Source organism: Rhododendron vialii, chromosome 6a, assembly GCF_030253575.1.
Source record: "Rhododendron vialii isolate Sample 1 chromosome 6a, ASM3025357v1".
Classification (NCBI taxonomy): Eukaryota; Viridiplantae; Streptophyta; class Magnoliopsida; order Ericales; family Ericaceae; genus Rhododendron; species Rhododendron vialii.
The window spans coordinates 28,113,345-28,178,851 of NC_080562.1; the positions used below are offsets into that span (position 1 = coordinate 28,113,345).

The 65,507-nt window shown below is 38.0% G+C and overlaps 7 protein-coding genes, 1 long non-coding RNA gene and 1 pseudogene across 9 annotated transcripts in view; 1 reads left to right on the forward strand and 8 right to left on the reverse strand.

The window, feature by feature from the left end:
• Positions 1–5,865: 5,865 nt before the first annotated feature.
• On the reverse strand, positions 5,866–8,110 carry LOC131330048 (F-box/LRR-repeat protein 4-like). The gene is made up of 2 exons (XM_058363526.1): positions 6,226–8,110; positions 5,866–6,118 (listed from the first exon to the last, which is right to left on the reverse strand). Exons 1-2 carry the CDS (start codon positions 8,019–8,021, stop codon positions 6,082–6,084), a joined length of 1,833 nt encoding a protein of 610 aa, XP_058219509.1. The 5' UTR covers positions 8,022–8,110; the 3' UTR covers positions 5,866–6,081.
• Positions 8,111–13,308: 5,198 nt separating this feature from the next.
• LOC131328580 (EIN3-binding F-box protein 2-like) lies at positions 13,309–15,078 on the reverse strand. The gene has a single exon (XM_058361510.1). It carries the CDS (start codon positions 15,076–15,078, stop codon positions 13,309–13,311), a length of 1,770 nt encoding a protein of 589 aa, XP_058217493.1.
• A 6,630-nt stretch (positions 15,079–21,708) lies between these two features.
• Positions 21,709–28,648, forward strand: LOC131330041 (probable alpha,alpha-trehalose-phosphate synthase [UDP-forming] 7). Of its 2 annotated transcripts, XM_058363516.1 has the most exons (5): positions 21,709–21,912; positions 22,163–24,265; positions 25,693–25,970; positions 27,413–27,729; positions 27,896–28,648. In XM_058363516.1, exons 2-4 carry the CDS (start codon positions 22,275–22,277, stop codon positions 27,718–27,720), a joined length of 2,577 nt encoding a protein of 858 aa, XP_058219499.1. In that variant the 5' UTR covers positions 21,709–21,912; positions 22,163–22,274; the 3' UTR covers positions 27,721–27,729; positions 27,896–28,648. The 2 variants fall into 2 exon arrangements, with proteins under 2 accessions (XP_058219499.1, XP_058219498.1); XM_058363515.1 differs by having other exon boundaries at positions 21,710–21,912; positions 27,413–28,648.
• A 2,042-nt stretch (positions 28,649–30,690) lies between these two features.
• LOC131330045 (pentatricopeptide repeat-containing protein At2g41080-like) lies at positions 30,691–32,787 on the reverse strand. Its single transcript, XM_058363525.1, has one exon. The coding sequence runs from the start codon at positions 32,759–32,761 to the stop codon at positions 30,758–30,760; it is 2,004 nt and encodes a 667-aa protein (XP_058219508.1). The 5' UTR covers positions 32,762–32,787; the 3' UTR covers positions 30,691–30,757.
• Positions 32,788–35,756: 2,969 nt separating this feature from the next.
• Positions 35,757–43,811, reverse strand: LOC131330100 (uncharacterized). The gene is made up of 5 exons (XR_009200946.1): positions 43,337–43,811; positions 42,691–42,770; positions 41,957–42,287; positions 36,850–38,739; positions 35,757–36,561 (listed from the first exon to the last, which is right to left on the reverse strand). It is a non-coding gene; the product is annotated as an uncharacterized LOC131330100 (long non-coding RNA).
• Positions 43,812–44,754: 943 nt separating this feature from the next.
• LOC131328581 (probable LRR receptor-like serine/threonine-protein kinase At3g47570) lies at positions 44,755–47,670 on the reverse strand (annotated as a pseudogene).
• Positions 47,671–55,387: 7,717 nt separating this feature from the next.
• On the reverse strand, positions 55,388–59,939 carry LOC131330040 (probable LRR receptor-like serine/threonine-protein kinase At3g47570). The gene is made up of 3 exons (XM_058363514.1): positions 57,205–59,939; positions 55,977–56,414; positions 55,388–55,666 (listed from the first exon to the last, which is right to left on the reverse strand). Exons 1-2 carry the CDS (start codon positions 59,891–59,893, stop codon positions 56,014–56,016), a joined length of 3,090 nt encoding a protein of 1,029 aa, XP_058219497.1. The 5' UTR covers positions 59,894–59,939; the 3' UTR covers positions 55,388–55,666; positions 55,977–56,013.
• Positions 59,940–62,370: 2,431 nt separating this feature from the next.
• LOC131328582 (probable LRR receptor-like serine/threonine-protein kinase At3g47570) lies at positions 62,371–62,780 on the reverse strand. Its single transcript, XM_058361511.1, has 2 exons — positions 62,456–62,780; positions 62,371–62,378 (listed from the first exon to the last, which is right to left on the reverse strand). The coding sequence occupies exons 1-2, from the start codon at positions 62,778–62,780 to the stop codon at positions 62,371–62,373; spliced, it is 333 nt and encodes a 110-aa protein (XP_058217494.1).
• Positions 62,781–64,631: 1,851 nt separating this feature from the next.
• Positions 64,632–65,507, reverse strand: part of LOC131328583 (probable LRR receptor-like serine/threonine-protein kinase At3g47570) — a 1,825-nt gene continuing 949 nt past the window's right edge. The window contains exons 4-5 of the mRNA XM_058361512.1: positions 64,883–65,298; positions 64,632–64,766 (exon numbers count right to left, since the gene is read on the reverse strand). Coding sequence (XP_058217495.1) covers positions 64,632–64,766; positions 64,883–65,298 — 551 coding nt within the window. The remainder of the gene's footprint in view (positions 64,767–64,882; positions 65,299–65,507) is intronic.

Genomic DNA, 65,507 nt, shown 5'->3' on the forward strand with positions numbered 1-65,507 from the left:
CTTGTGTTAATAATAACACGACCATTAGATTTCACACTTTTTGAAATGGCATAGGTCTTACCATATAGCAATATCATGTATAGATTTTTTAATAAAAATGACATCAAAGGTAATGCTCAACCTCTTTTAGGAAGGTGAACCCAGCCCCTGTGTCCGACCGTTGCTGTCCGACTCCTCTGCTACGTCATTTGGGTAGCAACAATGAAAATTTTCTCGTATATGATTCTCTTAAGATTCTCATTGAAAAATCTTGAAGCAAAAATTAATTATGACTTGTAAGGACAAAATGATCAGAAAAATAACATCTTTGTACCGGTTTAAACAGATTGAAAATTGGAACACTTAATTGTTTAGTAATATTTTTTTAATATATAAACCGTAAAAAAAATGAAGCGTGTGTGGAAAAATTTATAGAGAGAGAGAGAGAGAGTGTGTGTGTGTGTGTATTTTATCACCGGAAAATATTGAATTTTGAAGAATTGGGTTCGAGATGCTCTAAAGTCGTAAAAATTCATCAAAAATCCAATCAATTGTACTACGAGTAATTATTCAATAGTACGAGCGTAGAGACCCGTATATTTTTAATTCTTGAAATGATTAGTAAATGTTTAATTGAGAAAATATGGGTTATTTGGTAGTTAGTTGAATTGAGGATTGGGGTGAGAAAATAGAAGATTGAGAGGGTATGAGTGTGATTAAAGGATATATGAGTATATATAGTGGGTATATGGTGTGTAGGAGATCATTTCTCCCATTTCTCTCTCTCATCCGTCCTCTCTCCCTCTCACCAGCCGATTCTCTCTCTCTCTCTTTTGCTCCCTCTCACAAAACTTCACTCCATCTCTCAAGAACCTCAAGAATCAACCTCCATTCAGTCTTTTAATCGCGTTCGTGAGCTTGGAATTCTTTGGGAAAAGCTTAGAGAATAGCTTTCTTTGATTTTGAAGTTCAAGGAGGCTAGAGCTTGCTCAAATCTCGTAGATCTTAGTTTTCGTCGCGAGGTTGGGACTTCTTTATCTCTTTTATGTGTTTGTATGTTGATTTGGTGTAGATATCCAGCCTTGATCGTCCCCCGTCCCCCCCGATCCCTTTGAAAGTTGTCAAATTTCTATAGAAATCACCCGAAATTGCCCAGGGATCGATCCCTCATTTCAAATATGGACTTTTGCATCTTGGTTATCGATCCCCATGAGAGGAGGGATCGATCCCTCCCTTCTCTGGACAATTTTGACCCTGTTTTGTGTTCCCTCGATCGCATCGACTCCCGATCACTTTTAAACCCTTTCGGAGACTTTCTAACCTATCTCAAGTGTGTTCAATTGACTTCCTATGATTCATTGATGTTATCCTTGATCCGTTGGCATTCCGTTAGTAAGAAAAAAATAGGAATTCACTTGGTTAAAACCACGTTAAAATGGAACTTATTGATTGATTGATTACTTGAGAGTCTTTGTGGCATATTGGTGGCATTGTTGGCATAACGTATGATGTTTCATGCATGAGTGTGATTATGAGAATGTCTTAGTTTGCATGTTGAGTAAGAAAGTAGTTATTCAGGTCAGAAGTTGGGATAGGGAGTCTCACAACGCAATGGGTGGTAATACGGTGATCCAAGTGGTTAGGGTTCTTCGTAACGCAAGGGGTGGCAATACGGTAACCCTCGTGGTGTTATACTGTAATGCGAGGGGTGGAAATACAGACGGTGGAGATTGGTGACAGTGAGTTGTGTCAAAATCGTAAAGTTGCTTGAGTTTTGTGAACTATATGGCTAACTTGTGATAGTGGCATCTCTTAGAATGATTGCGAATGATTGGCATCCCTATGAGTTGATTGCTATCCATCGATTGAGCTATACTTTCATGTCTTTTTCTTTTGCACTTATCATCATATCTTGTACATAGAATTGATAAAGATTTTGCTACTGAGTTAGTGTAGCTCAATCTATTATTCTTTTCAAGTTCAATTGCTGGACAATAGCTTGCATGCTTCGTGTATTGGAATGTGAAAACTTTTGGAAGCTATCTTCATTTAGCTACTAAATCATCTTGTAATAGTTTTCTTTTGACAAAAATAGGTTTGTAACTAATTACTCTAGAACTCCTTTTAACTAAATTGTTTGTAACTCAATAACTTGTTCATAATCGTACTTAAGCTTATTTTGGGGCTGGTGTGCCAATGTTGTATGTTTCCTTAAATTTGGGGACTTGTTTGTATATTAAACTGGTGGAAACTCTTTTGGGTATTATTTATGATATGCGAGGATCTTTTACTGAAATAAAATATTTATTTATGTTAAAAATCAAGGGCGTGACACCGAGAGTACCGCCACAAGGTACTTCGGACCACTTTACAACCACACATTTTTTTGAGGTCTATACACTTAATTAGTGGTAACCCCACAGAAATGTATGATTATAAAGTGGTTCAGAGTATCACGTGGAGGTACTCCCGAATTATTGTATAATTTCACTTGTGTTAGTAACGTTATCACGTCACTTGGCACCACCATTAGATTTGTCTCATAACGAAAGACTAGAACCATAATGCGGTGCAAAAATTGGATACATGTAGCATTGGCGTTCATGACTAGTGTTACATGTACTCTTCCGGGCATGGATATCAGAAGTGGCCGACGTAGAAATTTACGCTGGTAGTATATTATTTACAGTGGTGGTAAAGATGAATTTCATTAATCACTTTTACTTATTAAGTTACAGTATTGTTTATTTCCATTGAACTTGCAAAAAAATTCTTATAAAAGTAATGCCTTATGATAATATATTTATAAGTGAAGACATAACATTCCCATTATCATTAACTAGAATGGAGTGTGTCGAGAAGAGAACGGTGCAAAATTTTTAGATCTGAAAAGAAGCTTAATAAGTATTTGCATACGAAGAATTAGTGTAATTTTAAAAGGACACTATCATAATTTTAAGACTATATTAGAAGGGAACAAAATCAGTACGAAAAGTTGAATCCCAAGGAGTTGGTCGGGTCGATAAGGCCTAAGACTTAGTAGTAGTTTATTTCCTCCTAAGGTCTTAGTTTCAAAATATTTAAGGTGTTTTCAATTCTTACAGAGGTATGAACTTTTTCTTATGTTCATTTTCATATTTTTTTTTGAGTTATTTGGAAAGAATTTTCATGTTATTTGTAGGATAATGGATGATGAATGTTTGGACTGTGAGTTAAACCAAATGAAAAGAAGAAATACTTTTGACTTGAAAGAGATTTATCAGGAAGATGAATTTTTGTACGGTTGTTATACAACTGTAATTTTTGTAAAAAACTTACAAACACAAGAAATACTTTTGTACGGTTGTTATACAACTGTAATTTTTTTCCTCTCTTTTAGACGTTAAAAATTGGAGCTCCTGAATTTTTATTTTAATTGTTTGTGATAGTATTATCCAATTGTTAATTTTCCATATTTATAAATATATTCTTGTGTATGTTAGTTTTTTTTTTCTTTTTCGAGCATTGTTTTGTTTGGAAAATAGGTGCCGTCAAGCATTGTTTTGTTTGGAACACAAGTTACGGGAACAATTTGATTTTAAAAAAAAAAGTTACAGGAACAGCAGAAGAAGGAAATAGTTGCCTTCAAGCATTTGCCTTATTTATCCCTCTTTTTTTATTTGCGCTATACCTTTCACCTACCTAATTTTTAAAAGGAAATAAGGGTAGTATTGTCATTTCAAAAAGTATTACAAATGTTTAAGGAATTCTTAAAAAATAATGGTGAAAAGTAATGCTTTGTTAGTACCTATAAACACAACTTATAGATTTAGGTATATTTATTGCATCTAAAAGTATTATCCTTATGAATTTAGGTATATTTATTGCACCTAAAGTATTGCCGCAGGGGCACCTATTAGCGGGGTAAACATGCTAATTTAACATGCAATTATCTCTCCTTTATAAATAGGACTCCTATGTCCTCCTCCAACACAAAATTCCATTACAAACGGCATGGCTTTTTGTTCATAAAAAGCTACTACTACTACTACATTGTTTTTGAATCCATTGAAATAAGACGTAAATTCGAACCCGTTCCAGATTCAGGTGGAGTTTATTATTATTATTATTATTATTTGTTGTTTTGCTTCAAAAATAAATCCACGATGTCTTGTTCTGTGGTCAAATATGTGTTCGAAAATTGTCAAAATCTTCCCCAGTCCGCGGCTGCATCGATCCTCATGTTGTAATGCAACAAAAGGTATGAGAACTTTCAACGGATTTGGTGTTTTAGGAAACAATTTTTGAACAAAGAGCAACTCAGAAGTCATGACATGCAAAGATAAACTTGTTTATACGGGTTACGGGGTGCACTACAGCACCCCGGGTCCTTTTCCAAAACCCAAGGATCATAGCAATGTAACTTTTCATTTCAAACTAAAACTCTCTCTCTCTCTCTCTCTCTCTCTCTCTCTCTCTCTCTCTCTCTCTCTCCATCCATTTGATAGTTGTGGTTTTGTAATGCTTTCACTGGCGGTGTGCCAAGCGGCCAATGAGGTCGGAAAAAATAAAAGTATTATAGAACACATTAAATTCTATCAAATGAGATCCACATTGCATATTTTTTCAAGATCGATATTGAAAGATATAGACAATAGACACAGAACAAATAATGGACAAAATAAACGAGACGGAGGGAGTATATTGCACACTTACTGTGAATTCATATCCAAAGTATAAAAACTTTAACCTAACACTCGATATGCAGTCCCTTTAGTTGTATGTATGTTATTATAATCCGATGCACACACCCTGTCAAACAAATAGACCCTATTGTCGTATGGTTTTCTACCTTTTCATCTGCAATTGTCTGTCAAGGTTTCTCTCATGGGATGTTTCATCACACAGGCCACTATTTGGAGCATCAGTTTCCGTCGTTGGATACCGACACACCGCATCACTTGCTTATAGGCCAGTTCGCAATGCATATCGTTTCATTGACAATCCACGACATGGTTAACGGCCAATATGAGGATTTGGCCAATTCCACTGCTATAAAACAATTTCCGCCACTAATCAATGTAAAAAATTCCCAATCACATCAGAAAGTTCTTAATACATGTTGCTCAATCACATCAAATGTCCTGCAACAAACTCAAAAACAGATTGCACTCAATGGAACAACATGCAACCTACAATATACCAACAAAATCCAAGGCCATCACTCGATTGATGGAATTCTTGACGACGACATGCCGCAAAGACTGTGCCAGAGGGAACATAAATAAGGAAAGTAACACTCTGACAAAGGTAAACTCATGTTCATCATCCTTTGAAGGATTAGTCAATCTAAACGAGCAATAAGATCAAAAGCTGCATACAAGGACATGAACTGGAAAATTGAACCAAGAGTGAGAGGCAAGAGAGAACCAGCATCAAGATTTCTAGTATTCCTCGTTAATAAAAGCCTCGTGGAGATTCCCCAGACCTATGGTAAGTAGGATATTTGACGAAGACATCGAAGCATTGGAATTGTCAAACAAAAAAACTCAACCTAAGCCACCAGTACTTCGTACCCAAACTTTGAGAGACACAGACAACTACAAGTAACCTGCATCCTAAGCCACCAATTCAGAATACAAAGACTACTTTTTCTTCTGAAGAGAAAGCCATAACATTTGAAAACTTACAGGAAAAACATCAGAAAGATTTTTATGTCCATCAGAAAGGAAAGACTTTGAGCTTTTAATCAATCCTTTGATGCACATTCTGATTTTTCAAACCCCGCGTTTTGCTATCAAATCCTTAAGCAATCTCCTCGTTCCGCTTACTAAAATAATGACATGTATCGTAAAGCGGGAAATAAGTACTTAAAAAATAAGAACCATAGCAGAAAGGGGCCCGCACTTCGTTCGCAGTATCAATCAACACAACATTGTAATATGCTTCCACTTTACAAGGCACATGTCTTTCACGTTTAAGCATTCTATTCTAGCACATCTTCCTCACTCTTTAAAACTTCGTTCAAAAGTCCTATCTCTCTTTACAATTCCAAGACACTTACTCATCAAATGGAGTTTACATTCAAGCCGATATATCACTCCATCCTTCCTCTGAATTTCCTCATAGTTGGACTTTAAGGTGTTCAATCAGACAGTTACTAAACTTGCTAGGTAAATTTATTCTATTTTTCAAACACAAAATAAAGTTTCTTCACTTTGGCTTATCAAAGTTAAGAATTACGACTCCTCTGCTGATTTGTCTGACATAACAAGGCATCCATGGCGCAAGAAAAGCTTCCTCCAGCTTTCTTCAGAAGGCAAACATGAATATGACAGGTTGATTTTCCTCAATGATGGCCTTGAAAACATCATCCAATCTACCGTTTCCGTACCCACATTAAGACACCCAGTCAAATTTATCTTTCTCAATCTTTCGCAATTTGTCAATATTTCTTTCAATCCGATTGTTGTCACTCCCAAGCAACCGTCCAAGTTCAAATGCAGGAGCCTGCGACATCTATTCCCTATAACCACCAACCCTTCATCATTAATCCCTGAGCTAGCTGCTCCTAGAATCTCCAAGTCGGAGAGTTCAAAACCATTTCCAATGTTCTTAATCCCCCCACATCCAACGATACACAACTTCCTAATCTTGGAGCCAGTCTTCAAGAAATCAGCAATGCCTTTCTCTGTTATACCCTTACAATGAGACAGATCAAGCACCTCTAAACTGGGGCATACAGAAGCAAATTTAGCAAGACATTCATCGCTCAGATTCTGATTATATCCCAAGTTCAGAGACTTTATTCGTGGGTTTTCCACAATTTCGGTAGCCCTATCTCCTCCTCCAAAATTCGCTGCCTCCATAGTAATATCCTCAAGTAAAGGACAATTCTTTGCAAGCGTGAAAAAGGTTGACTCAGTTAGATTATAACAAATAGCGAGCCTTATCTTGACTAAAGCAGAGAGACATTGAGATAAATCACTCATTGTCTCATCAGTGAGAAAATATGTTTGTACTAAAGATAAACACTCCAGGGACTGGTACTTGTTTAAAAGCGACGAAATTCCAGACAAGGTGTAACTTGGGAGTTGGAGGGAAAAATCAAGGTGGATGCTCTTCAAAGGAATACCAGCTTTAACAAGCAAATGGAGAAATTCATCAGGGACAGTCGAAGTGCAGAAAACAAGAGTTGCTAAATTTCTTGCACAACAAAGTGAATGCTCATCTAATTGACCACATTCAATTCCCTGAACTGACAATGAACTCAAATTGGGACTATTGCGCATCACAAATCCAATTCCATACTCAGTAACCGACCAACAGTTGCAAAGTGCAATATCTGTCAAGTAGATGCAATTCGCGGAAAGAGTTATAAGTGAGTAATTGGTGAGAAACTCGTTACCAGATACGTCTATCTTTCGCAAACGCTTCAACTTGGACGACAGCACCTCGATCCCGGTATCTGTCACGCCCATTTCACCCGGGCTCCGAGCCTCGAATTCATCATCCTCCCAACCAAAGTTATTTACAGGATAGGAGATATCTAGATCCTCCAAACACGGCATCGAATCGGCTATAGCAAATAATTCAAGGTCGCGTAAAGTGCGAAGCTCGGAGCACGTCAAAACCGTCAAATTCTTCATACGGGATCCCAGTATTCTCAAGCCCTTCAAATGAAGCTCGGTTCCCGAGAAACTGAGGGAGTCGAGGTTCAAATTGGAGGTTGCGACGTCTACGGTCATGCGTCGGAAATCGAGGGGTTCGAGGGCAAAATGGGGTGTTGGGTTATCGATGCTCCGTCGGTCGAAGGTATCTTTGTCGCGGAAGCAGCTGAGATGGATGGAATTGAGATTCGGAAACCGATTCAAGAGTACGGAGACGGGAAAGACCCTTGGATCGACGATGGTGAGGTGGGTGCGGAGGGCGTTGGTGAGGGAGAGGAATCGCTTGCAGGAGAGGGATGGGGATTCGAGAAGAGAGTGGTGGAGTTGGTGCAATTTGTTGAGTATGAGTTCCCAGCACTCGTCTGGTAGATCTTTGCAACCCTTCTTTGCCATTTTTTTTGCTACTGGTTGGTTGGGAAGACACCAAGAAGAAGATAACTACAGGACTATGGCGAGAGAGGCGCCAAAAACACGCCCATAATTACACATCCAAATACATACCCTTTCACAAAACATAAGAATTTCACGCACATTACACACATAGTATGTGTGAAATCCTTATATATTTTGTAAGAGATTATGTATTTGGGTGTGTGATTTTGAGTGTGGTGGTAAAATATTTTGGTGAGATAATACAGAAGAGACAGGTTAAGAGGTGTACAGAGTTCGCGGACTAATTTTTTTTTGTGTTTTGGGGGAAATTCTTCGACAAAAGTTAAAAAGAAATTAGCTACCATCGTGGCTCTTTAGTATGAAATGGGAATTTTGTTAGAAATGATTCATTGCAAGTGTATAACATAAAGTACAGAGAAATACAGAGCGGAACCAATTTAAAAGAATCGAATAATCGCATGTTATTGTTGTGCATGCGATATAGACGAGAAGATATCTCTATTGGTTTTTTTGTAGGAATAATGATTTGTTCTTTTTTTTTTCATTCTCTCCGTCCCAATTTTTTAGTCTCTCGTGCTATTCTAACCGAATAATAAATTTGTTATATTTATCAATCGGTAATAATTTTTATATGTAATATGATTCTTGTTTGATAGATCTCAACTAGTACTATTAAACAAAATTTTCAAAATCATCTAAAACCTTATAAATTACAAAATATGATCAATTAAAAAGTGCACAAAACTCCTAAAACGACTAAAAAATTGGGACAGAGATAGTACATGAATTCTAGTATGCACCCACTTCCCCACCAAATTGACTAGGATCATCGCTCTTTTCCATGGCTCCATGTGGGGCCCACTTCTAACCCCCACAAAATAAAAAAAATACCCATAAGTTTTAAAATATTTTTTAATGAGGCCAAGAAAAAAATCAGCTCAATTACATATCGGTAGGTATGTTTTTTGAACTGTTCAATTTCGTCTCTACAAATTCATAAACAAACCTACCTATAATTTTTTACGGGCCCCAAAAATCTTTTTTACAGGACCCCAAAAATATTGAATTGATTTTTTACGGGCCAATATTTGGAGCGTCAGTTTTCGTCGTTGGATACCAACACACCGCATCACTTGCTTATAGGCCAGTTCGCAATGCACATCGATTCATTGACAATCCACGACCTGGTTAACAGCCGATATTAGGATTTGGCCAATTCCGCTGCTGCTATAAAACAATTTCCACCACTAAACATTGTAAAAAAAATACCCAATCCCATCAGAAAATTCCAAATATATGTTGCTTAATACTCCTGGTACTCCTTCACAGGCTCACAGCCACCAATTCAGATTCCCCTCTCAAGAGTCATACTGCAATTTAAATCGCAGTTTGTCTTTGTGCATATACTTATTTTTAGACACATTCTAAACAGCAGTTTCCTATGGCTACAACTTGATCAAAAATTCGCTGCAGTGTGGTCGAGAGTGTTGGCAAGGAAGTCGTAGGGTTCAAAGTTGGAGACATTGTGAAAATATATGCCATGCATGAGAGAATTGCACCTCTGGGAAGACAAACATACGCCCAACATACCTCATGCCATTCAGCGGCCTAATCCTAGACGGCTCGTCGAGGATGTCTGCTGAATGGAATATGCTCTACCCACCTTTTCAGCTGCTCCACATGGTCGGAATATATGGTGATTAATGTCAATTACGCTGTTAAGGTTGGTCCAAGGTTACCTCTAGCACTGCTAGTCTGCTATCAAGCGGGTTTTCGACGGGGTGTGGGGCGCCTAAGAAGGAAGCCAAGGTTGAAGAAGGATCATCTATATCAGTAACTACTTAGTACTATCAACTAATAAGCACAAAACGTCAAAACACAACCTAAACTCAACTAGAGTTAACTGGACTCTTTGGAATGTGAAGAATTACCAGCGGATGTTTGTAACAGAACAACTAACTTGATGATCTCCAATAAACCTGTTTCAGACCTTGTTGAAGAATGACACACAGAATGGGAGTGGAGCTGTACCGCTGGTGCAGGAAGCCCTCAAAGCCTCTAAACCAGTAGGTATCCAAAAAGGAAAACCATTTAAATGCAAAATTTCCAACCAGAATTATGTGGCAGTGGATTAGTAATTATACATCAAATCAGAACTCTGAAGGGTAAGACTGCATAATACAAATTTTTTCGGTGGGTTTGGATTGAAAAGTTAAGTGACTTTTTTTTTTCTTAATCAAAATTTTTTTTTTTTTGCATTTGTTTGTTTTACATTAGTGTGACTTATTGATTTGTTTCGACGAGAAGAATAGGAAAAGTAAAAAAATTTGATCGAAACTCATACTTTTTTGAATAAATACAAAAATAAGTCAATAAGTCAATTTATTTTTGTCTTTTTAAAAAAAAAATTATGAGTTTCAATCAAAAATTTTTATTTTTTCGATTTTTCTCGCCAAGACAAATCAATAAATCACAAAAGTTTGACGCAAAACTAACAAATGCAAATTTTTTTTAATAAAAAAAATAAATTACTATTTGTCTTTTAAATCCAAATCCACCCTCATTAAGCATGCGTGTGCTCTCTCTCTCTCTCAGTGCGCATTTCTTTACCTGACCCAGCCATTTTGGACTCAGAAGTCTCAAACCATTCAAATCAAAGCAAGGATAATAGTGCAGTATACAAATTTCTCTCTCTCTCTCTCTCTCTCTCTCTCTCTCTCATACATGTGTGTGTATATTTATGAGTCTCCTTCCTACGAGGGCATCCTCATTTTAAATAAAATGCGGACGTCCTATTTTCTCCAATTTTCCGATCAAATTTCGATGATCCGAGCCGTTCAATGTGTTCAAAACGTGATTTTAAAGATACCCACGAAAAATCAGCCAAAAAAAAAAACCGGGGACTTAATTTGAGCAATTTTTATTTGAACCGTTCGATAAAATATAAACTAAAACTGCTTGGATCAAACCTTTCTGGTCTTTTTTTTGCTGATTTCTTACAGATACCCTTAAAATCACGTTCTTACTTAATAAGTTAAGGGCACCCTTATTGAAAGTTGTGTGTGTGTGTGTACACACACGCATTTTATTTTTCTGATCCAGCCATTTTGGAAAGGAAGAGATCACATACCCGTTCACTTAGATCCAAGACGACTACCGGATTAGAGCTCCACACTATGATATCTCAAACTGAACGAAAGGCAAAACCCATGACACCTAAGTATGCAGCAATGACCAAATCAGTCCATAAATACACCAGAAACTGTTATCCATTTACCGCTACTCGATCGCAGTCAAATATCCTGCAACAAACTCAAAACAGATTGCACTCAATGGAACATCATGCAACCAACGATATACCAACAAAATCCAAGGCCATCACTGTCTCAAAGCAGAGCTTATAAGCATCTGATTAGACTTTTTTTTGCTGGGTTCTTGTCCACTTTAAGCATCTGATTAGACTAAATCTACTTTAAAATACTCTTACAATCCTAGTTAGTGTTGTTAGATGTTAGTTTTTTCCCCCCAACTATTGCGGTCATGTGGTTAAAATTTCAACACAGTTTAATACTTCTAGACAAGGTCTATATTTTTCAGATAGTGTTCGAATTCATCTACAAAAGTACTTCGAATAAAGACCTTGTCCAAAGGTCAAACAACGCCTGTTCTAGTATGTCGCCCCTCTGGAGAAGATAACATTGAATAAAGGATTTTCAAGAGGTCATGGCTCTTTGATGGGTTGCTCCTACATTTTTGAGGCCCTCGGCAAGGTTCGGATCGGATTTCATTCAAGATTGGAGATTGAGTCTCAGCCACAAAGACGGACACAGAGACGGAGCTCTCCGACCATAAGGATAAGTCTGGGCTGGCGATATTCCTCATTTGGTAGTTCTCTAGGAAAGCAGATCCAAATTGGCCGAATCAGATGAATAAAAGGATTCACTCAGTTCCTAAACACACCGGAAAATGATCTCCATTTCCCGTTACTGGATTGCAGTTAAAAATCCTGCCAAAAAACTCAAAAGTAGATAGCACTGAATGCAACAACATGCAACCTACAATATAAAAACAAAACCCAAGGCAATCACTGTCTGAATGCCGAGCCTAGAAGCATTTCATGGAATCCTGACTTATGCATCTAAGAGAAAGGCTTATAATGCTTTGACAAAGGTCCACTCATCTACATCATCCTTGGAAGGATCAGTTCGTATTAACAACAAATAAGATCAAAAGTTGCATAAAAGGACAAGAACTGGAAAATTGAACTACAGCATGGGAGGCAAGAGAGAACCAGCATTAAGATTTCTAGTAGATCCGCATTAATAAAAGCCTCATGGAGATTCCCAGAGCTAAGGTAACTAGGAGATTTCACGAAGACATTGAGGACTAGGAATTGTCAGACAAAAAAACTAAACCTAAGCCACCAATACTTTGTATCCATACTTTGAGAGACACAGGAAACTACAAGGAACCTGCATCCTCCTCAGAAGGCCCTACCACACGGATAATATGGCTCAAATAGAGAATACCTGTAGCCTAAACACTAACAACCTAACTTTAACATCAACAGTTTGTAACAAGCAAAATCATACTAAAGAATAACAATGCAAGATCTTAGTTGGAGAAGAGGGCGTTCAACACTATTATGGAGCTCTTACTAGCTTGTTTATTTCTCTTTTACTTTTTCCTTCCCGCTTTAATTATTTTAACACAGTAAAAAATCAATACCGCATCTTATTTTTAGGCACTTCATTTACCTAAAAATACACAACAAACAAATTATTGATTCACACAGAAATTAACATACTATCATATATGTATCAGAAAAAGTAGATCAGAAGTTCCAAATACGAACACTGCATTCTCTTGAAGAAAGCAAGCCATACATCAAAAAACTTGCAGGAAAAACATCATAATCATTCCTTTCATGCACATCCTGATGTTTCAAACCCTGCCTTTTTACAGTCAAATACTTAAGTAGTCTCACTTCATTCTCATTATCCATCAACCTCTTATCCAGCTTTTGAACCCCATTAAAATATGCTTCCAGCATGCAAGACATGACCTTCTTCATGTTTAATAGGTTGGTTTTAGCACATCAAATGAAGTTCATGTTCAAGCCGATGCATCTCCCCATCCTTTTCATGCTTTCCTCCAAGTTGGACTTGGACAATTGTTCCAATCACATGGTCCTGACACTAAACTTGCTAATTATTTTTTTTGCTAATGAAATAAATCTTCTTCCACTTTGGCTCATCAAAGTAAAGAATTGCGGCTCCACTCCTGCTTATTCAGACGAAACAAGACATCCATGGTGCAAGAAAAGCTGCCTCTGGCTTTCAGAAGGCAAATATGAACGTGGCAGGGTAATTTTCCTCAGTGATGGCCTTGAAAACACCATCCAATCTACAGTCTCCGTACACACATTAAGACACCCAGACAAATTTATCTTTCTCAATCTTTCGCAATTTGTCAATATTTCTTTCAACCCTACTGTTGTCACTCCCAAGCAACCATCCAAGTCCAAATTCAGGAGCCCGTGACATCTATTCCCTATAACAACCAGCCCATCATCATTAATGCCTGATTTGGCTGCTTCAATAAAGTCCAATTCAGAGAGTTCAAAACCATTTCCGACGTTCTTAATCCCCGTACATTCAACAATATGCAACTTCCTAATCTTGGAGCCACTCTTCAAGAAATCAGCAATGCCTTTCTCTGTTATGCCCTTACAACAAGACACATCAAGCACTTCTAAACTGGGGCAAACAGAAGCAAGTTTAGCAAGACATTCATCGCTCAGATTTTGATTATATTCCAAGTTCAGAGACTTTATTCGTGGGTTTTCCACAATTTCGGTAGCCCTATCTCCTCCTCCAAAATTCGCTGTCTCCATAGTAATATCCTCAAGTAAAGGACAATTCTTTGCAAGCATGAAAAAGGTTGACTCAGTTAGATTATAACAAAAAGTGAGCCTTATCGTGACTAAAGCAGAGAGACATTGAGATAAATCACTCATTGCCTCATCAGTGAGAAAATATGTTTGTACTAAAGACAAACACTCCAGGGACCGGTATTTGTTTAAAAGCGATGAAATTCCAGACAAGGTGAATCCTGGGAGATAGGGGGAAAGATCTAGGTGGATGCTCTTCAAAGGAAAACTAGCTTTAACAAGCAAATGGAGAAATTCATCAGGGACGGCAGAAAAGTAGATATCAAGATTTGCTATATTTCTTGCACAACAAAGTGAATGCTCATCAAATTCACCAAATTCAATTTCCTGAACAGACAATGAACGCAGATTGGGACTATTGCGCATCACAAATTCAATTCCATGGTTAGTAAACGAACAGTCGCAAAGTACAATATCTGTCAAGTAGATGCAATTCGTGGAAAGAGTTATGAGCGAGTAATCGGTGAGAAACTCGTTACCAGATACGTCTATCTTTCGTAAACTCTTCAACTTGGACGACAACACCTCGATCCCGGTATCTGTCACGCCCACTTCACCCGGGCTCCGAGCCTCGAATTCATCAGCCTCCCAACCAAAGTCATTTACAGGATAGGAGATATCTAGATCCTCCAAACACGGCATCGAATCGGCTATGACAACTAATTCAAGGTCGCGTAAAGTGCGAAGCTGGGAGCACATCAAAACCTTCAAATTCTTCATACGGGATCCGAGCATTCTCAAGCTCTCCAAATGAAGTCCGGTTCCCGAGAAACTGAGGGATTCGAGGTTTAAATCGGAGGCTGCGACGTCTATGGTCATGCGTTGCAAATCGAGGGGTTCGAGGGTTAAATTGAAGGTATCTTTGTCGCGAAAGCAGCTGAGATGGATGGAATTGAGATTCGGAAACCGATTCAAGAGTACGGAGACGGGAAAGACCCTTGGATCGACGACGGTGAGGTGGGTGCGGAGGGCGTTGGCGAGGGAGAGGAATCGCTTGCAGGAGAGGGATAGGGATTCGAGAAGAGAGTGGTGGCGTTGGTGTAATTTGTTGAAGATGAGTTCCCAGCACTCGTCTGGAAGATCTTTGCAACCCTTCTTTGCCATTTTTTTGCTACTGGACTATGGCGAGACTTGGAGGTAGATAAACAAACAAAAGGGGAAGACAACCTGAATTCAAATTTCAAATCAAATCACTTTTTTTTAATTTTCATTTTAAGCGGGACCGCTCTGTTCTTGTTTTTTTTTGGTCTAAGCGGAAAATCAGACCGCTCTGTTCTTGTGTTTAGAGGTTAAGAGCATGTACATAAGTTGTGAGCAAAAATGACTATGAACAATAGATTGTTTTACTTTATCTATCCATCCATCTTTTCCTTTCAAACTGCACCCGTCTCTGTACTTTATCTACACCATCCAAAAAAAAAATGAGGTAGTGGTAGGGAGGAGAGAGAGGAAGAATTATTATACTAATGGTTTGTTGATGAATAGTTGCTCGGTAGTTTTGGAGAGGATTTTTTGGAAAGAAAAAATAGCTTTGTGTTTTGCTAGACTGCTGTAGGCACTTTTAGTGTTTTGAATAGATAAAATGACTATAAAGGATGTTTTTGTTAATCTGGTGTACATGCCCTTAGTATGTTTTTCGTTAGAAATGCACTGGTGCCTTTATTCGTTTTTCTTTTTGGAAAAAAAAAATTCAACTTAAAGAATATTCAAAAACAAAATTCAACTCAAAAGAATATTTATTACTCCTACTTTTAATTATTACTCTTCATTCATTACTCATATTTTTAATTATTATTTTCATTTCTCTCTCTATATATTTCTCCACTCTTTACTCATATTTTTAATCATTATTCTCATTTTTCTCTCCACTTATAACCAAAAAAAATATCTCAAAATCTTTTTATTTTTTGATGAGAAAAATCTAAAAAACTTATCCAAACACAGCAGGTACAATTTCAAAACTCTTTAAAAAGTTGTCCTTAATGTTTTATATGCTCTCAAACTTATTGATTAAGGCTCCGTTCCAGAAATGGAATAAGAATTTATTTTTTGTTCAATAATAAGGCTTGTTCCATAAAGATAAGGAAGAGGTGCTTATTTTTGAAGAATTTATATAGGTACCAACAGGCGCCGGGGAGGGAAATTGTACCGACGGCCGCGCCGGGCCGTCTCCGGCCACCGGATGACCGATCCGAGCCGTTCAAAAATTCTAAAAAAAACAACCGAGGGGGCTTCTGCGGGAATCAACGGCATCCGAGGTGTGTAAGGTGCTTGATCCGAACACCCTTTTTCAGTGTGTATATATGATCAACGGCATCCGAGATATTTAAAATAAGTTTAAAAGAACGAAGCCATAGTATGCACCCACTTCCCTACTCTCTCTCTCTCTCTCTCTTTGAATTCTATGTATGAAATCTTACATTTTTTCTGTTTCTACCCTCCATCTCTACCTTCTCATTTGCCACTGTGTGTCGAGGGTTTTTTTCAGGGGATGGTTCATGACAGGCCAATATTTGGAGTGTCAGTTTTCGTCATTGGATACCGACACACCGCGTCACTTGCTTATAGGCCAGTTCGCAATGCATATCGATTCATTGACAATCCACGACCTGGTTAACAGCCGATATTAGGATTTGGCCAATTCCACTGCTACTATAAAACAATTCCCACCGCTCATCATTGTAAAAAAATACCCAATTACATCAGAAAATTCCTAATATGTGTTGCTCAGTACTCCTTGTACTCCTTCACAGCCACCACGATTCAGATTCCCCTCTCAAGAGTCATACCGCAATTTAAATCGCAGCTTTGTCTCTGTGCATAGACTTATTTTTAGACACATTCTAAACAGCAGTTTCCTATGGCTACAACTTGATCAAAAAATTCGCTGCAGTGTGGTCGAGAGTGTTGGCAAGGAAGTAGTCATAGGGTTCAAAGTTGTAGACATTGTGAGAATATATGCCATGAATGTGAGAATTGCACCTCCGGGAAGACAAACATACGCCCAACATACCTCATGCCATTCAGCGGTCTAATCCTAGACGGCTTGTCGAGGATGTCTGCTGAATGGAATATGCTCTACCCACCTTTTCAGCTGCTCCACATGGTTGGAATACATGGTGATTAACGTCAATTATGCCGTCAAGGTTGGTCCAAGGTTACCTCTAGCACATGCTAGTCTGCTATCACGCGGGTTTTTGACAGGGTGTGGGGCGACTAAGAAGGAAGCCAAGGTTGAAGAAGGATCATCTGTTGCTGCGATTCGACTAGGAGCTGTTGGATTGGGGGTATACACAGTATAGTATATGTCGTTCTTTTTCTTACTGTTGGTAAGAAAATAGATTAAAGGATCAACCAAAAGGTCGGACAAGGGAAAGAAAACTCGAAGGTTGGATTCTCCAAATTAGAGATTAGGAAGAAGAAAAAAATGACAGGTATGGAATACTTGCACAATTTAAGACGAAGAAGAAGATAGGCAGACAACGCGGAAATCGAGTGGGCCAACGCGGAAATCAATGGTATCCGACGTGTGTAGGTGACCGATCCAAGCACTCCATTTTTGTGTGTATAAACACTAAAAAATGAAGTGTTATACACACAAAAATGGAGTGCTAGGATCGGTCGCCTACACAAGTCAGATGCCGTTAATTCTCGCTTAGGCCCACTCGATTTTTTTTAAAGAATTTTTGGACGGCTCGGATTAGCCGTCCGGTGGCCGGAGTGGGCTCGGCGGGCCGTCGGGAATCCGATCGGGATTCCCCGTCGGGAACTGTAACGCTACTCATAATTTTGCTTGGTTTGGTTTTCCAGAACCACCTACTCTGTCAGCGCGATTCTTTATAAGTTCTCTTTAATTATATTTTTTATTCTTTATAAGTTCTCTTTAATTATATTTTTTATTTTTTTATTTATATTTCTCCACTCATTATTCTAAAAACTCTCTCAGAATCCAAACTAAACAAAGTCAACTTGGAATACCTTCATTCCCACACAAATCTGAAGATTCCGAATATAGCAACAAGTCCTGGGCATTCTCCATGAACTTGTGATTGGCGACGTTCATGTAAGTGGTGGAGTTAGAATTTTGATCTGAGGAGGGACAGCTTAATAGACATATTTTTTTATCGGAACATATAATTATTACATCATAATTTTTTTTTGCTTTTTAATACATTAAATTTGTACATTAAAATGATTCTAGCCTAATGCATTTAAAATATACCAATCATATATTTTTTTTATCTAGGCTACTTCAATAGTCACGTGTTTATTTTTTATTTATGAAAGAGATTTTTTATCAAATCAAACCAAAATTATAAAAATTATAAGTACATATGCAAGAATAATTATTGATAATATTCAAAGTCAAGTATATAAAAAATAAAAATTTCAAAACTCGGGTCTTGGCCCTCTGAGTCCCAACATAGCTCCGCCATTGGTTGAGGTTGAAAAATAGTAGTATATAAGTCTTTATGTTCAAACTTTAGTCACATAATCTCTGTCTTTCGCAAATAAAACACTACATAATTCCTCAAAAATGTCATGCGCTACACTTTTAATCATCGCACTGCGTTTGCGTTCTCAATTCCACTCTCGCGTGTTCTCATTGTTTGAGGTATAACTTAAGAGCGTTTAAACGCTTGCACTCACGCTCTCACTCAAACACTTGTACGCGAACTATGTACTACTTAGTAACTTATTAAAGTGGAGACAGCCCAATTATGGCTGCAGGCCCATATGATCCGCCCATACAAACCGATGCCGAGGCTTTGACGGGCCCGAGTCTCATAGTCAAAATCCCCACCACCGGACGTGCTTGGCACATGGTCACCCGCCGCGTCACACCAGCTGGACCTTAACCCACAATCGGCTGGCATCAGAAAAACTTTTTTTTTTTATTTTTTATTTTTCCAATTGTGAGGATCATCCTTTCAGTTTCACTACATTCTCTGTATCACTCTCAATTGTGATGAGTTTTGACATTTAAGTCTCCTTTGGCCTAAATTATTGCCGAATTTTACCACCACATCGTTTGTCGTGATGGGATGGATCGAAAAAATATAAAAAATATAAAATAGAATTAAAATAGTTCATATAGGAAGATGGAAAAGTCCTCTGCTAACCTTTTTGTGTGTTTTTGTCGTTTTATATTATTTTTTTTTCCAACTTTAGACTATTTTTATTACTTTTTTTATTTTTATCATCAAGACGAATGGTGTACTATAAACATTTGACCAATATTCTAATAAAAATTAAGAGAAAATAATCAAAAAGATTGTGCTAAAAAATCAAAAATTAATTAGGCCAAAGGGGAGTTTGACCAATTAAAATTTTTTTTTCTTTAAAAGAGTGAGTATTGTCAATATTTTATTTACCTTTCGACATAATTTTGAAATTAATCATTCGTCTCGCAATAGGAATCAAAAATATGAAACAAAAGTCCAGATAAAGTTTCTTTTTAAAACTTTTTTTCGTCTTTAGTGACTTTTTTTTTTTGGGATTTTTGGTCATTATCATTACCATTTAGATTTCGATCGTCAATACAAATAGTTAATCCAAAAATTCAACATAAATCTTACAAAATCTTTTAAAAAAATGAGTCAAAGGTCAATGGTACAAGTTGATATCTTATTAATGGATGAAAAGGACAGGGTCAATTTTTCTTTTCTTTATCTGGCTATGTTAACTTGGGAGTGTTTCCGGTAGTGAAAAATTTGTAGATTTTTATTTGTGGTTGAAAAGTTGTTGGGTGTTTTCGGTAGTGAATAAATTGTGAAAAATGTTAAGTTATTTCCGATAGTGAATAAGTTGTTGATGAGTTTGTGAGTAGAGTTACTGTAACAAAAAGTTTTTTTCTTGACAAAAAAACTTTTTGTTAGTAAAACCGAGATGGTAAAATGCTGAAACTTTTTTGTTAGTAAAAACGAAATAGTAAAATACGTTAAATCATAGCCAATTGAGGGTGGTTGGCCGCAAACAAGATTTTGGGTTGGTCTGCGATGGATGTGTTCATGACTTTCAACACAAAATATGTGTTGAGTGCACCATGTTAGACTCTTAAACATACATTACTTTGTTTTATACTCGTCTTATGAATCACATTTTTTTTATATAAAACATTGCTTTACCTAAAAATAAGAAAATCACTGAAGCATAATTACAGGTCTTAAAGTTGTTATGTATATTCCTGAAATATGTGGTCTAAATTTTTTCAATCTATTTGTACTTTTGAAAAAATAAGGTCAACGGTGTAAAATAGTTTTATTGTGTTCGCAATAAAGCATATTATGTCTGTTTTTTTTTTGCCACACGGTATAATTAGCGGAGTGTGTTCGGTTAGCACAGGAGGTGCAGGAACTATCCGTAGCCCTGACCCTAAACTGCCCACGGAGGGGCTCGAACCTCCGACTCGTAAAAAAAGGGAGTGGTAGGCAACCAACTGCACTAGGCAGTGATTCCTGCATATATTATGTACATTCATCGTTGAAAAAAATTGTAATGAATTTGATCGTACAAATCGCTGAAGATACATTATACAAATCACTGAAGATACATTATTGTCATCCAAACCAATGCTTTATTTAGCCTATATATTTAATCGTTCCCCTATTCCAAAAGGCAAAGCTGCCATTAAAAAAGGCCTTTCTTATCTCTGTCATGTTCTCCATTGCGGTCAGACTCGGCTAGGGGCTAAATCGTTATTAACTTTTCAAGAGTGAGGACGTAAAATGGTACTCCCATGATTAAGGGGGCTGACAGTGTTATTACAGAGTTCTAACTGGGGTGCTAGACTACTGGGCCCGTTCCAGTTTCCATTTTAAGAATATAATTTTAAGTTAAAAAATTATATGTTTATGTAAATAATTTTCTTAGTAATATAAATCTTGTTTAATACAGTGTAAAAAAAATCAAAAAATTATTTTATATTTACATTATATTTAAATTAAAAAATTAAAAATAAATACTACTTATTTCTTAAAAAGGAAAAATGGAACGGGCCTGGGCCACTAGCCGGTGAGGTTAAAAGATCAACTGCAGGTGGATGTAGTATTTCCATTGGAATTGCATCCACATGTTTTTGACGAAAAATACATTTTGTACCCCTGCATTTATCACGTTGTATGAAAATAAAGCCCAAAATTTTTAACAAAAGTTCACTAACTAATAACCTGTAAGTCGGTAGTAACTTGGTATACCGAGTTTTTGATGAGTGAAGGATGACCACAAAAGTAACTTGTAGTTCATTTTGTTATGGTCATTTTTCACAGAATGCAACATGGTCGTTGCACTAAAAAAGTAATCATACTTACGGAAGAAATTATTTGAAAACTTTTTCTTGCAAAGAAAAAAGGAACAAGGCAACTTGAGAAATATTTTGGAACATGCGGGGAAAAAACTATTCCACTCTAGAAAATGAGATGAAAAACTTGGGTTAAAGAGGGAAGGTAATTATGTCTTCAAATTTTAGATTCATTATCTACTATATCGATTTTTAAGTTTTTATGATAATACAATTAATCGAACGCAGTATCACAGAACTAATATTTTTCCCTAGTAGAATATAACGGCAACGGAAAATTGACACTTGACCGTAAATGCAAGGGCTTGATAAATGAAGTTGGAAGTGTGAGGAGCAAAGCGGCTAAGTGTAAAGTGTAGGGGTGTAAAGTGTACATCACCCTTTTTTTTTTCTCCAGAGAAAACAAATTGATTAATTGAATTCACCTAATTAATTTGTTTAATATATTATTCTTTGGATATTCACATCCAAGACTTTCCTCGATTAAAAGATCGTTTTGTTTTTTTCCCCATATATGTATAGCTGCCAAGACAGAACAAAACCCTAGATTTTTGTTGTACATTTTGATCCCCAGACGATCGGGACTGGCGAAGGAAAAAGCTGCTTTTTGGCTGATCTTCGGCCTATAGAGCCTAGAGGTCAGTATTTCTAGATTACTTGATATTCTTATCCGTATGTGATGAATTCGATTTATCCAATTAGGGTTTAAGAGTATGTATTTTTGTTTTTCATTAGCTTTTATGATGTGGGTATTGTTCAGATCATTGATTTTGGGGATACCCAGTTGTATGATGATCTTTTTGATTGGTTTCCTACCGTGATTTGCTTAATTTTCACTGCATTGTTTTTTACATTTTGGTTGAAAAGAGTGGCTTCTTTTCATTGCAGATAACTTGAAATTAGCAATCTAAAGGGAGAGACAAAAAGATCTTTGGTTTCTGGGTTTGTTGAGATCTTGAAAGGGGTATTTGGAGGTAGATAAGAAGACCTTGTGGTAAAAATGATGTCCAGGTCGTATACCAACCTTTTAGATTTGGCATCTGGTAATTTCCCCGTAATGGGTAGAGAGAGGGAGCGGCGGCGGCTTCTTCCTAGGGTAATGACGGTTCCGGGAAGTATTGCTGAGCTTGATGATGATCAGGCTCATAGCGTTGCATCTGATAATCCCTCTTCTCTTGCCTCAGATAGGATGATTATTGTGGCGAATCAGTTACCTTTGAAAGCAAAGCGCCGGCAGGATAATAAAGCGTGGGTTTTTAGTTGGGATGAGGACTCTGTGCTTTCGCAACTGAAGGATGGTTTACCTGAAGATATGGAAGTGTTGTATATTGGGTCATTGAGGGTTGATGTCGATCCAATTGAACAGGATGATGTCGCGCAACTTCTGTTGGACAGATATAAATGCGTCCCTACTTTTTTACCACCGAATATTTTGGAGAAGTTCTATGATGGTTTCTGTAAGAAACAATTATGGTCACTTTTTCACTACATGTTGCCGTTTTCAGCAGACAACGGACGCCGGTTCGATCGGTCTATGTGGGAAGCTTATGTGTCTGCGAATAAGTTATTTTCCCAGAAAGTGATTGAGGTGCTGAATCCAGAGGATGATTTTGTGTGGATTCATGACTACCATTTGATGGTATTGCCCACCTTTTTGAGGCGGCGCTTCAACCGTTTACGAATGGGATTTTTCCTCCACAGCCCATGGCCCTCATCTGAGATTTACAGGACGCTTCCTGTTAGAGAAGAGATTTTGAAGGCTCTTCTCAACTGTGACCTTATCGGTTTTCACACATTCGACTATGCTCGGCATTTTCTTTCTTGTTGCAGTCGGATGTTGGGTTTAGAGTATCAGTCGAAAAGGGGATATATAGGGTTGGAATATTATGGAAGGACTGTTGGGGTAAAGATAATGCCAGTTGGGGTTCACATGGGTCAGATTGAGTCGGTGATGAAACTTGCTGATAAGGAGGGGAAGGTTGAGGAGCTCAGGCAGAAATATGAAGGAAAAACAGTATTTCTTGGAGTTGATGACATGGATATTTTTAAGGGTATCGATTTAAAACTTTTAGCAATGGAACAGATGCTCAAGCAACACCCAAAATGGCTGGGAAGGGCTGTGTTAGTTCAGATTGCAAATCCTGCTAGGGGTAAAGGGATAGGTTTGGAAGAAGCTCAGGTGGAGATACGAGAAAGCTGTAAGAGGATCAATGAAGAATATGGAAAGCCTGGTTATGAGCCCATAATATTTATTGATAGGCCGGTGTCCATAAATGAAAAGATTGCTTATTACAGCATTGCTGAGTGTGTTGTTGTGACAGCTGTGAGAGACGGAATGAACTTGACTCCATATGAGTATATTGTTTGTAGACAGGGTGCACTTGATACGGAATCAGGTACGGACTTGAGTGGACCCAAGAAGAGCATGTTGGTTGTGTCAGAGTTCATTGGATGTTCTCCTTCACTGAGTGGGGCGATTCGTGTCAATCCCTGGAATGTTGAAGCTACTGCAGAGGCAATGAATGAGGCTATATCAATGGAAGAAGCAGAGAAGCAGTTGAGGCACGAAAAACATTACAAGTATGTTAGCACCCATGACGTGGCTTATTGGTCAAGGAGCTTTATGCAAGATATGGAGAGAACTTGCGCGGAGCATTTTAGGCGAAGATGTTGGGGGATTGGTTTGGGATTTGGGTTCAGAGTTGTGGCACTTGATCCTAATTTCAGAAAGCTGTCGATAGATGCGATTGTTTCGGAATACTGCAGGGCGAAGAGTAGAGCCATTCTTTTGGACTACGATGGAACTGTGATGCCGCAGAACTCCCTCAACAAAACTCCAAGTGCAGAGGTGATCTCGATACTCAACAGACTATGTGGAGACCCCAGAAATACAGTGTTCATTGTCAGTGGAAGAGGAAAGGATAGCTTAAGCAAGTGGTTATCTCCTTGTAGGAAGCTTGGAATTGCTGCTGAACATGGCTACTTCTTGAGGTTTGCTTTCTTCTTCTCCCTATCTTTTTGTTTGAAAAATATACCAGATTCAATTCATCCGGGAAATGTTTTTGGACATAACATGCATATGAATGTATTTCACACGATATATTTGACATCCCAAGCGTACACGGCATTTATGGCGATCCTCCTATTTCTGGGTTCATTTTAGCCTTTTAGGAAACATTCTATGTTGGACTTAGTATAGGAACTGTCTTGTCTACGTGTTAGCATGTTGGATCATTATACCAGTAGCAGTGAAGCTGTCTCTGCTTACACGATGTCAGAAAGAACCTCCTCATTTCATCACTGCATCACTCGTTGGCTATTGAGGTTTATGATCCATTACTTTAATTGATTAGGATGGGTGGGGCATGTGTGTAAATTGGTCCGGTTTGTGTTGTTGTTTTCTATACCAGTGCATATTAGTGCATAGTTGTCAAGGATGAGAGGCGCACCGAGGTGCAAGGTGAGGTACACGCCTTTTTGAGGTGAGGCACGCGCCTTTTTGAAGCGAGGCTCACTTATGCGAAAAAAAATAAGAAAAATAGCATACAAAAATATTTCAATAGTAAACACTAAGTCAATGAGTTTTCGAAATCCATTATTAACCTTAATAATCAAAGCTATCATGTCATTATGAGTTTTCAAATATCTCTTCTTATCCCATTTGTAAGTTTAATATACTATGAAGAATATCATGTATCCTTGGTTCTTTAATAAATGAAATAAAATTGGGATCTTTGTTCATCTAATTTTTTTTGGGGGGCAAAACAAGAACTTCATGGAGAAAGTAAAAACAATAAGAGGTTTCAAGTTTCTTCCTTAATTTTCTTCCTTTATCGAAAAAAAAAAAAAATCAATTGTTGTGAACTAAAAACAACCGTCGAATACCTGAGTAATCGAGAGAAGAGAAGAGAGAAGTCGAATGGGCCTGAGTCTAATGATCGACTGGAGAGAAAGAGAGATTGACCAGAGAGAGAAGAGGGAGATCGACTGAAGAGAGAACAGGGATATCAATTGGAGAGAAGAGGGAGACAAGGGCTGGAGTCGACTGAGGAGACCGACTGGGTATATGGTTGATGAGAGAGCGAAAGTAACAACTTAACCTAGCTTGATCCTACGGGTGTGATTAAAAGTGAAAAGGCGCCTTTTTTGCGCCTTTTGCCTATCGCGCCTTGCCTGCGCCTCTTTCAACTCGCCTCACCGTAGCTCCTACAAGGCGCAAGGACTACCCCTCACACCTAGGCGTGTCTTTGACAACTATGGGTATATAACTGGCTGTTTATGTATCTTAGCATTGTGAACTGGAATGTATTGATGCCTTAGGTACCTTTAGATACGTTGTGCAGTCTTAATTTATCTGTGTGAATGAAATTCTTCATTTTCGTTTAGAAAGTGTTATTGTTAATTGTGCAACATCTCAGGTGGCCACAAAATAAAGAATGGGAAACTTCCAATCAGAGTTCTGAATTTGGATGGAAGCAAATGGCTGAACCTGTAATGAGTTTGTATACCGAGTCTACTGATGGTTCTTCTATTGAAAAGAAGGAAAGTGCGTTAGTCTGGAAATACCGTGATGCAGACCCAGGCTTCGGATTTGCTCAGGCAAAGGAGTTGTTAGATCATCTAGAGAGTGTTTTGGCGAATGAAGCTGTAGCTGTGAAGAGTGGTCAGTTCATTGTGGAAGTCAGGCCCCAGGCATGTATCCCGTAATTCTAAATTAACACAACTATTTTATTGTACGTTAGTGTTAGGGTTCCAATTATGAAACTGTCTGAACATGGATAAGAAAGGAATGGAAAGGCTCAGCCTCGCTCACTCAAAATCCAGCAACCTTTCGTAGAAAAATATTCCTGTTTATTCTCTGAGATATCTTTAATCATATGCTACATTTCATCTTAGTCAAATAAGAGTATCTCCAATGGTTGACATGCTATTTGACTAGTTATTGCATAATATATCATTGAGTAGTTCCAAATTGCTATATCATTGCAACATTGTTCCATGGTGTGATGCTATTCAGTCTACTCCTTTTACGACAAGACACATCAAAATGTTGCTTGTGTAGCCCTAAGAAGCACAGACACTTTAAAGGATATGTGTAGGATGCCGACACTTCTCAGACACTTGTCCGACACTCTTTTTGCAATGCATCATACACGTCTTAGGTGTCTATGACTAAAAATTTCGCATAGAATTGACACTTAAAAACTTGCTAACGTGATATAATCAAGTTCCAGAATTCGACATCGCTATCTTCTTATACAAGTTGGAAAAATTTGAAGTTCAGTCAAAATTTGTAGAGAAATGGAAAAGGTACATTAAAGAAATATTAGGAAGAGGATTTAGCATTGCCTAGCTGTGTCGATGCCCTTCTTTTTAATGATTTCTTGAGTACTGTGTCCGCAAATTCTTCATAACTTCTTGAACCTTATCTATGATTTAATGTGTGGCCAAAAAATTATTGTGGTAGATACACTGCTATATGTCTCAACAAATACAAAGACAGTATTCTCCATGTATTTATCTCAAATCTCAATGAATACAAGACAGTATTCTCCTCATGTCTGTGTCATCCTTTTTACAGAAAAAATAGTGTATTTGCCTGTCCATGTCGTATCCTTGTCCCATGGCCGTATCCATGCTTCTTAGGTGTGTCCCATCAGGAGAGAGATAGAGGGAAATAGTCTTGCTAAGATTTACCTATTGGTTAACCTTGAGCTTTACGTGGCACCAAGTTTAGCTAGTGGTAAAAATAGCACCCCAACTAGCATTCCTTTGGAGCAAGAAAAATAAGTTTTAAAACTTAATGCTTGATTTAGCAATAGCAAGCCGATGGAGAAGGTCCAAGTAGAGAACCAGATTTTTGATGCATGCACTGAGCCTATTTTAAGCAATGCTATGCAGCCCTGCTAATCTTCAGAAGGTTTCTGGTATACTGTTTTGAAGACTTTTGCCATGTTTTTTTCCCTTTGTGATGCTGGCAGTGAGTTTCACAAATTGTCAGTCATCTCAATTGCTCTATTTTTTTTTTTGCTTTGAATACGGGTTGTTACAAATGTCACTTCCATTAACATCAAACTGTTCACAACCAGCAGTGGGCCTGGGAGCTCTAAAATGTGTTTAACTTACTTTTCCAGGGAGTAACCAAAGGCCTGGTTGCAGAAAAGATATTCACATCTATGGCTGAGAATGGTAAACGAGCAGATTTTGTGCTTTGCATTGGTGATGACAGATCCGATGAAGACATGTTTGAAATAATTGGTAATGCCGTGTCGAGGAACATCCTTTCATCCTATACTTCGATATTCGCATGTACAGTCGGACAGAAGCCAAGCAAAGCCAAATACTATTTGGATGATACAACTGAAGTGATAACCATGCTTGAATCTCTTGCTGAATTCGCTGATTCTCCGGCTTCCTCTGAAGAAGACTCTGATGGGTCCCCATGATGGCATCAGGTTTCTCTTGATCGAAATTCCCTTCTCCAGTGGAATGTTCTTTCTAGATTGGAAAATGGATATGTGTTGTATAGTGTGTCGGTTTTTATTGTAGTTTTACTTTTTCCCATCTTGTGTTGTTTCCCTTTCTTGGTGGACGCATTTTGTGGTCCTTTTTTGGGTTCAGCTTAGATTTAGCTTGGAGAAAAGCTGTGAAAATTTTAGTTATCATCCCTTTGAACAATGCTAGAAGAGAAAAATACTATTCTAGAAGGGAGAGAGAACCCTGGTCGGCTTACATCTGAAATGCGATGGTGGAAAGGAAAGTTGAAGTCTGCTGAGTGCCTATATGAGCAACATGTGCCTGAACAGTGGACAGTCAATGATAACGACAGAGGAGCCTTGTGACTTGATTTTAGATCTATGGGTTTTTACTCAATCACTGTCGAGGTAGCTCTTGAACATTTCGCCATAATATAGCTGTGGATGTTTATGGCAAAACTGTCAAATTGGTGATGTTCTTCAGTGATTTGAAAGCTAAACATGGAAGTTGAAGGGCCATTTGTCTGGATTATGTAAAAGTTGCTGGCTGTATTAGCCTCACCAAAGGTTTTCTTTGTCTTCTGTCATGGAGGAGTGTCGAGAGATCGGAAGATTTGGCATTCTTATACCTGCAACGGATGAACAAGCTTCTGTTGATTCAGCCAGTTTCCATCAATGCTCATGACACGAAGAGCTGGTATGGGCTTCGCTTTTATTCCTTTTAACAACAATCTGTGTAAAAAGATTTGAAGCAACACCATTAAGTTTGTAATTTTTGTTCTATTGATGTCCTGTGAAGTATCACTAATGATGTTGAGACTGTCATCCCTTTTGTACTTTTTCTTGTGAATAGCTCTCGTTATGTCAATTACGAGCGGTAGAACATTTAGTTTCTCTATATGTTGTTTTGATTCGTTTCTCTAGCTGCATCTTCAGTTCGAAACTTCAGCAAGTACTAACTACTTGAGATTCAATACCTTGTTTTATTGCCAGAAGTGCAAATAATATTCTCGGTACTTGCAAGTGAGATCTACAGTGCGGAGTAGATGCCAAATGAAAAAAGTTTCTGCAATTTGGAAGGAGATATTTCAGCTCACACCATATGTTGGTCCAGTGAAATTGATGAGAACTTGATCAATTTGTTTAAGTTTAACCGATGCACATGTTCAACAGCTTTTGTTTAAGTTTATTCTTTAGTTGAGTAATGCTCGTTTACTTGAAACTCTTACCAATTTTTTTATTTTTTGTTTGTCTTTTCACAATGGGTTGGGGAGAATAGGGGAAGAGGCAGCTACTTTTAAAAACCAGGTATCATTTCCTGTAACAGAGCAGCATATCTGTTGTGCCAACCTCTTCTTGTTAATAAGATGATCCTCATTTAGTAGTATTTATTTTCACTACCTACTGTATTGAACTTTGTTCCAGTTTTAATTGGGTCCCTGCTGGTGGACGTGATTCCCAAAATTAATCAAGATGCGCGTAAGCTGGCTCGGAGACTTGAGTTATAAAAAAGGAAAGGTAAACAACCGTAATGCTACGCACCACCAAATCCTATTATATGAAGTTTTGACATTGGATTCTCCCTTTCAAAACAGGGACCAGCGCTAGTACTTTCTAAGAAAAGTTTGGAATCACACCACAACTTTGGTACAAACTAAGAGCATCTACATTGTAATAAGTAAATTAGTATGGATAAGCAAATTTAACAACAATGCTAAAAAAACATCTCACATTGTAATAAGCAAAGTTACAAGTCTTTTAGCAAATAACCAAATTCTACCCATTCCATAACTAAATTTAACAACTTTTACCAATAACCAAAACTCAATAATCAAACCCAATAACCAAATTCAAAACTAAAAAACTAAAAAACACCCCACATTAGAATCGTCTCATCGAGAAGAATAATTTAGTGTGGTCGGGTGCGTGATTAAAACTCGTTTGTAATTGGACACAGGTGCATTGTGTATTGTGGGGTTTTTTTTTATAGAGATGCAAAAATAACCAATGTGGAGGTAAAGTTTGTTAAGTTTGATTATGAACTAAATGGATAATCAAATGCTGACGTGGCACAATTTTGTTATTGATTTTGATTATTCCCATTGCGGATGCTCTAAGAGCATCCACAATGTAATAATTAAAACCAAAATGTTGCTAAACTTAGCAATGTTTGCTCAAAAAAGTGCTCACATTGTAATAACCAAACTTAGAAATCTCTTAGCAACTCATCAAATTTTGACCTTTGAATAACCAAACTTAACAGCTTTTACCAATAACCAAAACTCAATAACCAAACCCAATAACCAAATTCATAACTAAAAAATTAAAAAACACATCACATTAGAATCGTCTCATCGAGACGAATAATTTGGTGTGGTCGGGTGCGTGATTGGAACTCGTTTGCAATTGGACATAGGTGCATTGCGTATTGTGGGGGGGGGGGGGGGGGGTTATAGGGATACAAAAATAACCAATGTGAAGATCAAGTTTGTTAGGTTTGATTATGAACCAAATGGATAATCAAATGCTGATGTGGCACATTTTGGTTATCGATTTTGATTATTCCCATTGCGGATGCTCTAAGAGCATCCACAATGGACTAATCAAAATTGGATAATCAAAAGTTGTCACATCAACTTTTGATTATCCATTTAAGGGGTTGCTAAGGTTAACAATATAGATGTCCACAGTAGCATAATTAACATTGAATAATCAAAATTTGTCACATCCTTTTCAATCTGTAAAAATCTAAAAATTGTCACCATATAAAACAATTTTTTAAAAATAATTTTCAAACTAATAAAAACAGATTATTGGAAATAGAAAATAATATTTGGAAAAAATTTTATTTTGAAAAAACACTTTTCCGAAAAAGTTTAAAAAAAACAGTTTTTGAAAAAAACACAATTTTTTTAAATAACAAATTTGAAAAAAAAAAAGTTTAAAAAAAACTGTTTTTAATAAACACTTACTAGTAAAGAAGTTAAAAAACCAGAGTGACCTTTCCCTACCAGTAATCGCCACAAGAACATTTCCCATTTTTGAAATGGTGAAACCTACTAGCATCTCTAACAACAATTTCCCGGTTTTTAATCTCCGATATATGCTTGATTGCCGCATGGCAGTCACCACAAACACGCAAATTCTTCATCACCCGGATTGGAAAACCCTTTGGGGTGTTCATTAGAGCAAATGCAATGGCCAACTTTTCGCTGTGGTGTGTCAAGTGGTTTTCCTTTTCCTCGGCATCCATGTCGTGCAGAACAGAGCCGGTATCCGGCACATAACCCCTTAGCTTCATTTCCCAAGTCAATTCTTTCAAGTATGAATCAATCTCCATTAACTGTGGATGAGATTCATCACCCATACAAAATTGGTGAACTTGGTTCTTCACCTCAAACCAGCTGATACCTGGTTCCTTCTTCACCTTCCGGTCTCTCATTGCTTTCCTCACTTCTGAAACATCCTTCCATCTTTTAGCCGAGGCCTGAGTATTAGACAAAAGCACATACGAAGCTGAATCATGCGGATCAAGCCTAAATACTTCTTCAGCCATCCTTTTTGCCATATCGGCGTTTTTATAGATTTTACAGGCGGATAATAAAGTCTTCCATATAATAGTATCTGCCTTTACAGTCATAGTTCTTATGAAAGATTCTGCTTCCTCCAAACGTCCGGATCGCCCAAGGAGATCAACCACACATGTATAATGTTCTAGTCGAGGTTCCAATTTGTGTTTCTCTACCATCATGTCAAAGATTTCAATTCCTGTATCTTTGAATCCACAGTGACTACAAGAATAAAGCAAACTTAAGAAAGTAACATCATTTGCCTCCAACCCTTCTTGATCCATCCTATTGAACAACTCGATGGCTTCCTTTCCCTTCCCATGAAACCCATAAGCAGCAATCATTGAGCTCCACACGACAACATCAGCTTCCTCACTTTCTGAGAAGGCATTTACAGAATCGTCCAGACACCCACATCTGGAGTACATACTAACTAGTGAACTAATTACACTTGCAACCCTGCTATAGCCAGTTTTAACAGCCTCTGCATGAATCTGTTGGCCTTGGCCAAGTGTTGCCAACTCCGAACACGAACTGATTACACTCACAAACGTAATCTTGTCAGGCCTAAAACCTGCTGTTTTCATCTTATTGTATTGGTCCAAAGCTCCCTCAGAAAACCCGTTTTGAGCTCTTCCCGCGATCAGAGTGTTGTAAGCAACCACACTTGTTATTGGCATTGCCTCAATCACTTTCTCTCCTTCTCCCAAATTTCCAGACTTCATGTACATATGAGCCAAAGAATTCCCAACAACCGAATTCAACTCCAACCCGGATTTCACCACGTACCCATGGACCTGCCTACCCAAATTCAAATCTTTTGAACCAGCACAACCTCTAAACACACTCCCAAGAGTGAACCTGTCAGGCATAAAACCCAAACCACGCATCCGGGAAAACAAACTCAAACCCTCTTCGTTAAACTCGAACTGTGTCAGACCCATAACCATCACATTCCACGTCGCGACATTCCGTTCGGGCATTTCATCAAACACCTTGCGCGCGCTTTCCAAATCCCCATTCTGAACAAACCCACCTATCAAAATGTTGCAAGACATGACGTTCCTCCTGGGCATTACATCAAACAGCTTAAAGGCGATTCTCAGGTCTCCAATTTTGGCGTAAGCGTTGAGGAGATGGTTGGTGACAGACTTGTCTGCGGAACAACCAGATGTGAGGATCAATGAATGGAGCTGTTGGGTGAGGGAAAGTGATTGGGTTTGAATGCATGATTTGAGGAGGAGAGGGAAGAAGAGAGGTGGGTCTGACCATATATGTGATCGGAAGGCTTCGAATGCCTCTTTGAGGCGGCCTCTGGAGCAGAGGTTTGTGAATGCGGTGGGTGCTTCGGAGGTGTTTGTGGTGGAGAGACAACGAGGGGTTGGAGAGTGCTGTGGAATGGAGTAGCTGAGAGGCCTAAGATGACAAGAGTACTTACCCATACATTTGGGTTTTCGTGGGATGGGTTGGGTTGGGTTGTGTACTTGTGTGATCTGTTAGTAGTATTAACCCCAAGCGTTTCGCCACGTGGTTATGAGAAATTAATAATAAATGTTCCTCCACAATATCATAGGTTTTATTATTACGGGGGCTAAACATTCATATTTTTGTAGTCACCAGAGGTAATGCTCGGTCATTACCTTCAAGGCTCCAAAATTATTTGAGATACGCGCAAGTTGGTCTGGACATTCGGTTATCAAAAAAAAATAAAATCTGCTAGTAGTATTTGGAATAATTTCTGCTACTTTCGTACCGCTTTGCTTGTCCCATACAAAAGGATGTGCAAATTTTTGATAAAAAAACAAGTCTCTTTTTGTATTATGTTTTGAATTTTTTGCACCAAATTAAAGTAAATGACAAGTTCTTTAATTTGATGTAAAAAAACTATCAAAAATGATGCATGAAAGTATTTTATTTATTGCTTAAAAAAATTTATGATTTTTTGTAGAGGACAAATAATTTAAGACGGATGGAGTAGTTTTTTAGAAACTAAATATTGTGCAAGACAGTACATGGGGAACACAATTCTACCCATCACTCCAAATCAAGAAAGAATGGTACAATGGTGTTTTTTAGGATTTTTCAAATGGACAAATTAATTTGGATCAACGTAAAATAAAAAAGGAGACAAACGAAATGCAATAGTACAACCACACACAATTACACAAACAAGTTGACTAATCAGATCCCAAAATAAAAAAAAAAAGTTGACTAAGGGTACCCGACCCCATGTGTGAGACCCGAACCATACATATCACACATTTTTTTTCGCATTTGATGGGATGAAAAAAATGCTATTCACTGATTTTGCCACTCATGAGGGATTTGTTACTTTTCATAGGTACATTTTTAGCGTAAATATGTAATTGCATTGAAACCCAAGAACCTGTTTCTAGCTATATGAATTCTGACTTTAAGGACTCGACCTAACATTAATGCGCTGAGACTAAATTATGGGGAAAAGAAAAGAGTTTGGACAAGATTAATTTTAGAAGCTAAAGCTGCAATATCTACAAAAGTTGAGACTAAAGTAGTAATTAGTTACTAGTACAGGAGTTTAATTGCATAACCTGATTTTCCCCTAAGTGCTGGAAATAGTATTAATTAAGTGCTGAATTATGTGTTCAAAAGTTGAATCAGACTACCGAGCCGCCGGAGTTTATATGGTGATGAGATGCTAAAATGAAGTGACTAGCTGCAGGAATTGCACTGCACATGCTGGAAATGACAGTATGGGAGTTGACATGGTTTACAAATTGCGATCGCTCATTCGCATCCCCGTGTGATCGCTCGTGCTACGTTCGGAGAGGTTTACGCCCATGTTAGCTCCGCCTAGGAGTTCGGTAGAGGTAGAGGTTCCGGTTGTTACTAAAGGCGAGAGTACATGTGAATGATATCGATCGGAACTAAAATAATTCGCTTGGAATTATTATAAGTACTCTCTTTTTACGAACTGTGGTTTGATTGTTGAAATATTATGGATCACGAATATTTGTGAAATGTGTTTTGATATTCATGATACAATAGCTTTGTTGCTCTGCTCGTGGGCTAATGTAGGAGTGTGCCCCGCTCCTTGGCAAATGTAGGAGTGGTTGCCCACTTGGGCTTATATTCTTATTGGCTCGCATATGGGTTATGTGAGTGTGTCCCAATGGGTCCCTCCCATTGGGAATTATATTTGAATAGCTCTTGGTTTCGCCAATGTACTTATTTAAGCTGATGCTCATGGTAACGGTACCGTGGTAACTTTGATTGGAGGTAAACGGCTCTCGGCCATATGGGATGAGTTGACGGACCCTGTGGTGGTCTTTGCGGAATACTTTTACTGAAAGACTCGTTTGATTTAAACTTAATCCATAATTGTTTTGTTTGTACTTTTTCTGTACATATATGGTTTGAGTTGTGGCCTGGGTGAGATCCTGATATTTTTGTAACTCTTGTACTATATTGTACACTTCACTTTTATTTTAATAAGAGAGGTTGGTTCGACTTATATCCGGCTTACTAGTTTGGAGGTAATCAGGTATTGCTGCATCACTTTCTTGGGGCGGTGTCATTAACCTACCATGTTTGGGGCGTGACACCATGGATACCATATGTGTGAGCTTGTTGGCCCTATTCTGAAGTCCCACACAAATAATTCAAGTCGTTCACTATTTTACTGAAAATAATTTTTCAAGTTGTACTGTGAAAGCGATTAACATCTCTAAAACAAAGACTAGGCGCTAGATTCACATGAAGATGTCATTGCGTGATAATTTTTCAAACTATTTTGCTATACAATTAGCTGTCAGAGCTTTACCGATACCCGTTTCCGTTTCCCTTTGTTCCATACTCGGTAGGATGCCCAGTGCTACGCACGACCATCGTGCCCGTTTATTTGATTTTGTGTAAGTTGTTTTTTGATATTTTGGTGAAATATTAGGGAGCGGGAAATTTTCTGTGAGTTTTGGAGTGCATTTGTTTTTAAAATGAGACTGTTATTGCTGAGTTTTTGTAATTTAAAGTCTTGATTGAGTCGTGTTCTATTATGTTTGATGCCTGGTTACCTGTTACCCTTGAGTTTAAGACAGAGCCAAGTTGTATGCATTGAGTGCAATAAACGATTGTCTAATATCTCCCATATACAAGTCTTTCTTCCACAGCGTAAACCGACTATTCCTCTTGTAGATTCAATCGGATTCTCGAATCATTCATCAAAAGATCCATAAGAGTTGACTTATAGCCATTCAGTTACAAGGCATAGTCTTAAAAGTGAAGGAAGTAAAAGGAGAAGTTCAAACGAATTTCATTAAAATCGTATCAATTGGTTGAAAGGCTTCATGTTATATTGTCTTTAAGGCAACCTGACAACATTCCCGTTGCACTTAACTCATCGTTTTTCAGATAATATTTTTGAAAAAAGAAAAATATTGTGGTCGGGAAAGTTAAGAGTTTGGAATGGAGTAGGAGACTGCAGTTATAATTACATGGTCTAATAAATTACAATAATCTTGCAAGTTGCAACTCTGCCAAAGCAAACATCTTTGATTATCTGGGACGAAGCTTCAATGGCAAAAAAAGAAAGCATTGAAGCCCTGGCCAGTTTGCTACATTCTGCATATCATAATTCTAACAACGCACATAATTTTAACATCTACCCACAGCAATATGAGTTGTATAAGACATGGATATCACGAAAAAAATCCTTGAGGCAAAGAGCTTAGCGCTACCATTTCATGATAAACTGATCCAGGTAAAACTCTGATGGAAGACAATCCTACAAAATTCAGATGAAAAAGTCACAAGACATTAAGGGAATCGCAACAACAGTCTAGGGAACTTCAAATAAGCGCATCTTGGAATTCCATAACGAACCAGGTTAATATCATTAGATAATTACAGTTCAAAAAATGAGGCCTTTTCCATGTATGTATGCACACAAAAGCCAGAAACTTAGCAAAATGGTTAATCTATGGTGATATCTTACACAAAAACCATGGAAGAACTCAAAAAAGATATATTGTATGCTACATCTTCCAGGTATATATTGCATCTTTGCAAGGGATCGACAGCTTGCAGAATGGAGTAATTATACTCAAAAGTATGCAACACCATAACGCGTAACTGATTTGTTGACCAAATTCATTAGCACTCAATATTTTCGTGAAACAAACATTAAACTTTACCTCCACTCGTAGTCTTTTGGAATCGAGGACTCCATCAACATAATTAAGCTGACCTGACAGCCCAAAAGTCTTGCCTGCATATGCCAAACCCTAATCAGTCAAGTTCAAAAGAAGTTTCTCATGGTGTTGCCGATTTAAAGCGGCATCGGCAAAATAAAGTTGGATTATCAACACAAGAAGGTAAAATCTCTCCTATCAGTAAGCAAACTACATAAGCTCAACATTAATTAATCAATTAACAGAAAAAGAAAAAGTAAATAAAGATCGGAGTTTACTTCTTCAATTCAACAGTTCAAAAGAGAAACCCTAGAAGGCGATCTCATGCAAACATTTTTTTGGAATAGGGGAGGAAAAACCCATACCTAACGTAAGATCGTCTCGGAAGCTCGCGTCACTTCCCAATTCTTCCTTTCCTCATCACCTGGAAAAGTCCCACGCCTCCGCTACCTTACAAAATTCGGGCTGTGATCTCCAACTGCTGGTGGTTGTCGGTGTTGGAGAAAATTTAATTCAACATTAGTTAGTTACGGAAAATAACATACTACTAATATTTTGGAGGAAAATTGGGACAAAATCAAGTCTAATTGGTTATATGTGTGCCGAATAAGTAAAGGCAGTAATTATACCGTTAGTGCTCCTAGACTCAAGGAGACTAAGTCACTGGGTTCAACTATACCTCTTTAACACATCCACGTAATTAATATAAAAGGTATGTGATACATAATCCTTCAATAGCAAATCTTAAATAGATATATGAAAGTAAAACATAAAATTAGTTCAACAATTTCCTCGGACTCTGGAGATCCCTGTGCACTATGCTCTCCTTTACCTCCCACTCCTTGTAAATTCTCCACCTCCTCCTCAACCTCCATCTAATGATGGTCCTTCTGCTCAACCCAGTGGATGTTTTTCTCCCAAAACATGGTTAAAATGGGTATCAATAACGTTTAGTGTATTTTTCACAACCCCCAATACCGTCCATTTGGACTAGAGAATGTGGACTTGTTGGAGTACCTCAGCATGCACTTCTCATGCCAGATCGTCGCCGCTTTGACCAGGGGCACTTTTTGACTGCATCTCTGCTAGCGGAAACAATACATTCTCGACACACGGTAGTGAAGATGTCGCCATGGTAGAGGAAGAGGCTGTAGGTGACATCAAGGGGGCTGCTGCCAGTGGTGAAGTTGAAAAATCCGATAGAGGTGTTGGAGTTGAAGGAGAGAACGGATAGGAGGTTCTAGAGGTTTGCTTGGTAGGTGCTGTTTGATTGTGGTCCCAGATATGCTGGCAGTCCATGAATAAAGGTTCAGCTTTGATCATTGGGATTGGGATTGGGATGAGGCCGACGAAGCAAATTGAGTAAATAAACAAACAGAGCCTTTTTGGGCATTTGTAGGGCATATTATGCATTGTAGAGCCGAGCACAACTAATTAATTACATATCTGGGACCACAATCTTTACTTACGCCCTAAACAGCACCAAGCAAACCTCAACAACCTCCTGTCCGTTCTCTCCTCCAACTCCAACGCCTCTTTAAGATTTTTCAACTTCACCGCCCGCAGCAGCCCCCCTGACGTCGCCTATGGCCTCTTCCTTTGCCGCGAAGACGTCTCTGTGGCCATGTGTCAGGAATGTCTCGTATCCGCTAGCAGAGATGTAGTCGATAAGTGCTCCAGGTCGAAGCGGGTCATGATTTGGCATGAGAAGTGCATGCTGAGGTACTCCAACAAGTCCACCTTCTCTGGTCCGGATGGACCGTAAACCTCAACAACCTCCTACCCGTTTTAATGAAGTTTTGGGAGAGGTAATTCTTGAAATAATTTTATGTTTTACTTTCATATATTTATTTAAGATTTGCTATTGATGGATTATTTATCACATACCTTTTATATTAATTACGTGGGTTTGTAAAGGACGTATATACATAATAGTAAGAGATCATGGGAGAAATCATAGGGGTTGGTTGAAACCACTGACTTAGTCTCCTTGATACTAGGAGCACTAACGGTAATTATTGCCTTTACTTATTATTCGGCACACATATAACCAATTAGACTTGATTTTCTCCTAATTTTCCTCCAAAATATCGTTAGTATATTTTTATCCCTAACTAACTAATGTTGCATTAAATTTTCTCCAACAATCTAAGGAACAATACACCTCCTTTCTGCACTGCGTTGACTGGTGTTCCTTCCCTAAGATAAAACGACCATCGAGTTTGCTTTGTGTAGTGAAGCAAAAGCTCACAAACCTGTAGTTGCCTGACACTCCAAAATCACTTGTCAAATATATAATCATAGCAAGGTTTATCATTGATGTTATCGGAGGTTTTCTGGAGCAAGAATTGAACTACAGGAGAAGAAAGATTATTTCACTTGCTCTGTCTTTTTCCGTTGGAATGGGTAAGAGGAGTAAAGGCTTTTGTTTTCCAGTGGGACAAGAAATTGCTGGTATATGTGTATGTATAGGTATACACACACACACACACACACACACACACACACACAGATTTCCAAAAGTTAAGAAACCACCATGTGGTGCATGTAGTTAATAGCCTCCTGATGATAAGGGGGGAGTAATGAGGTCAGACAATGAATGAGCACCGCCCGCTATAAAATCAGCATGGGTATGCAACGGCATCCAACGAGTATGGATATGGGAATCCAACGGCTCTCAAAACAATTAAAAGATGGAATTGAAAATTTATACCAAGAAACCAGTATAGGAAAATAAAATTTAAATTACTTACAACAGTCCGCAATGCCGTCGAGGCTGATCTACGGAACTTGGAGTTGTTTTGTGCAGATGTCTGCCGGATTGGGCCAGTTCTCCAGCGGCTGTATTGAAGCCGCAGAGAAAGAAAGAGAACCTAGTAACAGAGAGAGAGACAGATGATTTTTTCAATCTCTTTTCTTTAAACAGAGTAAGTCGAGTTCGGGGGGGTGGGGGGGTGGGTTTGTGTGGTGGTTTTACATGTAGGGCTGTAAACGAGCCGAATGTTAGAATGTTCAGATTCGTTAGTTAAGTTTTTAAGTGAACTCGAGCCGAACTCAATGAAAATTTGAAGAGCCGAGCTCGAGCTGAGCTTGCCTAGGTTTGAGTCAAACTTGAGCTTGTTTGTGAGCTTTAACGAGTCAATAATATCATATATTTATGCTTTCATATATGTCTAAAAATGAAAATAAAATTTTACTATGTACCTAAATACATTTATACACTAGGATAAAGGCAGGAAAAAAAGGGATAAATTTTACTATGGAAAAACGAACTTCATAAATCTAAACATTCATGCACTAGGATAAAGGCGGCGTGCTTCACACGTTTATGTCGTGCTCATTGCTTATGGTGTTTGCATATTAATATGGATGTTTTAATGCGATGAGGATAACCATTTCATACCATATATTCTTTCCAGGAAACCATGGGTGCTAGGTAGTCAATATTGCTAAAGTTGGATTGTCTGTTTTCCCTTTTTAGTTAAGTTACAAGTCAGACTTAAAAGTTTCCCCCATTATGTTCTCCTGCAAATGAAGGTAAGCACATTGGGGGAAAGTGAAGCCTTACAATCTCTAAAAAATGCACATAATTTTTCACTGTTAATTACACATAATGGTATGAAAACAAGTATTATTTTGCTAATGCACAGAATGTGACAGTTCCTCCTACGTGATCCCCACATTTAGGGTGTGTTCCACTAAGTACAATAAGTGCTTATTTTTTTAAATTAAAGGTGATGTATTGTGAAAGAATGACCTGTCTCGTAAAGCGGAAAATATCTACTTAAAAATAAGAACCTTAGTAGAACCGAGCCTTAGCGTTCTATGTGCTTTTCCTCCTCCACCCCCATTTCAACTCCCATCCCCTTTTGAGGCCTGGTGCGGTTGGTGGATCGAAATCTGATAATTTACATTTATGTACATATGAAGTCGAAGTTCTTAAGTACACATTCTAAGTTGCAAGGATTAAGTTTGAGACATAATAACGAGTACACATTTTAAGCAAATCACATAGTCCAAAAGATGTGCTTTTGCTTTGATAGCCCTAGACTTCGCAAATGTTTTGGTCATGACTTGGTCATCCTCTTTGGTCTTGCTAACTGTAAGATCAGTGCCATTCAAGGGCAGAGGGAGTGTGAGACAAGTGAAGGCAGGTGACCCCACTGCTCCCAAATTTTTATAGGGATAGGTATAATTTTCACTCCATTTTTACTCACTTGACCCCACTTTAAAATTCATTCTTGCCCTAGCCCATAAAAGGGTTTGGTACTTGGGAAAAAAAGGGGTTAAAATAGAATCTCCACCCACAAAATCCCCAAACGTCAACATGGCGTTTCATTCGTTCTTCAAAAAGAACAAGGGTTTCGTCGATCGTTTCTCCTAATCTCTACATAGACTATACCAAGATCTCCATGGATGCATGATAGTTTGGTTGTGTACATATAGAAAGATATTTTTGAAACCATTACAAATAAGGCTATCATCCATCGTTACCAAAGTATGAAAAGTAGTCGAGGTCAATTGTAAATCGAAGCTACATTTTGTTATTAATATATATCTACTTTTTGATTAACTTGTTAATAAAAAACAAAGTGAATCGTACGATTCTTATTATTCACCTTACGATTCACCGATTCAAAGCACAATTCTGCAATTCTCACTTCGATTCTTACCTATTCACAATTCATATCATCGATCCAAATTGTTTTATACCTGAATCGAACCGAATCTTACGATTCAAATTGGGAATCATACAATTTCGATAACTATGGTTTAAACACCCAAAGTAATAATACAACACAAAAAGGCTTAAATAGGCACAGCCCTCGCATTTACATGTAATATATGTAACAAAAAAGATAACGGAACAGAGCTTCAAAATCACAGTTGTCCAAGAAATTGAAAGCTGGATGAAGAAGATTGTCATCCGTTAAAAGTCATTCACAAGGCATGGTTCAGATGCTCAATTTTCCATTTTAAACGAATTAGAAGCACCAGAATTTGAAAATTAGTTCCAACTTTAACTCCAAATTGGCATCCTGGGGAAAAGTTGTGGCAAGAATAAAAAGAAAGGATTACCCATAACCACAAAGCCTTCTAAAGAATTTAAGCATGATCCAAGCTCTAACCTACATGGTTCAAAGTTACAAATACAAAACATTTGGAGCCCTAGCCCATAGTGGTTTATATCAAGTTAAAAGCTAATAAAGTACCTCACTTCATAATTCATCAAGTACTCAAATGAGAATATAAGAGGACTCACGCTCAGGCCTTGAATTTGTGATTGTTGAAAAAAATAGATCATTGTTTGATGTTTGGATGAAGAATTTGCAAAGGAGCTGAAAATGATAGGAAAATCAAAAATTAGTTTCGTCACTTCACTCTCTTCTTATCATTTACGTCACCTTTTCGGTTTACTCCATAAAAGCCAAAGAGTGACAGTATTTCTAAGGAAGGAAGAGAGGTACTAACCTCTAAGCCTTGTGGTCATACTGCCCTTAGACATGAAGGGATACACCAGAAGCCTCTCGTTCTGGATGGTACAGTATCCGATTAAGCGCAACAAAGTCTGATGGACAGCAAGCTAATCATCTCCGATTCAGTCCTAAATTGTGATTCTCCAGCTGTTCCTATCATGTCCTTCAAGCGTTATACGGCCACAATTGTCTCATCCGGCAACTTTCCCCTGTACACATTTCCAAAGCCCCTGGCGCCAAGCATGTTCTTAGAGCTAAAATAGTCTGTAGAAACTTGGAGCTCTAACTTCTGAGAATGCCTAAGCTCATCAGACCCTCTTGCATGTCTACGACAAAGTTAAGCCCCTGTTAAGGATCTTGAAAAACATTGATATACACCATATGGGTACTTATCAAAAGAAAAAGAAATAAGAGACTGTTTCTTTCTCTCTTTTTTCAGTTCTCTTTTCCGAAAAACTCCACTAAGGTTAAACAAACATTTTTGAAAACTCATAATGGCAAGATTTTCCTGAAATAGTCAACTTGAAAAGGAAAAATGTTTCTGAATTTTTTAAAACTACTCCATTTTCGTACATAGATGAAAAATCTATTCCCACAACGAGGTCTTTCGGAATTTTCATTGGTTTTATTCCAAAGCACAAAACAAAACCAAAAACACAAAGCCAACCAAACAAAAACAATTCTAAGCAGATCGATGCATCTTTGGAATGGTAATTGCTAGTTACTAACCAGTGATGTTAAGAATTGTATGCTTTTTTGATCTATTTCTCCTCCAAGTGCAGTAACTACTTTCTTGGAGCTGTCTTTTCCTGAAAAAATAACTATAGTGTAAGAAAAGTTTGGATCAAGAAAAGAAAAATAGAGAGATAGACAACGGACCAGGGGATGAACAAAGAGAAAATGGCTCTGTTTGAAACTTAAGGAAAAGAAAGGGAAAAAAAATAAAAAAATTCCCTTCTATTGTTTGGTTGGAAGAGGAAGGGAGAAAGAAATAAAAATTTCTAACTTTCCTCCCATTTTCCTCCCATTTTCTTTTCTTTTCCTTAGGTTCCAAGGATGATCCAGAGCAACATTCATCCAAAAATAGCGAGTTTACCCACAAACTGCCACAATACATGGTAAACCCATTGTCAGAATAAGAGAGACAGAGCGTCAAGCTTCTGATTAAAAACCTTATAATATCCATTAATTGATAACAAATGTTAGATTGTGATTTTGGCACTCCAAAAATTGACAGAGGTGCTCCAAAATTGAACTGTGTTGATATACAAAACAGCGTTGTTTTGGAGCCCTTACATCAATTTTTGAAGTGCTAAAATCAATTTCCCAAATGTTTTGTGCAGATTGATACACAATAAATGCTCTGATTTCTAACACTTGGCAAAGATTGTCGGACCAGGATATTGGAGGAGTGAGAGAAGACGGGCCAAGAATCCTCAAATCCCTTGCCGGAATCGACACGCACTTGATGATCGAGCTCTTGTCTCACTCGATCAGCTCCGACTGCCCAAACCGTTCGAACCGCATCCACAGCCACGCTCCGCCTGCCTCCTTCTTCGCCTTCCCTGCCGCAGGCACTATCGCCGACGCGATCGAGCTGCTGGCGGACGCCACCGCGGCAGCGGCGAGGGCCGTGATCTCAATCGCCGCCGCCTGCGGTGGATCCGCCAATTACTTTACACGGCCGCGGCTGGCCGTCCGGTGGAAGGAGAAAGGCCCCTTCCCCTCCGCATATCCTCTCTCCCTCTCTCTCTCTCTGTAACGCCACCGGGCTTTGCGATTAGTCTGTATCTGGCTTTCTATCTGGATATATTTGTTACGTCTTCGTCTTCGCGTGTTGGACTTCCCTACTTCGTTTGTCTAACATTGTTAAAAATGAGTAGAAACTTATGTTCTCGAAAAATGAGCAATTTTATCTGTTTATTTCGGTAATTAAGGGTTGAGATATATATTTCTAATCATTGATCGATAATAAATATCTATTATCGATAATAGTTTATCTTTAATCTGAATCGTTCAAAACACTTTTAACGGTTGAAATTGATCTCTGTAAATTTTATTTACGAAATCTCCGTAAATAAAAAAATTTCCTCGTACATAGGACATAGACGGAAAATGACAAAAGTCTGGAAAGACATTATGGTAATCTCGCAAAACATCACTATCAGGGGAGAACAAGCAGAAATGGCCTTGAGGCCAAAACCAACGAAACCAATCAAAAGGATATACAATTGAAAAAATCAAGCAAAACTGGCCAATTGATGGAAGTGAACAACTCTTTCCATCACTCCCAATCCCAGCAGATGAGAAAATCCGGTCAACATGCAAATCAATGGATGAGCGAGACAGAAATCTACAAAATTTGACCTCGATGAATGTACAAAATTACCCCGAGATTTTGTCTTGTGGGTTCCCAATCAAGGGATCCAATTGGAAAAATCAGACAAAAACTGTCAAGCCTTTGATTTGAAAAAATGTTTCTTTTTCTTTAAGTGTATAGAAACTCAAGACTAAGTTTGGATAACAGGAATCTTGAAGAGGAATGTGAATGAGAATGTGATGTCATACTTTTATGATTCCAACGTTTAGAAACAACAACAATATGAATGTGATGCTTTACTGAATTAATTCAAACACCGGAATAAAGTTACTTTAGTTATTACATTTCTTAAGAATTTAATTCCTAGTAATCACATTCTTATTCCTACTCAAGAAAACTTCTAGAAATTTAATTCTTAGTAATCATATTCATATTCCAACGAAAGATTCCGGTCATCCAAACATAGGCTTAGAGAAAGACTAGTTGTTGGATTCACATGAGGACGGCATTCTTTAGTAGTGTTACAGAGGTGAAAAGTTACGAGCAAATAATTATTCAAGTACATTCAATCGCGTAAGGAACTTGCAGATTGATACAAACTAAGAACATACAAGAGACAAAACAAAAATTACAGCATAGGGTATTAGCTATACACTTAACACAGCCGAATAAATATCCAGCATCAACAAATCTTCAAGGCCTAGTAGACATCAAATACCCTGAACAAGAAAATAATGTCGTTAGATCGCAAAATTTTAGCATGGGACATGGCGGAAAACTAAAAAAAGAAACGAAACAAAAAGAAAAGACAGATGTCATGAACTACGACAGCTTGAAAATCAGTTTTGTTGGTACCATACCAAATAAATGACTCATAATTCAGGAAAAAGGTGAAAGATAAAAGGCAAATACAAGAAAATATAATCAAATAAATGATCTATTATGGATTCCTTTCATGTGTGGCTGAAAGTTTAACATTTGTCGCAAGTCGACTTTTTCTTCCATTTTCAAAGATGATTCAAACATCGATAACACCATTTTCTTCAAAACCTTGTGAAGTGGAGAGGCAGAGAGCTGACTTATGCTTTGTAAGAAGCCATAAAGCAAACAAAATGTTTGCGGGCTTTTAAAATCTTTTTGTAGTTTTAGAACTAAAAGCACACATATATATATATATATATATATATATATATATATATATATATATATATATATATATATATATATATATTCCTTCAAGTCACCAAGAAAGTGCCGGGTTCATACCTGTTCATGATCACCCAACAATTCTAGTACCACTTTGGGCTCTATGAGATCCACTTTGAAGCATAGTGTTTCTGATCGCATGCAACTGATTAACAACATCCTTGATGTCCATTCGATCTGCCGCTAGATCATGTGAACAAATGACTCCAATTTTAAGTATTGAAACCAAGCACTCTTGGGTTTTGTGAGCGGTAGAAGAGCTATGGTTCTGAGCAGTTTGTATGCTTGAGCTTGCCTCCACCATTTCCCTTTCTGGAAATAGTGTTGGATCACAGATGTTCTCTACTTGTTCAAGCGGAGCCATCTGGGCAAAGTTGTGGAGAGTCAAACCATCGGTGAACGTGCTATCGGTAGGTCTCTTCCCTGTAAACATCTCCAATAAAAGTATGCCATAACTGTACACATCACCTTATGGTGACACTTCGTTTCCCATGCCATACTCTGCAAAGGTCATGCACAATATATACATAGTGGATACAAGTATTATGATGATCTGTTCAAAACATATCAAAGAATTTTAATGTACTTTCTAAACACGCACGACAGAAAACAAGTTTTAGAACAATTTGTTTTGCACTTCAACGACTCCATATGGTCTAAACTATAAATAAATAGAGACAAACTCCAACGGGCAACACTCCCCTGCACGTGCGATACCCGACTCGCACTCGGATGTGGCACAAACAAGGGGGAATGAATTCTCCAAAATCCTAGCTTTCATACCATGTTAAAGCATCCAACTGAAAACCTATTGGTAAGGAGTGGAGAGGCCGCCCAGGCTCATATACTAGTTTTGGAGAAGATAATTAACCGATGTGGGACAAGTTCAACAACTGGGCTGTCCCTTCACATCATTTTGGTATTGGTAGTGAGAAACGGCTATTGGTAAAATAACGATTTGCTTTTATTCTCTCTAACTCATCTTACTACGGTGAACATTAAAAGTCACATACTGGACCATGTGTGAGCAGAAATTAGTTCTAATTCAAGTAAACTATGATTTGGATGATAGAAGACATGAAAATTACACTATAAAGTGCTTAAAAATTGGGGTACTTATAAGCAAGAAACTAATCAAGTTAAGAACATGAATTTTTCTAGCTGGTTACATTCTTTTGCTAACTTGCCTATCAATATCCTGTACGACAAACTTCTTTAATTGTAGCTTTAACGATAAACTGGAAACGTCATCTCCAACATTTTCTTGATACAGGTGCCCGACCATATTAAATGCATCTCGACCAATCTTGAGAACTAATCCCACCGTCCACTAGCTGAGCCTAAATTTCATGCCTAACATTCATTCTCGTGCTTTTGAAAAGTTGGATGTTGGTGTGAGGACCAAAAATGAGCAATCAGCTTTATTTAAGTGATTGAAATAGCAACTATGATACTGCATGAATCAACTTTGAAATAATGTTTTAAGTGAAGGTACAAAGGGAAAAGTTGAAGAGCCGAGGTAACATTACCTGGAGCGGTATAACCAATAGACCCTCGTATGCCAATGGAGCTTGATTGATTTGGAGACGACTTGGAGGTGGTTTCGAGAAAGAACCTTGATAATCCAAAATCCCTACATGCGCAATCATTTCATCATCCAAAAGAACGTTGCTCGGTTTCAAATCACAGTGCACTATTGGTTCTGAGCAGCAATGATGAAGATAGTCGAGTGCAGAAGCTATGTCAATTACAATATTTAACCTCTGTACAAAGTTTAATCTCCTTCACTCCTTTTGCGCATCATCATTGTGGTCGTTTGGATGCAACCATTCCTCTAGGCTCCCATTGACCATGAATTCACAGACAAGAGCTTTGAATTCATTGCCTTGATAATCGACACTTGAACATGCAGTGAGTACCTTTAGAAGATTTTGATGTCTGATGCTCTTCAGGGCTTTACACTCAGCTATGAAACTCTTGGAAGCACCACGGAATCGAAGGTTAAGTACCTTCACTGCAACAATTTTCTTAGCCCCATCAAGAACTCCTTTACATACTGAACCAAAACTACCCACACCAATCAAATTGGTTGAAGAAAAGCCATCAGTTGAAGTAGATTTTGGTACGACAATTGGAGAAAAGAGTTTCCCAGGAATGTGATGGAAGGTATAGTTATTGTCTTTTTAAACCAACACAGATATATAAAACACAAGAACAGAAGCAGACCAAGAAGCCCCAAAGATATAGAATTAATTAATTTCATGGTGAGTGCAAATCCTTTGTTTCTGGACCCTTTGGTCAACTTTGCAGCTGCAATTCAGGTATTCCCCCACAGAGCTTCTTGTTTCCTTCAACAGAAAAGGCTGATGCATTCTTGAATACACCTCTTTCTGGTACCGTCCCCTCAAAATCATTGAATGACAGGTTTAGTTTCTTTAGAAAGACAAAGCCATTCAGATAGTTTGGGATTTTTCCCGACAAGTTGTTGTGAGAATGATCTTACTCCTCCATTCCTCTCAAATTAGCTAAAGTTGAAGGAAGGATTCCCCACAATTTGTTTCCCTCCATGTTTAATGAAAACAACATTACACAACTACCCAAAGAACTTGGAATATTGCCGGTTTAATCAATTTGTTTGTGTTCTAGTAAAGCTGATATTAACTTTCTTGACCTTGGTAGACTTGTTTACCGGTTTAATCAATTGTCCCAAATACGTTTTCAGACCGTATATTATTAGATAATTTACTTACATTATCTTTCCAGGTTGGAGTTTGTGGAAACAACCTCTTTGCTCGTAGGGGTAAGGCTGCGTATATCAACCATTTTTCAGACCCCGCAATGGCGGGAGCCTCATGCACTGAGTTTGTCTTTTTTTTTTTAATTTAGTCAGATTATAGGTTTCCACTTATTTTCTACCGAAAGCTACATAAACTGAAATTCGGTGTTAGAAATTTATGATTATTTTTACCCCACAGTTTGCAAGCCCAACAATGGATTTCACAGCCTCGATTGCAAGCCATTTCTGATTGTTTCTGTTAGTCGATAGTGTGGTCTTTATTCTCATCAATGACATTATCGAATAGTGATTTTACCCCTCTTCATGCACGAAAGTGCTGACTTTGAGAGGTCGAGAGGCCCGAATCATTGCCCATGGATGGATGGTGCGTACTAGACTTTCTGTTTTTGTTTCTATTTTGTATTTCTTTTGTTTGGAATTTCAATAGTTCTTGCCAGTCTGTCTAGTAAGAGTGCATTCCAATGGTTCTTCACAATTCCCAATTGAACTTGGAATGTGGTCTGTACATTCTTATCGCAGATCATGCGACGCGGTATGTAGGAGGAAGCATTTGGTTACGGTTGAGGGTAACACTAGAAGGTGGGTTACGTAGATCATAATTGACATAAGAGGATTTGGTTACGGTCGAGGGCAATACTAGGAGGGCTTAGGTGTATGAGTAAAAAGGTCAAGAGTTCAACTCTTCTAAGGTGTTAATTTAACTATTCTAGCAATAGTAACTTTTGCCAAACAAAAAAGAGAGAGTAACAGTATGAGAAGAGAGACATTAGAGGCGATAATTCGAAATGATCTAGGTTTTCTAAATATCATGAAACGCAATGCCCTTTACAAAATTCAGTTAGAAATGGATGCATTACCTGAACCCAATTGATTGGGACTTACTTTGTTTGATTTTGGTAAAAGAGTTTAAATTCTTTCCGTCGGTAGTGGAAACCATGGGTTTTTCCACCACTGCCACTGTGGGCATACCGTGCATTTATTGTATTAATCTAAACTGTTCATCTTATAGGATCCACGGAGTAGTATAACCCCACAAAAAATTAGCTTGATCAGAAATTAATATGTATATCCAAAAATCAAATTTCGTTTATCAAATGGAGGTTCATGGATAGTCTAACTTTAAAATTAGACAATGACCGTCCATTTTATAAATCGAAATTCTAATTTTGAAGCCTATAGAAGTCCAATCAAGTCTTTGTGTTGCTGGTCAAAAGCAAAAATGGAAAAGTAATATTGGTAGTTGTTTTTTTTTTTTTTTTACTTTCGGAAAGGGAATTAAAGCAATATTCATGATGCTATGTACTTATGTAGTAGTTAAATGTGAAAAGCAAGTTTGCGTTAAAAATATGTATGTGCAGTCAACGCGTTTATCAGGGACCACAGCCTCGCGTCGATTCAGTCATTATTGTCGAATTATAGTACTGGGTTAGTTCAAGCATGGGAGGCATCTAACACAACTCTTTTTGTAGAGAAAATTTTTAGTGCCGGGTAGGTACCGCGTCACCCGGCTGATGTGGTGTCCGAGCGGGCACATCCGAGCTGTCCAAAAGTGTATTGTAGACTCAGTAAATTAAGAATTCTATGAATTGATGACATTGTTTGCCCATTTACTTGTGTCTTTAGGTGGGTATTGTTTCATTGTGATCTATGGAATGTACATGATTTGTTTACCACTCCACGTGCGAGTCGAAGTCAGGAGAGTGTACGTTGGAGCTTGCCATATTGATTAATTAGCAGCTCTCCAAAATAAATACATGAGCTTAGGCCATCCACAGTGGTATAATCAAAAATGGATAACCAAAAGTTGACACGTCAGCTTTTGATTATTCACTTAAGAGATTGCTAAGCTTAACAATATTGAGGTTCACAATGGTCACTTCTAGTCCATAACCAAAATAAAGGGTCCACTACAATTTCACACAATCTCTTTCTCCCCCTTTATTTTCTGCTATTCACTTCCCCCCATTACGTTTTTTTTTTTGGCAAAAATATATCGAATATATGGTGTTCTTCATAGTGTTATCTATCAAAACAACACCGAAACTTTTTTTTTTCTTCCTATTCCTATAGCCTATATCACAAATCCACCACTCTCTTAATCTTTCAAAAAAAAAAATCAAATGTGTTTTTAAATTTGAAAAAGAATGCAAGGTTCTTCCTCTTTATTTTTTTTGCAAGGTTCTTTGTTTACTCAACCATAGGGGCAGGAACAAAAAATGAATAACCACTTTTTAGTTGAAAAAATCAAAATTTTTTGCTAAAAAGTGATTATTTATCAAAATATTTGGGTAAAAGTAAAAAAAAAACACTTTTCCCGATTCCTCTCATTGAGACGAATCAATAACCCATAAAAGTTTGGTGCAAAACTAAAAAATGAGAAAAAAATTCAAATAAAGACAACTTTCAAATTTAATTAAGTTGAGTTTAAGTTAAATTCATAAGAATGCAGCCTAAAATAGAAACGGAAAAGAAGAGTAAAATACCTTAATCTAGCAACGATGGGTTAAATTATAGATGGTCGAGAAATATGAGTTTCACTTTTGGAGGAAAAGAAAGAGAAACAGTTTGTGGTTGAAATGAAGAAGATATAGAGCAAGTGAAGAAGAGAATAATAAAATAGTAGTTGAAATACGTGTGTATATAAATTTTGGAACTAGTTAACTTATGTAGTGTGGGGTTCACAAATTTTGATTATTGAAAAAGGTTGTTAGTTTTGGTTATCCAAAGCCCAAAATTTGATTATTTCTAAGGATGTTGCTAAGTTTGATTATACCATTGTAAGCCATTTTTTACACAAATATTGTTAACTTTAACAATAATTGGCTTTTGGTTATACCACTGTGGATGGCCTTAGGTGACCTTTCAACATATTGCTAATTGGTTTTGATTTCAATGCTTCAAAGACAATACAAACCAAATTAAAAGAGAGTAAACCACCCATGGGTTGTCAACATGGTAAGGGCGAATTTGAGCTTGTAACATAGCAGGGTTCGATTCCCCCTGGAGGCAAACCATAATTTAAGTGGGGGGGCATGGCGGTGGGTTGCTGCGCTAGCCTCCCCCGAAATTTGGATTGCGCAGTCTGGTCCAATAGTGGCTCAACTGCAGGGTTGTTCCTAGGTTACCAAAAAAAAATGAATAAATTAAAAGAGAGTATGCAAAAAGCTATGAAATCAAGCTCATGCCATGTCAGCTTATGAAGTTTTACCAAGGAAAGCTAGCACTAGGATATTTCCTTGTGATTTGATAATGGTTGCGATTCTTGCCTTTAAATGTCACATGATTGAATAAAGTTAGGATCAAAAGGGAACAAAACGACAAAAAAAAAGCATTTGGGAAGTTTGAATTGCAGTCACACCAAACGACTTGGGCTCACCATGTTGGTTCCCTCGTTGCAATTTTTCCATCCCCTCCGAGCGATCCCAAACCGTTTCCCACGGGAAACCACCCATTTAAAATTTACGCGTTGGAAGTTAGACATATTCCCTTATCCAATGACTGCATTTGAATTTTGAAGCATGGATTTTGGGAAAGTGTTCACGAAGAAAACAAGAATAACAGGAACCATTTGAATTTACTTGTTGGAAGTTCCACTTCTTCCCTAATCCAGTAGCTGAATTTGTAATCATGGATTTGGGCAGTTGTTCATGAGTGAAAGGAGAGTGGCCGAACCTATTTGAATTTTCTTCTTGGAAGTTCGATTTCTTCCCTAATCTGGCGGCTGCGTTTGAGCCATGCATTTGGGGAGTTGTTCTCTTAGGAAAAGGAGAGTAACTGGACACTTAAACAACAGTCAGCAAAAATCAAAACCACTCTACTTTGTACATTGATCTTCTCCGTTTAAGCTAACGCAAAGGCAGAGAAACCTTGTAAATGAAAAGGGAACGCATGTATATATGTGGCAGGCACGTTTTAGCATATCGAGAGTGTGTCACGTGAGAGTGTGTCCAAACGTGTCCCTGTCCCAATCATGTCGAACAAAGATACATTTTTCTTAGCATATTCTGTTTGAATTAAACATAGCCTAGATATATTGAGAAATCCAAAAGTACCTAATGAGGGGATAACATGGCACAAAAATGCACATGAAATTTCTCGCTAGCCCTAGCCGGCTAATGCGAGGCAGAAATCCTTCTAAATGAAAAGCAAATCCTATGCTTATTAATTCTTAACTGCCATCTTCAGTAATGTTCTTCAGTAATGTGAAATCGCTGACCACACATGTAGAAGATCCAAATAAATATAGTCGAAGGATCGAGGAGTGATAGCAAAACGACAGCATGAGTCAAGTTGGTCTGTCGTTTTCGTACCAAAAATATAATTTATAAAACCAAGGAATTAACTAGTATTCCGAAGAACAGTGGTTAAGTCCAGGATTGCCTGCAGGGAGTAAAAAGCTGAGTTGCAGTAGTTTCAATTAATTTCTAATTTAATTCGGAAAGTAAAGAGAAGTTGGATTTTGATTTGAATTGATTAAACTAAAACTAAACTAGAGAGCAGATTAAAGTAGTTTGAAACAAATGAGAGAAAGGACTAGGGTTTCCGATTCAGTCTCCCCTTGCAACATAATTATTTCGAAACCTAGGGTTCCCATTCAACATTCAACCAGACCACCGTAGGGTAGCAATTCCTATCGATAATTCCCAAAAAGATAATCAAGATTCGTACTTCGTATAGGTTATCTCAACACGGCACAGATCGTCTCATTGGATTTAACCAACGGCACGATCCGTCTCACGTCGTATAATCTATCTCAAAGCCTATCCTGAAATATTAGAAACCATTGTATGATAGTGCTTGAAACCATGGATATAAACACATTCGAAGATTGGAAAAATATAAAACTTCATAAAAAGTTATGAATCGATCAAGTCATACAATCAAGTTGAATATAAAACCCTAGAAATCAAATAACTACGCTACTTGGAGAGTTACCCTAGCCGAGGGATTTAGCCGCTCATAGAGTTAGAATAAATAATCATGAAACACATAGACTCCATTAAAGTTAAAGCTTTCGGAAGAATAAGAAAAGAATAAAACCCAAAGCTGCTGTTGGCAATATTCGGCTGTGATTGTGATCCGCAAGACGTGATCTCTGTTTCTGGCGTGGGAATAAAAGTTATCCAACAAAACCCTTGCTTTCTTTTTTTATACCAGCCGAGAGTTCTCCACCGTAGGTAATTAAGTGGGGTCCAATTCCAGTAGCTTAGGAATTTTATACAGTGCTTCTCTTCTTCAAATATCCAATATAAACTTGGTCTCTTTTCTTAATTAATTCGATTGGTGCCGGTAAAATTCTCAATTTAGCTCCGATTGTTATCCAACGGTTCCGTGGAAACTGAAACAAGGAAAACGAATATCAAACTCTAAATAAAATAATAAACGGACATAACAAGAGTAAATTAAGGGGCGTAAATAGGCACATTTACGCACCTATCACCAGTACATATAGGACGAACACGTCGTTTGATTGAAGCTAAAACAATATGCAGCATATAATATTCTTTGTGACAAATAGACAAAGCAATATGCAGCATTGCATAGTTATTCTGCAACAAGTATCTCAAGACAGCAGAACCACGTAGAGGAGAAAGAATAAGTAATTTGAACTTGAATCAGCTTTTCAAGTCTTAATTAGAATTACGGATAAAGTGTTCCAAGCTGCAACTTTCATCATACAAGTGATTCTTATAATAAAAGATGACCAAAATACGAATCTAATTAACAGGATACTTTGAAAATTAGAGCTATATATTCCATTTCATTAAAATCTTGCTGCTTCTGCCAGAATGTGCGTGACCTGCTTCAAGGGAAGTTTTCGTGGCAGCTTCTTTGTCGAATGCAAGAAAACAAAAAGCCAACTTAACTGGCCTGTTTTATTTCTCGATCGCCTCTCTTCATGTCAATCAAACCATTTGGGTTACTCAAATACCACTTGGCCATTCTAATTCTGAACGTGCTTTCTGATCCAGAAGGACATCCGAATCTAGACCTTTGACCTTTTTTTTTTCTTTTTCTGATCAGAAATCTAGACCTTTGACCTTGGTACAGGCTTTGGCAGTTGTTTAAAAATTTCCTGTTTTTTTCATGCTGTTTTGCTATACAATTAGCAGTCAGAGCTTTTCCTATATGTCCCCCTTTGTTCCATAAACCACCTTAGAGAAAGACTAGGCACTGGATTCAGATGAAGATGGTATTCCTTAGTATTGTAATGGAGCGAAAAGTTACAAGGAAATTAATGGGTCCATAGTATTAGACATGATAATCAATTGAAGTCAAAACCTTATCCAAGTACATTCAATTACGTAAGGAACATGCAGATTGAGACAAACTAAGACCATAAAAGAGGCAAAACAAAAAAGTACAGCATAGGTTAATATACGTGACACAGCTGAAGAAATGTCCAGCATCAACAAATCTTCAAGGCCAAGTAGACATCAAAATCTCTGGACAGGAGAAAAATGTAGTTAGATCACAAAAAAGAAGAGTAAAGAAAAGAAAAGAAATGAAAAGACAGATGCCAGAAACTACACCAGCTTGAAAATTAGTTTTGTTGCTACCATACCAAATAAAGGATCCGTAATGCAGGGCAAAGGCGAAAAAGAAAAGAAAAGAAAATGCCATCCAATATGGATTCCTTTCATGTATGGCTGGAAGTTAACATCTGCTGCGAGTATACTTTGTCTTCCATTTTCAAAGATAATCGAAACATCGATAACTCCATTTTCTTCATAACTTCATGAAGTGGAGAGCTGAGTTATGTTTTGTCAGAAGCTATAAAGCAAAAGAAATGTTTGTGGGCTTTTAAAGAAATTTTGTGGTATTTTTCTCAAGTCACCAAGAAAGTGCAGGGATCATACCTGCTCATGATCACCCAACAATTCTAGTACCTCGGCCTCTATGAGCTCCAGTTTGAAGCAATGTGCTTCTGATCTCATGCAACTGAGTGACAGCATCCTTAATGTCCATTCAATTTGTCGTTATATCGCGTAGCATTCCACTCGACGCTATTAATCGCAGAAGACACTCACGCGACCAAGTCACACACTTGATTGTAGGAGGAATCCTCAACTCCAAGCAAGAAGTACTTGCAAATATTTTCATAAACTCAAACTCCAAACTCTACTTTTTCATTCATTAGAACACATATAAATAGGCATTACAAAAGATGACTCTTCATGACTCAATGAAGATTAGTCGATTTCCTAGACAGACCTTTCAAATACCTAGACCACTATTAAAGCAAAAACACAACTTACTAGATAATCAAAACACAGATTCTTAGACCAGAAATTAAAAGACATTGACTAGAAACTAAATAGGCACTTCAAAAATAACTAAGAGAACGCTTCAACATCCACACGGTTGCCAAGGCTAAGCTCCTGCATCAGACAAGATAGAAAAATTAAAATTAGATCATTAAACACTTGGATGGGTACGACGATATTCAATCAATAATTAGATCACTAAACTGTTGCATGTAATATAATCAAAATCAATTTTGTTGGTATGGTACCCAATTCATTTTTCAGCAGGTATGCTGGTTAGCATATATATAGATCATGGCTGACTTTTGCCAACCCCAAAATGGTAACGCTAGAGGTTGTTCACCAACTAGTGCCAAAAATGCAGTGGTCCTAGATATTGATGAATGTTCCTTCTCAAGTTACTAAGAAAGTGAAGGGGTAATACCAACTTGTGATGACCAACAATACTTGCTCTTTTTGCCTCAATGAACTCCAATGTCAAGTAGAGTGTTTCGGATTGCATGTAACTGAGGAACAACGTCATTGATGTTCGGTCGATGTGTCGGTTGTTCTTCTGAACAAGCAATTCCAACTTTAAGTAGTGAAATCACGCAGTCCTGAATTTTGTAACTGGTATGAGAGCTTTGACTCTGATTGCTGTCGATACTTGAACTGGCCTGCCCCGTTTCTCTCTGCTGCAACAATGTTGCATCAACAATTTTTGCTATTTTTTCAGGGAGAGACATCTTAACAAAGTTGTGGAGAGTGAGACTATCGCTAAACATGCCATCAGTTGGTCTCTTCCCGGTAAACATCTCCAATAACAGGATTCCATAACTATAGACATCACCAAATGTTGACACCTCATTGGCCAATCCATACTCTGCAATTTGGGCACCATATAATAAGAAAGCTGACGAAGACTTGTTCTTGTTCTTGCCATGGTAAAAGTAGTTGGTTTGTGGCTATTGTCATGAGAAAAACAGTACATACTTGAAACAAGCTTGATTCACAGTGACATTTTGAAAGCCATCTAATTGATGGTCTTAAGAAGTCAAAGCTTGGGACAGTTTAACCAAAGATTAACCATAAATTATCACAATAATTTGTACAACTTTTCATATTTTTAAACTCAAAAATAATGTAAATGAAAAAAAAAATTCAAGGAAAGACACTAATAAAAGAACAAGTAGCTATTTCATTAACATTGAACTAGGAATAACAGCATAAACCAACTCCCACATGGCTTAACTTACAGTCATCCTGGGCTTGTACTACATAGCTACTTGGCTGCATAACTAGCTAGCTTCTCATTAGGGTATTGGTACTACTACCATATAGATATTTACTAGTGACAGATTAACCATAGATGACTGTTTGTAGAGCAACAATTTTTCTCTCTCTTTACTCCTATGGATGCAATCAAAGGACACAAGCAACAACCCGAAAATTTGACATATTTATCACTTATGTAGCCAGGTAGAAAACTAAGGTTTTAGACGTTTCTACATCTTGTAGGGGTTTAGGGAAGACCTCTCTGGGGCACCTATTTGTCACATACACTAGGTTAAACTCAAGTATGAATCATTAAAAGAACACACAAGAATGTAAAAATAACAAAAGGTGACAAGGAAAAATGACAAATTAAAGTAGAGTCTATGAGGAACATTTACCTGGAGCCACGTAACCAACAGACCCCCTTATGCCAGTTGAACATGATTGATTTATGGAAGAGCTATTGGTAGCTTCTCGAAGGAATCTCGCTAAACCAAAATCACCGACGTGTCCCATCATTTCATTATCTAGAAGAATATTGCTTGGCTTCAAGTCACAGTGAAGTATTGGGTTGGAGGAATGATGGTGAAGATAATCAACTGCACATGCGACATCAATGGCAATATTTAACCTTTGTCGAATGTTTAAATGCCTTGATTCCATGTGGGCATCTTCTTCATTCTCATTTGGATGCAACCACTCCTCTAGGCTCCCATTAACCATGAACTCATACACAAGAGCTTTGAAATCGTTTCCTTGATAATCGACACTTGAACATGCTGTGAGTACCTTTAGAAGATTTCGATGTCTGATGCTTTTTAAGGCCTTACACTCAGCAAGGAAACTCTTGGAAGCACCGCGAAATTGAAGGTTTAGTACTTTAACTGCAACAACTTTCCGGTCCTCATCAAGAATTCCTTTATACACTGAACCAAAACTACCAACACCAATCAAATTTGCTGGAGAAAAGCCATCGGTAGCTTTAAGCAGACTTTGGTAGGACAATTGGAGAAACGAGTTTCCTAAGATTTTGATAGACGGTACTTTTTTTGTCTTTCTAAACCAACACAGATATAGGAAACACAAGAACAGAAGTAGCCCTAGAAGCCCCAAGGGTATAAAAGTACTTAATTTCATGGTAAGAGTAAATCCTTTATTTCTTGACCCTTTGGAGTTGCACGGTTGCAACTGCAATTCAGGTATTCCCCCACAGAGTTTCTTGTTTTCTTCGACAGAAAAGGCTGATGCATTCTTAAATACACCTCTTTCTGGTACATGACCCTCAAAATCATTGAATGATAGGTTTAGTTTCTTTAGAAAGACAAATTCATCCAAGTAGTCTGGAATTTTTCCTGAGAGGTTGTTGTGAGAAAGATCTAACTCCTCCATACCTCTCAAAGTAGCTAAAGTTGAAGGAAGGGTGCCCCGTAATTTGTTCCCCTTCATGTTTAGTGACGTAAACTTTACACAACTACCAAGAGAACTTGGAATATTACCATCCAACTTATTTTGAGAAACATCTAGTGTTTCTAGATTTTGGAGAAGTCCAATTTCCAACGGAAGGGAACCACTCAATTTATTATACGCAAGGTTTAGATCCAACAACGATGAGAGATTGCCAACTTCTTTGGGTATTGTACCACTAAGATAGTTATGATCAAGACAAAGCGACTCCAAAAAATGGCATTTACCCATATGTGAAGGGATGTTCCCACGAAGATCATTTCCAGATACGTTGAGATCAAGTAACAAAGTTAAATTTGAAAAAGTTGTCGGGATCTCCCCATGGAATTTATTTCCATTGAGTGTTAAAATCTGCAGCCTTTGAAGCTTCCCGATATCAGAAGGAATGTTACCACTTAAATGGTTGATGGACATTCCAAGAACCTGCAAATTGATAAGGTTCCCTATGCCAGATGGGATGCTCCCAACTATTTTATTCATATCGAAGCTCAAAAACTCAAATTTAGCGGAGAAATTGCTGATTGATTCAGGCAACACACCTCCAAAGTTGTTGACAGCTAGACCCACGTCGGACAATCTAGTGTTATTAGTCAAAGTGTCAAGAAAGCTCAAGTCATCTACTTCCCCTGTTCCTAGAAGATTAATTTCAAGCACTATTCTCGTAAGATCAGGCAGATTTTCCAAAGAAGGGACTTTTCCTATAAATCTGTTTTGCCCCAAGAACAGGTAAACTAGTTTGGTGGCATTGGATATTGTGATAGGAATGGAACCAGTAAACAAGTTACTACCAAGAGTTAGGACTTGGAGATTAGGAAGAGTGATTCCTAGGTCTGAGGGAAGGCTGCCTTCAATTTGGTTTTCTGCAACTTCAAAGATTTCGATAGAAGAGAGATTATAGATTGAGAAAGGAATGGTACCAACCAAATTGTTCAACCCTAATTGAAGAGCTTTCAATTTTTTCCACCCACCTAGAGTATCTGGCACATTACCGCCAATCTTATTGTCAGTTGCAAAAATAATTGTAAGAGAAGATAGATTCCCAAGAGTAGAAGGCAAACCTCCGACTAGATTGTTTTTCGCAATATACAGCCCCTCAAGCTTACTCAAAGAACCGAGCTCCGAAGGAATATTCCCTGTCAGCCTATTACCAGAAAATTCAAGGACAAGGAGGTTAGAGCAACTAGATAGATTTGTTGGAATTTCACCAGTAACGGTATTGTTCATCAATGATATTCCTCGTAGTCTTCGCAGGTGGCTGAGTTCTGGGGGGATTTCACCACTCAAGCTGTTGTTGCGAAGGAGTAGATTCCTGAGAAAGCTCAGATTTCCGATGTGGGGCGAAACAGACCCCGATAGTTTCTTATGATCAATCTTCAACCCGGTGACCCTATGGTGTCGGCGGCCACATTTTACACCAACCCATTGACAAAAGTGGATGGATTCATTCCACGAGTTCAGAGCTCCTAAGGGATCACTGGTTATGGCTGCTTTGAATGCAAGCAAGGCTAGACGGTCAGTCTCGTTCCCGCCTTGCATTAAGCCAGCTACAAAAGCAGAGCCAGATTGCAAGCACAACAGAGAAACAACGTGCATGAAAAGGAAGAATAGCTTTAACATTGCCATGCCAACGCGGTGATTGGAAATGTTACTGCTTCATGCGCTGCTTGCTGATAACCAAGCTTTAATAGAGAGTGTTGGTGTTCTAGTCAAGCTACTTTCTTGACCTTGGTAGACTTGTTTACCGGTTTAATCAATTGTCCCAAATACGTTTTCAGACCGTATATTATTAGATAATTTACTTACATTATCTTTCCTGGTTGGAGTTTGTAGAAATGGCCTCTCCTCGCAAGGGTAAGGCTGTGTACATCAACCAATCTCCAGACCCCGCAATGGCGGGAGCCTCACGCACTGGGTTTGTCTTTTTATTTTTTTATTTTTATGTGTAGTCAGATTTCCACTTATTTTCTACCGAAAGCTACATAAACTGAAATTCGGTGTTAAAAATTTATGATTATTTTTACCCCACAGTTTGCAAGCCCAACAATGGATTTCACAGCCTTGATTGCAAGCCATTTCTGATTGTATCTGTTAGTCGATCGTGTGGTCTTTATTATCATCAATGACATTATCGAATAGCGATTTTACCCATCTTCATGCGCGAAAGTGCTGACTCTGAGAAGTCGAGAGGCCCGAATCATTGCCCATGGATCGATGGTGCGTAGTAGACTTTCTGTTTTTGTTTCTATTTTGTATTTCTTTTGTTTGGAATTTCAATAGTTCTTGCCAGTCTGTGTAGTAAGAGTGCATTCCAATGTGGTCTGTACATGCTTATCGCAGATCATGCGATGCGGTATGTAGGAGGAAGCATTTGGTTATGGTTGAGGGTAACACTAGAAGGAGGGATAGATCATAACTGACATAAGAGGATTTGGTTACGGTTGAGAGTAACACTAGGAGGGCTTAGGTGCTAAGAGTAAAAAGGTCAAGAGTTCAACTCCTCTAAGGTGTTAATCTAACTATTTTAGCAATAGTAACTTTCGCCGATCAAAAAAAAGAGAGTAACACTATGAGAAGGGAGACATTAGAAGCGATAATTCGAAATGATCTAGGTTTTCTAAATATCATGAAACACAATGCCCTTTACAAAATTAGTTAGAAAATGGATGCATTACCTGAACCCAATTGATTGGGACTTACTTTGTCTGGTTTTGGTAAAAGAGTTTAAATTCTTTCCGTCGGCAGTGGAAACCATGGGTTTTTCCACCACTGCCATTGTGGGCCCACCGTGCATTTATTGTATTAATCTGAACCGTTCATCTTATAGGGCCCATAGAGTATTATAACCCCACAAAAATTAGCTTGATTAGAAATTAATATGTATATCCAAAAATTAATTTTCGTTTATCAAATGGACGGTCATGAACAGTCTAACTTTAAAATTAGACAATGGCCGTCGATTTTATAAATTGAAATTCTAATTTTGAAGCCTATAGAAGTCCAATCAAGTCTTTGTGTTGCTGGTCAAAAGCAAAAATGGAAAAGTAAAAATATTGGTAGTAGTTAAATGTGAAAAGCAAGTTTACGTTAAAAATATGTATGTGCTGCCAACGCGTTTATCAGGGACCACAGCCTCGCGTCTAAACTTTCTTGCACTTCAACGACTCCATATGGTCTAACTTTGTTAAAAGGCCATACTTTAATATTGTTCTTCTTTAGTTAAAAGGCCTAACTTTGTTGCACTTCAACGACTCCATATGGTCTAAACTATAAAATGTAAATAGACGTTGCTGGTTCAAAATTAACTGAGGTAGGACAAACTCCAACGGGCAACGCTCCCCGCACGTGCGGCCCCCGACTCGCACTCGGAGAGGTAAACAAACGACTCATAACACATGGATTAAAACAAGGGGGAATGAATTCTCCGAAATTCTAGCTCTCATACCATGTTAAAGCATCCAACTCAAAACCTATTCGTAAGGAGTGAAGAGGCCGCCCAGACTCATATCCTAGTTTTGGAGAAGATAATTAACCGATGTGGGACAAGTTCAACAACTGGGCTGTCCCTTCACATCATTTTGGTATTGGTAGTGAGAAACGGCTATTGGTAAAATAACGATTTGCTTTTATTCTCTCTAACCCATCTTACTACGGTGAACATTAAAAGTCACATACTGGACCATGTGTGAGCAGAAATTAGTTGTAATTCAAGTAAACTATGATTTGGATGATAGAAGACATGAAAATTACACTATAAAGTGCTTAAAAATTAGGGTACGTATAAGCAAGAAACTAATCAAGTTAAGAACATGATTTTTTCTAGCTGGTTACATTCTTTTGCTAACTTGCCTATCAATATCCTGTACGACAAACTTCTTTGTAGCTTTAACTATAAACTGGAAACGTCATCTCCGACATTTTCTTGATACAGGTGCCCGACCATATTAAATGCATCTCAACCAATCTTGGGAACTAATCCCACCGTCCACTAGCTGAGCCTAAATTTCATGCCTAACATTCATTCTCGTGCTTTTGAAAAGTTGGATGTTGGTGTGAGGACCAAAAATGAGCAATCAGCTTTATTTAAGTGATTGAAATAGCAACTATGGTACTGCATGAATCAACTTTGAAATTATGTTTTAAGTGAAGGTACAAAGGGATATTTTGAAGAGCCGAAGGGAACATTACCTGGAGCAGTATAACCAATAGACCCTCGTATGCCAATGGACCTTGATTGATTTGGAGACAACTTGGAGGTGGTTTCGAGAAAGAACCTTGATAATCCAAAATCACCTACATGTGCAATCATTTCATCATCCAAAAGAACATTGCTCAGTTTCAAATCACAGTGCACTATTGGTTCTGAGCGGCAATGATGAAGATAGTCGAGTGCAGAAGCTACGCCAATTGCAATATTTAACCTCTGTACAAAGTTTAATCTCCTTGACTCCTCGTGCGCATCATCGTTGTGGTCGTTTGGATGCAACCATTCCTCTAGGTTCCCATTGACCATGAATTCAAAGACAAGAGCTTTGAATTCATTGCCTTGATAATCGACACTTGAACATGCGGTGAGTACTTTTAGATTTGATGTCTGATGCTCTTCAGGGCTTTACACTCAGCTATGAAACTCTTGGAAGCACCACGGAATCGAAGGTTAAGTACCTTCACTACAACAATTTTCTTAGCCCCATCAAGAACTCCTTTATATACTGAACCAAAACTGCCCACACCAATCAAATTGGTTGAAGAAAAGCCATCAGTAGCTTGAAGTAGATTTTAGTACGACAATTGGAGAAAAGAGTTTCCCAGGAATGTGACGGAAGGTATAGTTATTGTCTTTTTAAACCAACACAGATATATAAAACACAAGAACAGAAGCAGACCAAGAAGCCCCAAAGATATAGAATTAATTAATTTCATGGTGAGTGCAAATCCTTTGTTTCTGGACCCTTTGGAGTTGCAACTCTGCAGCTGCAATTCAGGTATTCCCCACAGAGCTTCTTGTTTCCTTCTGCTTCGTCCCAACCTAACCGTTGAAATAGGTTGATTTACCCCGAGCGTAGGGCTAGGTCATTGTCAGCATAAAATCCGGAAGTCCGGAATCGTTCCCACAGAGATGATCTTTACAGCTTGCTAGGATTTTTAGATGTAAGGGTTTGCGGCGTTTAGACGGCCAACTTTTGGTTTTGCTTTGAAAGGTGAAGAATGCTCTTATGAAAATGACTAGAAATGAGTTTTAACTAAGAATTAAAGGCGGCAAGGCAATGGAGTTCATAACGCCCGTAACTTAGGTCAACTAACCATTCTCAATGAAAACACGATTGAATCGCACGGCATAGGCTATCAACCGGAAGATTTAGCTATGAAAATAGTTAGACTTGATATAGAGTTTGAATAACAAGCTAAACGCAAGGCGTGACATAGCTCACGGAACCATGTGAGCGAGCACATGATCACCGGAGATTAACAACGCCAAGACTTGCATTCAAACTAAATATCAAGGTCAAGAACTAGAAGCATGGTTTGAGAAGCGAGCAAGTTCTTTGGTTCTTTTGGCAAACACGAGGCGAGACATAGCTCACGGAACCATGTGAGCGAGCACATGATCACCAGAGGTTAACATCGACAAGTTTTGTTACATAAAAGGGCGAACCACTCACATTTCCAAACCAAACCTCAAGTCTTAAGTCGAGAAATGCAAGATTAACCCAAGTCACATGACGTTAATCACTCCGTAGCCAAGCCTAATCAACTACTCATGCATATTAAGAAGACTAGAAAGCATGGAAGGAATGATAAACATGATTAACCGATAAAAACGGAAATAAACTTGATTTTATAAAAGATCCAAAGCATACGAACAACTTTAATACCCGATAAAGTAACGTAACGCAAATACCTTAATTGTTCTTGAGAAATTACAACTTGGAAGATTAAGAAAACATTAATGGGGAAAAACTAAAAGTAGTAATGTGCTAGCTAGTAAAGAGGGAGAAGGGAGGTCCTATTTATACACAAAGGACTCTCTCTCTCCTCAAAAGTCAGGAAAAGTCCCAAAAAGTAACCTATAAAAAGAAAGTTTCCATAAGTGGAAAGTCTGAAAAAGTAAGAAAAATATCTTTACGGACAAAAGGTTATCGATAACATAGGGATTGTTATCGATAACAATACTCTAATAGGCACCCAAGGCCACAATGTTATCGATAACCTTTTGAAAGAGTTATCGATCTCCTTGCTTCTGGACAAATTCTGGACCGAAATGGTGAAAAAGGTATCGATTACTTGGAAATAGTAATCGATAACTTAGGGTCAATTGTGCTTGGTAGAACAGGAATGGGGTAATGTTATCGATAACATTGCTCTAGTAATCGATAACATTGTTGCAGAACTGAAGGTCTAGCTTGCTGAACTGGTTGATCATCATATAAGACGTTGTCGCAAGGTCCAACCATGGCGGCGCCACTTCTATAGACTCGAGTGGTTGGACATCAGTGTACTATCCAAACGTTCTTTGGAACGCAGAATCGCCTTAATCGCTCGTTTTACCTGAAAGGCTTAGCAAAACACCTTACGTGCAAAATCTGACTTTAGCGATCAAATGAGCATAGAAACATTGCAAATTGGAGGATTTGAGCACCCAAGATCTAACAATCTTGTGTGCGTATCACCTTCAACATAAAAGGCTGATGCATTCTTGAATACACTTCTTTTTGGTACTGCCCCCTCAAAATCATTGAATAACAGGTTCAGTTTCTTTAGAAAGACAAAGCCGTCCAGGTAGTCTGGGATTTTTCCTGACAAGTTGTTGTGAGAAAGATCTAACTCCTCCATACCTCTCAAAGTAGCTAAACTTGAAGGAAGGATTCGCCACAATTTGTTTCCCTCCATGTTTAATGAAAACAACATTACACAACAACCCAAAGAACTTGGAATATTGCCAACCAACATGTTCTTAGAAACATCCAGTACTTCAAGATTTCTAAGAAGTCCAATTTCCCGTGGAATGGAACCACTCAAATTGTTATAGTCTAGCTCCAACAATGAAAAGGCACTACAGACTTCTCTGGGTATGATACCACTAACTCACTAAGATAGTTATGTTCAAGACTTACTATCTCCAAAAAATGGTATTTTCCGTTGTATGAAGGGATGTTGCCATGAAGATAATTTCCAGATAAATCGAGATAAGCTAAGAAAGTTAGATTTGCAAAGGACTATGGGATCTCCCCGAGGAATT

What these genes read in the sequence shown, in the direction of transcription:
- LOC131328582 (XM_058361511.1), bottom strand. Translation starts at nt 62,780, where the DNA reads ATGGTCAATGGGAACCTAGAGGAATGGTTGCATCCAAACGACCACAAC.
- LOC131328580 (XM_058361510.1), bottom strand. Translation starts at nt 15,078, where the DNA reads ATGGCAAAGAAGGGTTGCAAAGATCTTCCAGACGAGTGCTGGGAACTC.
- LOC131330041 (XM_058363516.1), top strand. Translation starts at nt 22,275, where the DNA reads ATGATGTCCAGGTCGTATACCAACCTTTTAGATTTGGCATCTGGTAAT. An exon ending in GAACATGGCTACTTCTTGAG is followed by an intron (nt 24,266 to 25,692) that starts GTTTGCTTTCTT and finishes GCAACATCTCAG; the next exon opens with GTGGCCACAAAATAAAGAAT. An exon ending in GGAAGTCAGGCCCCAGGCAT is followed by an intron (nt 25,971 to 27,412) that starts GTATCCCGTAAT and finishes TTTTCCAGGGAG; the next exon opens with TAACCAAAGGCCTGGTTGCA.
- LOC131330045 (XM_058363525.1), bottom strand. Translation starts at nt 32,761, where the DNA reads ATGGGTAAGTACTCTTGTCATCTTAGGCCTCTCAGCTACTCCATTCCA.
- LOC131330048 (XM_058363526.1), bottom strand. Translation starts at nt 8,021, where the DNA reads ATGGCAAAGAAGGGTTGCAAAGATCTACCAGACGAGTGCTGGGAACTC. An exon ending in CGCCATGGATGCCTTGTTAT is followed by an intron (nt 6,119 to 6,225) that starts GTCAGACAAATC and finishes TAGCAAGTTTAG; the next exon opens with TAACTGTCTGATTGAACACC.
- LOC131330040 (XM_058363514.1), bottom strand. Translation starts at nt 59,893, where the DNA reads ATGGCAATGTTAAAGCTATTCTTCCTTTTCATGCACGTTGTTTCTCTG. An exon ending in TGTTGGTTACGTGGCTCCAG is followed by an intron (nt 56,415 to 57,204) that starts GTAAATGTTCCT and finishes CCCAAATTGCAG; the next exon opens with AGTATGGATTGGCCAATGAG.